The sequence below is a fragment of the Diprion similis genome, chromosome 1 (genome assembly GCF_021155765.1).
Source record: "Diprion similis isolate iyDipSimi1 chromosome 1, iyDipSimi1.1, whole genome shotgun sequence".
In the NCBI taxonomy this organism is placed as follows: domain Eukaryota; kingdom Metazoa; phylum Arthropoda; class Insecta; order Hymenoptera; family Diprionidae; genus Diprion; species Diprion similis.
In genome coordinates, this window is record NC_060105.1 from 18,045,105 (window position 1) to 18,117,193 (window position 72,089).

At 39.3% G+C, this 72,089-nt stretch overlaps 2 protein-coding genes and 1 long non-coding RNA gene across 3 annotated transcripts; 1 reads left to right on the plus strand and 2 right to left on the minus strand.

Annotated features, from left to right (window-relative positions):
• Positions 1-739: 739 nt before the first annotated feature.
• LOC124416069 (39S ribosomal protein S30, mitochondrial) lies at positions 740-11,402 on the minus strand. The gene is made up of 4 exons (XM_046896914.1): positions 10,780-11,402; positions 3,165-3,763; positions 1,135-1,528; positions 740-1,010 (listed from the first exon to the last, which is right to left on the minus strand). Exons 1-4 carry the CDS (start codon positions 11,232-11,234, stop codon positions 803-805), a joined length of 1,656 nt encoding a protein of 551 aa, XP_046752870.1. The 5' UTR covers positions 11,235-11,402; the 3' UTR covers positions 740-802.
• A 1,207-nt stretch (positions 11,403-12,609) lies between these two features.
• LOC124416547 (ornithine decarboxylase 1-like) lies at positions 12,610-42,388 on the plus strand. Its single transcript, XM_046897724.1, has 9 exons — positions 12,610-12,960; positions 31,094-31,273; positions 31,370-31,627; positions 33,235-33,311; positions 33,422-33,595; positions 36,863-37,202; positions 39,091-39,305; positions 40,006-40,214; positions 41,714-42,388. The coding sequence occupies exons 3-9, from the start codon at positions 31,441-31,443 to the stop codon at positions 41,928-41,930; spliced, it is 1,419 nt and encodes a 472-aa protein (XP_046753680.1). The 5' UTR covers positions 12,610-12,960; positions 31,094-31,273; positions 31,370-31,440; the 3' UTR covers positions 41,931-42,388.
• Positions 16,982-42,595, minus strand: LOC124416554. The gene is made up of 4 exons (XR_006930778.1): positions 42,470-42,595; positions 35,657-35,660; positions 27,087-27,091; positions 16,982-16,992 (listed from the first exon to the last, which is right to left on the minus strand). It is a non-coding gene; the product is annotated as an uncharacterized LOC124416554 (long non-coding RNA).
• Positions 42,596-72,089: the final 29,494 nt, after the last annotated feature.

Below are 72,089 nucleotides of genomic sequence, written 5' to 3' on the forward strand. Positions count from 1 at the left end.
TTCAGAGAAAAAGTCTGTTGTCTGACGACTGTCCAAAACAGTAAAATCGCTAAGTTAATTTTCAGAGATTTGCAGAAAAAGTTGCAGAGAAATGACGGAGTTATTTCCCCCGGGGCTTTGTTAATTTACAAAATTGCATGGTTGCGTCTAATAAATGTTATTTCAATGTCTAGAAGACATAACCTTTTACCATGTAATAACGAAGCTATAATATAGTATGAATGAAATATTGATACACACATTACCTGTGGAACGAAACACTCCCATTAGGATTCCATTCGCGCTTTAACAATTTTATGCATCACTTTTTCACCGTTTTTACATTATTGTAAGTAACAGCAAGAGCACTCGAACTTCTGAGTCCAGTAGAGGCTCTGATATTATGTACGATACCACCCCTGCGGTGTCGATGGATACGAGACGCTGAGACTCTAGAAGTGATTGGCTAGAACCTATACCTATATTGATAAAGTTGGAGTCCACTATATTAACTCCGTCTCTCTCTGCTCGTGCGTATCCATTGCTGGTCATGTTCCATCTTGAGTATAGTTGAGTGGTACGTATGTACGTATAAGCCACTGATCTGTAGAGATCAGTGGTAGAAGATATACTTTGTTGAGACACACTCTTACAAGTGTGGCAGGTTGGCAGTGATTATTATTATCATTATTAATATTAACATAATTCTTAGATTTTTTTAATCTTGACTGGGACACAGAGTAAGAAACAAAATTATTCAGCTTACTAACGTATATTACATCAAGTGACAAAATAACCGACAAAGATCGTTCTCAGCACACCCTCAAGGATAGTAGGTTTTTCTGAATTTAATTTTACTCTTGGGTCCACCGGGCCTCACAGCTTTTGGTATATATTCAAGTGCATGTTCGTCGTATCTTCGGAGTGAAGTTCTTTTACCAAATTCCCACTGTTTTCGTTTTGTATCCATAAATCTTGTGTTGAAGTAGATTTTGTAAATTCGTTCCCACCAATCAATTTCCTCTTTTTCCCTATTAGAAACAAGGAGATATATGACATTTAGAAACTAAAAACAAACGGTAGTGTCGATACACGCTCAATTATCGTATCGCATAGCATGAAATGAATATCGGAATTACAGAATAAAGGACGCACCTGTGTCTCGGCCTATTGCTGACCATATGTTTGTAGTGTTTTTCAAGCCATTCTCTCTTCTCTGGATCTTTTATATCTGCGACCCTTTTCTCATCATGACCCAAATACGGCGTCATATTGACGCCATTCCGTTTCTGCGGCGTATTTCCATAAAACTTGATCAATTCTTTCAATACGTCATCATTGAACCCAACAAGCTTTCCATCTGTTATCGTCTCAAACAACTTCAAGGGTCCTGTTTTCCAACATAAATTCCTCCTAGGGTTTTCATCTGCATACTCCGCAAACAACACTGTTGTATTTAATTGATATACATAAAACGACCACAATTGCCCATTTGTGATTACAGTTTGTGTTACCAGAGGATATGTCAAGTCATTGAATGTGGAAAAACCTGAAAGAAATCAATACGTACAAAGGTAAGATACAGCTTATGACTTTTTCGGTTTTTTTATATTCAAAGTCGAAAAATGATGGTAGAAGCCTAATATTCATTGCGCATTTTGAAGATTCGGTAAAAATGAAATTTATTCGAGATTGTGTATCTGTTTTCAAAATATTCAACGACCACATCGACTTCTGGCTACCTCATATTTTGAACACAATATCTCTTTAACTCGGCTGAGAAACAATTTTATAAAATATAAAATTGAGGTTCAAGGCCACAGTAGAAAGTCTAAGAGTGATACGTCTAATAGACTTTTTTATATATTGAGTCTGCGAAATTTCAAGGAATACCCATGTTTACCGCCTGGAGCGCTAGTGAAACAACTGGTCCATGCCTCTGTGAAAATGAGATTGCATTACACTAATGCTACCAAAGAATGCGGTGCTTGTATATCATAATTCGCGACGACGGAGTTTGTGCTACATTTTACATCGCACCGTTACCATGAAGTGTGTGAACCGCTGATTTTCTGACGATTATTCATTAATGGTAGTTCGACAGTGAATATTGACAAATTGTAAATATGGTCATCAGGGTAAAGAATGAAATAAGAACAAGCTATACAGTCTGGGGCAAAAGTTAGGGAATGACAAAAACTCGTTTACAAAATCTCCAGCAATTTTATTCAATCAGTGTCAATAATGGTCGATAAATAAAAACAGGGATGAATGAAAGGATTCTGAGTGAATTCAAACAAAATGATGAGCTACACTACTGTGTAAAAAATTTGTGAAAATATTTTTCAATGAGAACGTTCAAAAAGATTTCACTCTAGTGATTTTTGTTCGATTCTCAAAATTTTAGGCTAATGTTGTTGACCGTATAAATTTCCAAAGACCGTTTGAAAAATAATTTACAAATGTTATCTTTCGAATGGATAAAAATTGATTTTTGTAAGCACGGTACAAGTAATGTTCATAAGAATTACGTCTACACGTTATAATTATACTATAAATGTAAGATTTTTGGAAAGCCTTTCAAACAATTTTCGAGGATTTGCTCAACGAGCAAAATCGGCTCAAAAACCTTGTTGGGTCTTAAACAAAAATTTTTAATCATTTTGAATATTCTGGTTATGAAATCTTTTCTTAAATTGTTCATTTCTCAGCCTGCATTATTCAAATTTTCTCAGAATCATTTGTGTTATATAACAGAGATGTTATTTCATTCGCCATCGCCAACACTGGTAAAAAAAACATTGTTGGAAATTTTGTAAACACGGTTTCTTCTCTTGTACTATTAATCTTGAGGAATTCGATTGTACCTACACAGAAAGGCTATCGCCTGGGCAATTTTAACAGATGAAAAATTCAATAAATATACACTTGATAGAGTGCACGCTCTCAATAGGGCCGCTTCCCCGCTTCCATACTCGGTTGCTGTCCCCTATTCCCTAGCTCGCGCTATTCTTTCAGGCACAACTCTCAATAAGGCCGCGCAGCAAATGCTGTGTTTTGCATGCTCGATGGTGACTGGCGGGGGCCTCCGATTCGTGAAAAATCGCCTTTTGTCCCGTAGCGGCCTTACCGAGAGTGTGTGTGTGCTGTGCATTCGTTTGAATTGCTAGCAATGATAAGTTTACCTTGATAGCAGGCTTGTGAGAGAAGCCAACTGTAGGATGCGAATACCGCTTGAACATCCAAGGCTTCATTCTCATCTTTGAAGGAAGAGTTTCGAACGTCAATGTGACCACGTCTGTGATATGACATGATACCGAATTCGTTTTTATCGCCGGGCCAAAACCCAGGAATGTTCGTCCCGTGTAACGTCTTTAAATTGTAACCAATAACTCGAGGGTCATATCGGAATTCCGGGATTATAAAGTCCGGATTTTCAGACTCGCTCAAACTGACGATTTCATTCAGTGGAAATTCATGCCTGAGGTGTAAGGTAGGAGTTCCGTGGTATTGGATACGTTGGTCAATCAGGTCCTCAGCGTACTCCTTGAGAAAAGCTCTCTTTTTTCTTTTTACAACGTATTCCTGAGGCCACATTCCTCCGACCCACCAATAAGCTTCGATACGAGGTTCGTAATCAACTTGCGCCTCCAATAAATGTGGCGATTCCGATGACAAGGTAGCTAGTATAATCCTGTTAATTTGACCGACGAGTCTATCACCCATGGAATCAATATCCGCTTTACGATCCTCCGAATCGATCAATTCGAGCTCTTTATATTTTCTGAAACAAAATACATAATCTGCAAAGCTTTCTTGGTGAACAATTACAATACATAAAATTTAGAGCGCCAAAGGCATGGGTCATTTTATCCTAATTTTAGCATCGACATTCTCTCATGAATCTCAACGAAATAGGTATTGATGATGGATTGAAATACAAAAACAAAATACGCAAGAAAAAAACGATTCAATACATTCTAACAACGGAAGGCCACGACGTTCGGATCACGGATTTTCTTCAAACTTTGTATACTTTTAGTAGTCGATTAGGACAGCGTAATGCGCAAGCAGTAAGGCAAGTACAACTCAGGCGTTTTGCGAGAAAACTACAAGAGAAGTTTACGCGTCGAATATGCATCGGTGTGTTAGCGTTTAAGCTCGTTAATCGCTGGATCGAGTCCCAGTTTTTCTTTCTTTTTTTTTAAATATAATAACAACGGAACACGCACACAATACTTGTACGGGGCTCCATTTTGTTTTCAATATTAAATAGCTTTGAAGCTTGTGGCGATAACGGCGTGAAGTGGAGGTAATATACAACGTATTTTTAGCATATATATTTTTTCAACACTGGTCGTATTCTTTTATACATATATTACAATTCAAAGGTAATGGAATGAAGAAATACGTGTATTTCCATGAACTTTTATTCGATTTACGAGATTATCGGGCTCTTGACTAATGTTCATTATTACAACAAATATTATATTTATAATTATCGACATGTTAACGACCAGGCGCACAACAGTTCCGAATACCTTACTCGATTCCAGGTACAAGGGATTTTCCGAAACTACTATATCTGATGATTTGTGCTTTTGTAATTTATTATGTGATATTTGCAATATACTTTATTGAATTTAAAAAATAAATCATGTAATAAATCACACGTCAATTTTAGCTATCACGTTTTATAATTTAACACACTATCATTTTCAGTAGAGCAGTGATGGCGTCGGTTTCAACAAAATTAGAGATTCTCGCGTTGACGTGAGCTAATCAGAACCGGGAGAGGGGGGGGGGGGGGGGGGGGGCTGGCAGATAGATCCGATGCGCAAAATGTCACCACCGCACTGTGGCGTTGGTAGTCGTGTGCCAGGCATACATCCTTGAAAGTTCGCAGTCAGTCACCGCCACCTCGGCACCACCCAAGATTTTCGTCTGTTTCTCGCAGGCTGACCATTCTCTTTGTAATTAAAAAAAAAAATAAAAAATAATCGTCATTCTCAATGCAATTAATTTACGGCCTTTCACAGTTTAAAATTAAAAAAGGGATGGCCAGCCTGCGAAAAACAGGCGAGAATCTTGGGTGGTGCGGAGTTGGCGTTGACTGACCGCGAACTTACAAGTTAATGTCTCGGCATGTATGTTGCACCGAATGTATTGTACATACATACATGTACTACATGGATATATCGGAGCATCGGGAGCCGGCTGTCACATAAGAGCCAACGCTATGGAACGGCGATTTCAAGAACTGAAAAGCGGGGATCAAATGCGTGTTCGGTTTTAGTATATAGAAATGGGTACTACATACCACTGTCACGCCCCTGATCAAAACTTCCGTTTGCAACATTTTAGTATTATAATAGTTATAAGTTTGAAGACTCTTTGCAACGTTAATGCAATTAAATCTAATTTTGGAACGTCGTTGTTGAAACTTTAGATTTATCTGGAGAAATCCAATACATCAACGAGACCAATATCAAGGTAGCAAAATTGACATTACAATGAAAAGTAACTATGATAACATATTTAATCCAGAGATCACGATCCGTAACGTAACATTACATTGAACGGGAATCTTATTTTCCTAAATTTAAAGTGTATGATAAAATTATAGTTCATGAGATTGGATTAATGATAAAAAAAGTCGTCAGATATTCTTCTCAAACATCAATCGGATACTTAGTATGTATCATGTATGTATGTACATACTCAAGTGTGGGTATTTTAGGATGTAAATCGATATTTTGATTGAAGTACGCAATAAAAAAAAATTTCGAACACTATTTATCATGAATTCAAAAAAATGTAAGAAAACGAATAATCAAATAAGGATGATTTTTTACATAATGTAGACTCAACTATTTCCGGAATCTTTCATTTTACCCAAACAAACTTGTCAGGAGCTGCCACATTAGAAAATTATAAATTATTTTTTTTGGAAACACCCCAATGATAACATTAGATAGAATACTCGTATAACCGGTTATATTGCAGTTGGATTCAAGAAGTTGATACTGCCCGGAAGCTTTACGCCTGACAACCCAAGTGAATACAATGAAGCTGAAGAGTTAGTAACGTTAACGTAACGAAACATGGGGGGAGGGGGATTATTATTTTGCAAGTTTATATTGACTTTGAGGTAGTTAAGTTTTCAAAATATGAATACATTTCGCCTTATTAGGATTTACTGAATTTCAGACATTCCTGCGACTGTGAAATAACGATTTTCCAAAACGTCAATCATTACAATGAGATTACTATCTTCATCCTCATTGAATCCAAGAATTATACTAGCGGTAATGCCATAAAGAAAAACTTTAAAAATAGAACGTATCGGTGTCGTCAACTTTTTATTTCGATTATGTAAACTTATCTCATACATTTGTCAGACAACAATGATTTTACTGCGTAAACCTGGAACCTTGGATTTGAAACAACGCGGTGACGGTGGATTAGACGTCATTTGTTTTTGATTTTTTACAGCAAGTTCGGTATTCGTCATATACTCACTATAGATTTGACAAATTACCGTATTCTGTTTGAAACCACAACACACACTCACGAGGTAATAACTATATGCTCCTGTTTCACGGCTACCAGTCTCGCAGCCATTCGCGGCTGCATAGTCACAGTGAAAATAAATTTCAAGCTTCCTCTCACAAGTTGGGTACGGGGGGTTGCCTACGCTCCTACAGAAGTGCTTTGAAAAAACGCTTGGGCATATATCACATAATTTTTTATACCGAACCTGAATTTTTTCAAGTTGCATGGAAAGTAAATACTTTTACGAGATCGTAGGCACAAAGTTGAATCATATTATCCTGTTCAGAAAACATTTAGCTTGTTTAAACATAAATTTTAACTACTACAAAATAACGGTCTTTGACAATCTCGGTATTCGCAGCTTAAAAATTACCAAACCTGCAGTCATGAACGAAGATGAAATTCAACCGGTCATTCTTATTTTCTAGCCTTTATAAAGAAATTCGAAACTTCTTAAACTTTAACCTAATGAATCACTAACATGAGTTTCACAATTGCACTACGATTTATTCTTTTTATAGTTATACGACGTTTGAGTGAGTAATTTTAAAGTAACAGGAACGTTTTTAAAAAAAATCTCCGACAGTGTTGTGTGCATCAATGATGGTGGACGCGAATACTTCGATAATATCCTTAATATGCAGACAGGGTGGGGACAATTTTGCTAAATTAACTTCTCTGACTAATTCCGCCAAAAATTTCAGTATTCCGTGACCTTATAACATCGAAATTACGAAATGTCAAGTGGTTTTAACCCTAATCGGTCACTGTGGGTGAATTTCATCACGGACATTTTTCAAACTCTTCGCAGAGCCCCTTAGTAGTGCAAATGGCCTCTGTGGCATCATGTACCATCAGTTCATACTACTACCTATACTTCTGTGCAGTTGGCGTGGCTTGGTAGCCATCAGTGTGCGTCTAGCATTCGACTTAAGTGGACAGTGCAAAATCGTGGGGTGAAATTCACCTCTTGTGATTTAAGTGTCTTTCGGAGCAATAAAAATTGTTTTTTTTTACTGTTGACAACTAAAATAAAGTTTCTGTAACGTGAGTATCAAATTCCAAGAGAAATGATTGTTTTTCGTGAAGTTTTTGTATGTATTTGACGCTTGTTTGTAGATGGCACGTAATCTAAGCTTACCTTTGTGAAGTTGACCCCCTAAGTTTTGAATTTTTCATTTTTTTTTTTTGCAATCGTGTGCACATGTTTGCAGGGTCAAAATTTACCTATAGTTCTTGCATAAACGTATTCTGCACTGACGACAGCCGACCGTTCGACATGTTAAGCCATCACGTCGCACGGTCCCACTCTGTTGGAGTATTGGAAAAAAAAAAAAATTGGATCCCGTTCAAACATCATTTTAAAATATCAACTGTTTCTTCAGAATTCAAGTGGGAACACGATGATATTTTTTTCAAATTTTTAAGTTGGTGAGTTGATGTTAAAAATAGCAAATGAAATTTATGAACAAATTAATAATTATTTAATAATGTCAAACGCAGATTTGAAATATATTACTGCATAGAACGACTCAAAATCTTCGAAATTGACTTCTTGCATTTTTTTTTGTACGGCCAAGGGATTCGAAAATTTTCACAAAAATTGTTAATTACCTATTATTGGGACAATTAGGTGGTAACTTGTCGGATTGCAATTCCCATGGTAAGTTTTGTTCTCTACGCTCCTCTAATGGCTGTTGAATTTTTTCAGATTTTTACAATGAGAATTGTGCCGCAAGGAGCTTTTTGAAAAACACCACTTTCTGACGTTATTTTAAATAATAACTGGCCACATGTGGAACGTAATCGATTGTAACCGAGTGAAAACCTCTTGTTTTATGGAGATTTACTATGAGTTCAAATTTCAAGCAAATCGAAAAAGTTTAGAATTTCACTGACGTGTCCCCTTAAACACTTTCTTCCAAAAATATAGCAATTTGGGTGCTTGTGCAAAAGATAATTTTAACTGTGCAAACAAGTGCAAACGATTTCATAAAAAAAAATTGACAAATTCAAAACTTGGGGGCCAACTTCACATAGGTCCTTAACTCGCGGCGCATGCGAGATTTACTGCTTCGGGAAGATGAGCCCGAAGATTTCGGCGGACCAGTGTCAGATGATTTCATATGCGTTCAATGTACGGGCAATGAATAATACAGTATCCTAATCTTTTTCTACTTTTTCGTATTTCTGTATTGAATTACTACAATAAAAAGTATTTTGAACGATATTTTTGTGTTTCAATCATTGTTATTCATATTCATATTCATTTTAATGCTTCATACAAAATACAGGCCTTTTTGGCCTTTCAATCTTCAGAATAAATATACTTTTTAGAAAGGACAGTGTTGGAATGATTTTTTTACTAAAATATAATGTTTCAAGAATAGACTCTCAAAGGTCTTTTGCTCAAAATCAATTCCGTAAAAAATATAACACAATTTTCACCCTAAAGAACGAGATTTTTTCGTTTTCTTATCTTTGCCGACGTTTTACAATATTTAAACAATCAATTTTTTGTTGGGAACTGCGAGAACTTTTTCTGCGATCCTTAATCAATGACTGGATATTTTTTTAATATTTATAGAACCGTTGCACTATTCTCGTATCGTGAACTTAACCCTGGGGTTAAAACCAACGGTGCATTGAATTATATATAAGGAGGAGAAACATGAAAAATGAATGATATTATTTTCGAAATCAAGTTTGGCTGAATTTATGAAGCACAACTGCACGGAAAAAAGAAACCAGGAATAATCGATATACTGTTGAGTATTTTTTACATCTTCAAATAGTAACGCGACACTTCGCAAACGAAACTGTAAAACTTAAGAGTTTGGCCTTAGATTTGACTGCGCGGTAAGTTTTACATTTTGAATATCAACTATTGTAGTTTCACAATAGTATTAAGCGGCTGCCCTGGTCGATTATAACGTTGTCGTCGTACATATCTTCAGATATCAAAGTCCACGTATTTTAAACGCAAAAAAGGGCTCAACAGCCCCATTCTATAAACAATTCTGAACAAAAAGACTCCAACACAGTTTTATTTCATGCATCAATAAAGAAATGGCACGAAAACCACGAAATCGCAATAGTAAATACGTTGTTTTCGTGCCATTTTTTTATTTCTGCATCAAATAAAAATGTAATCAAGTTTTTTTTGTTCAGAATTGTGTATAGAATGGGGCTATTAAGCCCTTTCTTCCCATTAAAATACGTGGACCTTGATATCTGAAGATATCTACGACAACGTTAAAATCGACCAGGACAGCCCCTTAAAATTGCCGTGTCGCACTGTAATTCGTTGTCAAATCATCATCGAAGTATCACTCGATACGAATAGAAATTTACAGTTTCATCTAACAAGTTTTGATTTTTTTTTTTTAAATATTCGGTTCCCTAACTAATGATGTTAATACTATAACCTGAAAATTTTACATTTTCAACCAGTGATATTTACCTTTTTAATATCAAATTTACATGCTTTTCATTCTTTTCAATTTAATATTCTTGTGCGACATCATGGTCGTTGGTAATTGATTTTGTGAACTTTATCGACTTCGATGTAAAGTTTTACACGGAAACTTAATTTTATTTGGACAAAATTAGAGTGACCGAACAAGTTTTCTAGGCATTAATTTTTATGTGCATCGAAGTGTTAGGAAAACCAATCTCTGGTACAGTAAAGATACCAACGGCGTAGTTCATACCTCTTGCGTTGTGATTTTGGATCGTAATAGAATAGGGTTATTTATTAAAACTCTGGAAAATAATTGTTCGAGCACTCAAATTTCTGTAAAAAAATTTGGGACAATTCATCATTTATAGTGTAATGATTTTGGGTGTTTAGAATTTCTCGCAAAGGTCAACCCTGTAGTGCAATAGACTGTTTAATTACCAGAATGATTATTTTCTTTTCCGCACTTTTGGTACTGATTTTACAGCTCGATCGCTCATCTTTGTGAAAAACAAATAGTTATTACACAATTTCAGAATTATATGAAGTTCCATAAACTGTGACAAACAACTGTTTCAAAATCATACTAACTTTCCAAGTCATCTTAAGAAATGGTAATTCTTTACAATTTTTCGAAACGGTATTATTACAAATTTCAACTTGTTATCATTCTCAAGTTTTCACTCCACACGATTGCCATGTATTCCCTGAAAATTTTAGTCATAAAAATTCGCAAGAAGCGAATGCTTATCAATATTAGGAATGTGATCAGAGGCAATACATACTTGTGACTAATGTGTTCAAATAATATAATATCCTCGATTCGTTTTTTAACCTGCTGCACCGCTGCGTCTAACTTATCGGATGACATGATGCGGTCATAATATTTTGGCAAACCAGGTTCTCTAACAATGTGTGTTCTAGTAGTGAATTGGGCCATTAATTCCGCATTGTAGGGTACGGACGATTCGCACACATTTAGGCATTGCCAGCCGTAGTAACGAGGCATGTTGAGCTTCATCAGTTTTTCCTCAACTGTGTTTAGATTTTGAATTTCCTGGTGATAAGCTTCATGCTTTGATCTTAGTTTCCCTTTGAATGATACATCGCAAATTTTTGGATACTGTGGAATTTCCGAACATTCCTCACTTTGGATAACGGCGGAATAATCTCTTTTTCCGTGGTAGAAAATTCTAACCAATCTAACGCACGATTGTGGGTTAAGTCTTATCAACGACATTTCGCTCACTTTGTTCCGAAAAACTGAATACACGCAAAGTTTCAAAGTAACAAATAGACCATTTCAACGTCAAGTTCCTATTATTTATATGCGGATCTTGAACGTAAGGGCAAGGAGACTAGAGTACGGGACGATTCCTAGCCTCCTTTTCAAGTTTTCAGCCTTTACTTGCGGTATTGGCAAAGTATATAGAGGAACCTAGAGAAACGTTTCTGTCGCAGTGCCCATGGACTGATTCTGATGGTTTGGAGTGATTTTGCTTTAGTAATCGCCTCAGCTACCAGATGGCGCGGTTTTACCGTGCAGTTGTTACTGTGACGTCCTAACAGTCAATTCCGGACAAATTAAGAGTTAGACTCAAAATTGAATCGCAAAGATGAACTGGGACGTATGTATGTATGCCTGTAAGTAACATACATACATACAATCAGTAGTTTGGGTCGTCGATATCGATTAAACAGTAATTTATAATCGACATACATCAAAAACTCACGTAATATAAGTATTAAATAAGAGAAGGAACTTGATTAAGAATGATGTTTTGATGTGTAACTCACCTTAATTGTTACTTGAAACAAAGTATAGGTCTATACCAAATACAATTAAAATTGTGATAACCCCTAAACACCCAACACCTATATTCCTACCATACATATTCCTTGTTACTGTAACATCCGACCGGAACGTCCGTATATGTTTTATTGCTTATGACTATTCCCTAATATCGATACCGACTTACCAAAAATCCTCTAGCACTCGCATCCAACGAAGAATCTCTGCCCGATTCACTATCCAATTTTATATTATTAAAATTGTTCATTCTTATTCAGTGTGTTGAATCAAAATATATTCCATTTTAAACCAATTCCAAATCTAAATTCGGTGTTCATTTAAAACAAGTTTCCTCATCACACCTATTCAACGGTTCCAGGAAAAGCCATCTTATAAAAGGTAAAGTAAACCTCATTCCAATAATTTACAACAATTGCGAATTCGATCAAGTTGTCCATTTCACTTCAGTGATTAATCGATATTGGCGACCCACAACTACTGATGTGAAGTCCAGCTAAACATCCGCGATAATCTCTGGTGGCAGCTTTGGGGAATTTTCGTGGAGTGCCGCTCCGACGTCACGCTGAACTTTCGCGATAATTTCTAGTAACAAACTTAGGGAATTTTCGGGGAGTGCCGCATTGACGGCACAGCGTTATGAAACAGAAAAGGAAAAAATTGTAGCCGGGTGGTTGTATGTTAGACCATACCCAACAGCCAATGAAAGTGAAGAAGAAGATCGACAATTGAATCATTCTTCTAGGTGTAATTTCTATATTCCTTGCCACAGTCTGCGATTGTTCCATCATTGCTTGCCTTCGAGGTAGTCAGCCGCAGTCGGCCATTCGCAATTGTAATTTGCTGAAAGGCAGGCTCGCGTTCCGCGTGATAATTCTGACTTTTTTCAATCGCAACTCGTACACCCGATATTACAAGGTTCACAATATGTCAGTGTATGCAACCTAGCAGTTTCTCATATCGCAAACGAATGTTTTGTCTTGTATTACTCAGTCAAAAGTCCCTCGCCAGTGAACTCGACAACTGGTCTCGACGCGGAAAAATATCGTTTTCCTCCAAATCTTATTGACTGATTTTTGGGAACTAGTCACCGAAAACTTCCATCATTCCGTCATCAATCAAGAGCCAACCCGTAGGGTGGCAATCTTCTGTTAAGGTAACCATCCCGTTCCTTGCTAAATACATTTTCTACCCTCTATTCTATTCTATAATGTGTTTCTCCAATGTCAAACAGTCGTTCAACTCTACTTCTACAAATCACGTGAAATCTGAACTCGTCAACGTAACTAATGAATCATCAACTTGACGTCAGTCACTCCACTTAGCTTGTTGTAAATTCGTTATTCAAACCATATTATTGACAGTAACAAACAATCCATAAGTGCATTACATAACGACAATATGCTTGTGGTGGATGCAATTACCTTTTACATTAGCTTGCCTATTGACCACATACCTAGAAATGATTGAGCCATGTGATAAGTTATACCTACCTTTAGAGTTCATACGACATGTTCCATGTTCATTTTCTATTTCCTTGAGCAATTCATTGCAGTGAAATAGTGGTGAGAATATTTCAACAGTTTGTTGAAATTGTCCTGTTCAATTGGATTTCTCGCCTTGTCTCATATGCTTATTTTTATCTAAGAATCTTGTAATTTTACCATAAGATGTAATTTTAGGCTAGTGATATCTTACATCAATGTGGCCTTCATTAAGTCTAATAAGAAGCTGCTCGCATAATCTTTTACATGTCTCTTTTTCTAATCGCATTCTTATCATCCATTCACGTGGTGTATACCTACCGTTAAGTCAATTTATCATATCAAACTGCAGCTGAGCATCCAAGATAATGGTAATTTTTTCTAATACAACCTATTACTCCACGTTTAACTCGGTTGTGGTTTTTTTCTACAGCTTATTTTAAATGAAATAAAAACTTCATCAGTAGGTACCAAAATTGTAAGAAAAAAATTATTATCATTTAGCAGTTTGGAGATTTATGTTGCTTGTCGTTAAATTTTTTTTGGTTGCGGCTACGCAGCCGTCGACGACTGCGTGTCCGGTAGTTGCAAAAGGCAGCACAGTTGGCAGCCGCGAACCGACAGCATAGTTATTACCTCGTGCGTGTTGTTTCGGATAGCAACAGAGTATGATAATTTATTAAATCTAAAGCGAGAAACTGAGGATTGCTAAACTTGTTGGATGAAATTAAGAAAAAAATAAGAAAAGTTCGATCATTTGTGGCCTCGAATTTTTGCCAGTTCGCTGGATTAAAATCTTGGTTGCTGCACCATCTGTTGGCTTGTGGATGATATATAACGTAAACGGCTGACGACTGCGCAGCTGTCTCCGGCTGCCTAGACATTACCTTTTTTTCTGTATTTACAACAAAACTTTGGAATCAAAGTGAAGTTACAAAAATTGATTCCTTTACTTACACAATAGTTGTTGAGATTCGTTGTAAAAAGATTCACGATGGAATCTTTGGAATTTGATTTTGATATGTATCGCTGCTATCCCTCACGATACTAAATTTCATCCTTACTTTTAATATCGCTTGTGTGTTAAACATTGTGCTGATACACTGTTCCTGAAATCAAAGGTTTTTCCTCTTTTACTTGAAAAACTATGTAAATTTAAAGTGGTGTAATTTTGCACAACAAATGTATGTCAACAACTGTTTAAGGAGTCACTTATTGAGGTTTCAAACAGGTTTGAAACCCAACTAATGTACACGAGTTATTGTAGAAGGGTTTTCTAACGATACAAATCAAATCATCAAAATACATCTTGGAGCTGATACTGCTAGGTTGAAAATCCTCTTTTCGAAATTTCTTTTGCATTCGTTTGTTGCATAGATGCGTAACTTTCAAATCAACATATTTTTTCAGCTATACATGAGACATTGATTTTCGTGAGCAGTATATTTTATAACTGATTTCACCAAGGTTGAAGTTGGTAACTTGAACGTGATGCAAGATGGACAAGAAATTACAATAGTCCATTTTTAAATTTACTTCGTAGGATCTTCTATTGTAAATTGGAATAATTTACACTTATCAAGTATTGATTCTATATTTCTAGTAGCTTTGCTACAAATACTTTTACGCTTCGAAATTTAACCTTAGAGAATTGAAATTAAAAACCAATCAAAGCATTCAGGCTTCTCCTTATAGAATTATTTCAATGCTTTCTCAAGCAGCGGACCTACGACCCTTGCGAACGATACAAGCATACCTCGCACGCCAACTGTGAACTCTATGAACCATGTACTTGATGGCTTCTTGATAACTATCGTTCCATGACGTTGACTCAAAGCGTGTACAGCCAGCCAGATAATGCATATCGTTGTATTTGTGGAACTTGTATAAATAGTAGCTCTAATTGTCGACGCACTACTAGTATCAGCACTTAATCTTTGAAGCGTGGTGCTTCTCTCTATTATGTTTTATTCCTCAAAGAGATAGAATATTTCATTGTCCTTGTTAAAACTTCCAACTAGCTTGGCTGAACCTACATGGGAATACACCACATGTGGAGATTTTCGTTGTATGCGTGATACGAAAGACACGAGAATTGAGTCCCATAATCAGGTGTGTCTTTCTTCTTTATCTTTCCTACAATCACTGCTTTCCTGTTACGTTGATTCATCAGTCGATGGGCGGTTCAATTTTTTTTTCTTCAGCTCTTGCCATAAAAAAATAACCAAGTTGTTTGTCTCCCAAAGAGAAGTCGTCAAAGTACGGCTCTGTAAAAAATTCTAAAACGTGGGACCGTGCAATTTTGTATAGCTACTACCCAAGTAAAATCATAAATTCTATTTGTAATTTAATTAAAAATATCTTGGCAACTATGCCTTTGCTGCAAGTTGAAATTAGTAACATTGTTGTAAAAAAAAATTGGAAAATAGTTCGCTAAAAAACCCGACCCCTTTCGATATGGCTGAAAGTTTTTTTTCATCCTTTTCTGCCCTATCAAAAACGTTTCTCAGAATTTTTCCAATTTTTTTCATCCAACCCTCAAAAAAGTTATGAGTTTTTGAAAAAATCACTTTTTTTTCTTAGAAATAGCTATAACCTTCTCAAAATTTAACTTAGCGAGACGTTTTTCTTCCAAAAATTTTCCTTTTCAAATGTACTTTTTGAAAAAAAATACAAAAAAATTGATCAAACTCATCTTCATCTTTTGTCGAAAGATTTTTAGAAAAAATCAAAAATTTCTCGATGTTTACCAATTTTTATTTTTTAAATTTAAAAATTTTTTTTCATATCAAACTCCAACATTTTCCGTAGATCCTCAAATTTTTCAGAGTGGTAATTTTTTGATAACCATCTTTTTTCAGCAAAAAATTTTTTTTTTCAACTTGTATTATTTCTCATAACACAATTCTGAAATTTTTTTAGGGTTTTCAGAAAAGTTGCGCAAAAAAAACACAAACTACAATTGAGTGTGGTAAGCATCGGAAAAATTTGCAGAATTGTGTTATAAGAAATGAGGCTAGTCGAAAAGAAATTCTTTAATTGGAATAAAAATTGGAAATCAAAAACCACTCTGAAAAAATTTGAGGATCAGCAGAAAATGTTGAAGTTTGATATAACCAAAAGAAAAAGAAAATGGTTATCATCGAGAAATTTTCGATCTTTTCCAAAAATTTAAAAAAATAAGATGAAGATAAGTTGAAACAATTTTTTTGTATTTTTTTTTTGTCACAAAAATTACATTTGAAAACGAAAATCAAAAAAAAAAACAACAATGAGTAAGTTATAGCTATTTAAAAAAGAACCGTTTGTTCAAAGTTTCACACCTTTTGTTTTGGTTGGGTAAAAAAAATTGTAAAAATTCTGAGAAATGTGATTGATAGGGCAGAAAAAAAAAAAACTTTCAACCAGATCAAAAGGGGACGGGTTCAAAAGTGGTCGGCTTGGCGTGGAATGACCCATTACATACCGAGAAAATCTCTAGAAACTATACAAGAACTGCGCATGCGCGAGTTTCAGTTGGCCGTCCGTGCAGTCTGGCCACCGCGAGGCCCAGCGGTCAAACTCTGTTTCTGTCGGCGATGTAGTTTACATACATTTTTGAGGTTAGAATCTCAAGTAATTGAGGTAGTCACTTGGAAAAGCTTGGGAAGCATTTGTTATTGAAAATTGATTCTTCAAAGATTGGTCGGAATTTAATGCTGATGCTCTTTTAAAATTCGGCCTATTCGATTGAACCAAGAAATCTGTTCAAATGTTGGGTGCTTGGAAGAAACGAAGCAGGTAGGTGGGGACAATTTATTCAATCATTTTCATTACTTCATACGTTAAGAATAACAATGAAATTTTCTCTTTCAACAGAAAAAACAGCCAAAATAGTTGCATCTCTGCTGTTCGCTGATATCTCCTCCTCCCATTCATTTCATAATAAAATCTAATCCGAAGAGTAAAACTCAGAAACGTTCTTTCACAGTTTCAAAATGTATCACAGTGTCACAACTAACTTTAAGGATGATCACGTTTTAGAGTATTGTTCAGAACATTCATATGAAGATATTGACTTGTCGAATTCAAGATTGTACCCCTTGTTCCTTCGAAACACACTTTGAAAATATTTACGCAAACCTAAATCCAATACAATATCTTGTTCATAGTGCTCCGAACATCATCCAGTAACATGACTATCAGGAAGGAATCCCTCTGTCGCAAAAACCGTTATAAAATTCTTTGTTTTCAACTTGTGCCACTAGATAACTTTTGCGTTGCTGTTAATTAATACTGACTTTAAAGACATTTTCAACTGAAGTTGTCCAACATTTTTGGATTGAGATTGGTTCAGTTTACCTATCAAAATTCATGCCTGGAATCTCATTTAAGACTTGAAACACTATTCATATCAATTGAATACCACGAGAGTAAGAAACGAAATATCAAAACTGTAGAAAATAAAATTTGAAAAATAATGCGGGCCAATAATACTGCTTGTATTACAAAGGCGCACGGAATGATTGCTCTGTAAAATTAGTTAGCAGCAATTGCTGAATAACAAACTTATTACTATTGGCTTGATCAATTCAAAATGATCGAATATTCAGACGCCATGATCTGTAGCGTGTCGTGCTCTTCAATTTTGCCTCGACTGATGTTCAGAAGGTGGCGATGACCTGAAGAAATTCCCTCGGGTACCTGTTGTCTGATGGAACAACAGAACAACCAGGTTCGATGGTTGGACGGTGGCACCAATCGAGAAACTAGGGTTCTTGCCACCAAAACGTTTTGGCCATCAGGTAAGGTATGATTTTCCCCCTAATAACCAAACTTGAAACTTCGAGTCTGTCAAAAGAAACGAATTTTATCATTGAATGCATGTGAAAATATTGTAATATGCAAAGATCATAGAATCAGATATTTACTTACACACTTTGATGCATGACAACTTTAGTCTCGCTTCGATGATGGCTTGTTTCCTACCTGAAAATATTAAAAGGTATTATATCAGACAGGAGCTTCTAATTGTTTTGGATATCACTAATTTTCAAGAATTGTGACAGAAAAACGAATTGGTACTTTTTGTACTCCTCGGCTCTGTGTTTTAAGATACACCATTTCTTTTGTTCCTTGTTACTGATTTTATTTTAATATTTCATATTCATCGGCACTGATTACTGGCGTCTGGAGCACTGCACTGTAACAAATCTACTCCGGAGCAACCTTTGACTGGGTTTCAACAATCCATTTATTTTTAATTTCATGTAAATAAAGAATCTGTTTAAAATAAAAAATATTTTTACTTACCTGCCTCAATTTGTCTAGACTCCCACTCGTTAATGACGTTCCACATTTAATTTAAGATTTCTTCTTTCAATAAATAACTAATCCAATTTCTGTAGCTTTTGATATCTGTTTCTCCATCGACGCCTTTATTTTGTCGATTAAATATCTTCCAATATCAAGCACGGTATTGCTGAACGACACTTTTCTTAGAAAATTCACGCTAAATAGGAATAAATACCAACATAACCTGAATACGCTACTTGACGCGCGAGAGATTCACAGCCTTGTCACATTTCGTGTACGTTGGTCGCCTTGGTTATCTATTTCGCTGACCAACGAGATTGAATTATTTGGCGCATGCGCAGTTCTTGTATAGTTTCTAGAGATGCTCTCGGTATACACTGGCTCTTACGGGCATAGTCCAGTATCCCAGGTTTGTAGCAGTCTTACAATTGGGTACAAATAAGCCTGATCGTCAGGTTGAAGTGCATAAGGTCAGACACGATAACATTAGTGGAACAATCCACAATTAGGAAATATCATTATTTACTGAGCTTGAAGATATTAATGTTATTGTAAGATTGTACAAATGACGTGTTCTGAGTATAGGTACACGTCACTGATTTAATTGTAAGCCTATCGTAACAAGACAAACGTTCAAATATGTGCGAGAATGCCGAGAATAATTTGACTTTGATTCCGACGGATATGTCTACGGTCATTGACTAGTGTGGTGTAACCTGTATGAATCTGGCATATCAAATATTAGCATCTCAAAAATAAACTGCAGTTCTTGTAGCATCCCGAATAGTTCTACAGCTCTAGATAGGTTTCAACAGTAGTTCCGTTGAATATTCCCCAAAAAAAGCATTTTTGAAAAATGAGATGCTAACTTCGCGTAGCATCTCACAGAATCGCAACGGAACTCGATCGCTAGACCTGCAAATTATAGATATCAGAAGAGTTCTGCAGTTTCGAACGAGATTTACAAAAGTTCGCGGGGTTTTTGATAAAAAAAAAGTCTAATCCCATGAGATGCTAAGTTCTCGTAGCATGTCGTAGCGTATCAACAAATTGAGATAATTTGACCATTATAAGCCGTAAATATCGAATGTTCTACAGCCGGAAAGCATTACATCAATAGTTCTCTAGACCGAGAGGTAGAACAACACTCAACATCTCAGGTTTCGGAGCCGGAAATTCGAGATGGGTGTATAAAATAATTGTTCAAATACTTTTCCCGCTAGAACTATTTTCGAATCGGCCAGAGCTTTGCAACTTGGGCCTCGCTCCAAAACTTCAGCATTTCACTGTTGAAAGTCAGCATCTCACATTTAGGAGCCAGAAACATGAAATTATATAATATAATAAAATATAAATTATAAATTATAAATTATAAATCATAATTATATAATATAACTTATATAACATTATAAATGTTTGTAGAGATAACGAGAAGATGTGGATCATTGACGTAGGATCTGCGAATAAGAGATGAATGACTTAAGTGAGGGAACGGAATGTTAAATGAGATAGATGAGGAATTTTAACAATAACCAAGATACCTAGTTTATTTGGGATAGATAATAGCGAAACGATGTATCTCGCACGAGATTGATACGGCAACTTGGGGTTTACAGAGACGAGAGAATACACACAGATAATACACATACAGAATTTTGAGACAGTAGACAATACATGAAATACAGCTGATGTACTGCGAAGCGCGACATGGGCAAGCGACGAGATTTGAGGTAGAGGCAGGTGAACATTGCACGCGAGTATGCGTACATGTGTGAGGATGATTTTAAATAGCGAGTGAAATGAAAACGAAATGAGCGCGAGACAATACTTTTATTTAAACAGATTTTCTACTTTGCCCAAACAATAAATTATAAACTATAATTGTATAATATAACTTATATAACATTATAAATTATAATTATATAATATAACTTATATAACATTATAAACATAAAAATGATTATTTTGTACATCCATCGCGAATTTCTGGCTCCAAAACGTGAGATGCTGACTTTTGAGAGTGAGATGCTGGTGTTTTGAAGTATGTTCTAAAGTGCTATGACATTTCTGTCGATACATCCGGTCAATTCGGAGATAGTTGCAGCAAGAAAAATATATTATTAATTGTTTTATACACCCATCTTGAAGTTCCGAATCCAAAACTTGAGATGCCGACTTTTCAGAGTGGGACGCTGGTATGTCGGAGTGAGTTCTGCAGTGTTATGACATTTCAGTCGAAAGTTCCGGTCAATTCGGTAATAGTTCCATCAAGAAAAATATTTAAATAATTATGTTATATAACAGATTCACACAGGTTGTCATATATACGACCACCTAATTCGCATAGGAAATAGAGCAAGCACTCTGCTGCTGCCCTCCTAGTTATGTCACATTTAATTTCATTTAATGTCTCATTGACTATTTACTTATTCATTGAATATACCTAGTTATGTTTTAAGTACAATCAGTTTATCATCGCAGATTCTTGAGTCACACAATTGACTAGACTCACTATTTCAAGTTTATTGTTTGAGCAAACAATATCATCGTGGGTAAATACTCTGAAAACGTGGCAGTTGAGAAGCTGGAATTTTAACACCCAATCCAGATCCGTTTGGATCCAGAGGATTTTACCACCCATCTCACCTAGGTATATTCAATGAAGAAATGAATAGTCAGTGAGACATTAAATGAAATTAAATGTGACACAACTACGGGGGATTTGACCGGGTGGCCTGGCGTCTTCTCGCAAAGTGCTTGCTCTATTTCCTATGCGGATTAGGTGGTCGTATACACCACACTGGTCAATGACCATAGACATATCCGTCGGGGTCAGAGTAAAATTATTCCCGCACATATTTGAACGCTTGTCATGTTACAGTATTTATGAGAATCTATTAATTTTTTTCGTAAAACATCATTTCAATTCGAAATTTTTTGTGATGTGATGATCGTTCTGATGTTGTGAAGTGTGATCTGGCCAGCTAGAATCGATATTATCATACGAATGAATAATTAAAAAATTTGCAAAATATAACCCCAAAGATCATCTCGTCGGGAGAGTAAGAATTTGAGTTCATTTGTCAAAACAGGTCTCTGCCGAGAGATTCAGAACCTTGTGCCAAAATACATATTTTTTACTTTGCTTGTTTGATGTTGTTCCTGCCTCGTATCCCGCAAGATTGTTATAATTGGTACGACGTACTCTGCTAGTTCGCCTTTTTCCATATCGCGATCTTCGGTAAATCGCGCATTTAGTTCTATGTGTCTCGTTTCATGTACCTGAATCTTTGACTGATCGAGCTCATGAAATTTTCATACTCCGCAGTACCATTCATTCTCAATATATTTATCATGGAATCTCAATATCAGCCAAGAATTGAGAATTGAGGTTACTGACATGTGACTCTTGTTACGCTAATAAGATTTGGAATTATAATTCATTATTCTTATTTACTCTGTTACGCTCTTCCCATTTTCTTGGCGTGAAATTAAATGACATAAAACAGTATTATATATTTCAAATGTTCTCTCACTTGTTGTCAGAGTTATTACTCGAAGAATATATGAAATATTGATGTTGTTAAAATAAATATTCGCTAATCCTATAGCTTGCACTGTACAACATAAAATTTCCATTTCATATGATGATGAACGAACAAACAAGAAGTGTAGGAATAACTTTGTCGGACGTGAAACTTTCTGCTTTTTCGTTATAGTGATAGTGATTAGACACAGGTCGACGTACATGTGTATCTGAAAGCTGATTAGAAAATTATACCTGATGGTACAATCTTGTCCTGATATTAGATACAGTCCTCTAAATAGAACACTTATAACCAAGCTAAATTTAACGATCCCGTCAAACGACACGTCAAACAGTAAAATATGTTTGCTACATAATATACATATCGACGCTAAATTTCAGCGTTTATAAATATCTGATTAGATTATCATTATTGGTCGTATTCTGAACCAATGCCCATACCGTTTGATACTAAGTCAAAATAACCGCACTGAAACTGTTTGTTGAATTTACTACACACTAACCCGTAAATGAAAAATTTTCATCACCACTTGCTAAATGTGTCTGAATTCAGAATGAAAATTAAGTTTAACGTCGAAAAATACTTTTTAGATTACATGAAAAACAATGGTGATACTGCGCACACCTTTGGTGGTTTTATTCTGTTAGGCGTGTCAGCATAGTGTTTGTGTGAGTCGTTTCTACGAGAATCATTAATTAACGTACTGCTACAATTTTCGTATTTGAAGTCCTGTCACCGAACCGTCCAATCACGGCTTAGTAATTGGTCGCTGTAAAATAAAAATGCATCCTGAAACATTATATGTTCTGTACAATACACACTTAGTGTTGTCATGCTATGAATACTCGCTAAATAGATGGTTAGACTTTTATTAGTAAAATAAATTTTCAAATTCTGCCTTGTAAGCAACTCTTCTATCGTATTAGATGAACATGTCTACTACATTTTCACACGCACGTTTTTCAGATCGTGCCTGCTGTTTGATTGCCACGATTAACTCAACAACTTAGCTCTCGTAACCTTGATTGTGAAAACATTGTTTTTTTTAAAACCAAAGCTACTCCTTCCATATTTTTTGCATCGCAATATTCATGCATTTTAGCATATAAATTAGTGTACGTCCTATTTAACGCTTGATCATCATTTCTCACAATGACAAACCTTTCAGAACTGGCTCGTAGTTACTTTCCGTCCGTCCATGCCGGTACTTTTCATGGATTGTGAACGATAGGGATACAAACCGTGGTGTGAGTGTGAGTATGCACATGGTGTGCCTAGGAGTGCAGGTACTTTGTCTTTCGCGCTGGACTGGACTTGAGCAAGATGTGTACCAACGGCGCCATAATACCCTAGATCGGTGGTGATTAATTGTTGTGTACTCAAAAAAATCAATGGACTTTAAACAATCACGCCACAACTATACACGATGGAATTACCGAGCAGGCTAGTGTTCGCCGGAAAATGTATTCCCTAACAATATAGGGATTTCCTTAGACAGCTGGTACACATCTCACTTAAAGCCTTTGACCTCGAAGAAAGGGGCGAATCGTAGGAGTCCTAGGTACACCGTGTACATACATACTCGCACCACGATACAAATCCAAAACTCGTGTTGTGTTCCGCACGACACTCTAGTGGAGTGAGGGCGTTTAATTGAAGATCAATTGTTAGGTCAAGTTTTTAGAATCTAACTATATACATATTTACACGTTCAATATAAGATGTTTCTATACAAGATTGCGAGTTATGTATTCGTACTCGGTTATACATCGAACTCGTTATAGTATTGATGTTGATATTATCTACTGGTTTATTTGTTGAAGTGGTCAGAGTCCGTAATAGCTGTTTATTAGATATGTTGATAATTAGTTGACTTGATAGTTCGTTAAGTTCAGATATTTGTTTAGTATTTGAAATTGTTAGGTAGTTGTTATTGGCTTGAGGTCTTGATAGGAACTGTTCTGTTGGCAGTTTGGTGTCTCGATGAGAACTGACTGTTTTGAAAAAATAGAAGAAGGAATGTGAAGGAGTTTTAAGAAAATGTGGAGGGTGTAGGAGTTTACCGATTCGTCAGTTTTTCCTATTGGTTGATTATCGTGTAGTAGGAGGAAAGTGGGAGCATGCAGGTTATGACTTGTGCTTAAACAATACCTACGCGATCCTTCCGGACTTTTGCGTACCTACTGTCCGGACAGGCCAGCGTCCACATCTGGCAGCCAACTGAGTATTGTTAATTGGTAAAAACCCAGGGGTAATAAAGTAGGGAAAACCCGCGCTGGAAGTTCCGTACGACGACGCTTCGACGATTCAGTTATTGCTCGATATTGAGTTTATTGTTTAGGGTCGCAGTTCCTCCAGCGCGGTTTTGTGTTGCCAGATGGTGGGACTCCTGTCCTTTCCGGACAGCTCGATACAGCTTGGGATCCACTGTCCAAGGAAATCCCAGCCGTATAAGAATATATCTATTTAGAATTGAAGAACAGACTTATTATGTTAATCAAATTGTGTTGATACGCAACAACTCGCGTGGCTTGGTGGGATTGCGTTCAACCATACGTGAGAATAGCGCGCGTAGAATTTGAATTCGATAATAGCTTCCCTAAAATTCGAAGGCTGGAAGCCTTTTGTCGTGCGGAATCAGTTTGCTCGCGTGCAGAAATTATTCTGCAAGTATTTATGGAACATTAATGCAATTTGGATATTGGGTGCTTTATTTAAAAAAAAGTTCATCTTGTGAATAGGTGAAATTGCGGGAAAATCGGACCAGACAAGGAAGATGATTCAACTCAATCGATCGATAAAATTTATTCATCATAATATCAGGTTTGACCTGCAATCACGTCATCATGAATCATGTCATTCATAAGATGTTACTGTCGAATCGTTGGAACAATGAAATGATGACTAATTACAATAAATGATTAATAATTATCTTCTAACAAAATGATGCTACATTAGTGATTTGTGTTACACGCAGTTGTGATTAAACAACGAAGAATGAATGGGCAAACTCTTCGGATTGAAATGATGGATTACTAACAAATTCTTTAATGAAAAATAATTCCTAGAGGATTCCTAAAAGGAAAACTATGCGAACGATGATGCGCCGGTAGATAGGTAACTAAAGTTACATATATAATTTTAATATGATAAACTGGCCAAGTGCAGTGCAACTGTATACTCGGGGCCAGTCATTCTAAAACGAATGATTTTTCAGCCGAGTTAAGGAGCTTAACTTGAAAAGTCTACGGTCACACGCATCCGGCGTAAGTTGCCATCTTGAACAACGCTTTTTATATCATATCTCGAAAACGGTTGACCTTAGGATAAAACATATTGAGACAAGACTTTTGTAGATAATTAGATTCTTCATCTTTTCTATTTTAAATTTTGTTTAATTGAACCTACAATTTTTCAATTGCAGCTTGTTTAGTGTCGCAAATCCTCTTTTTTTCTGTGAAACTACCTTAAAAATCGATATACTGATAAAATTCCTGTTATCTTTTTTATTTATTATGAAATTTCCTAAAAATTTTCCATGTACCAGTTTTCCATAGAACTAATACCTACTTCAAAAGTTATTAACAGTTGAATATGACACTATCTGAATGAATGCATGGAAATAGGTAAAGGAACAAAACAATTAATAATTGTTGAATAATTGTAAGTTGCTTAGCTCCATAAAGAAAAAAGCAGTTCCGTTATCGGAGCTATTTTTATAATCGACTAATAATTTTCGAGTAATTTTTTTATTTTACAAAACATTAATATCATTGTTTATAAAGCCTACTATTTGCTGAACCCGATGTCGTTATTGATCCTGAGAATGAATGCTAAATGCAAGTGTTAAAATTAATACAAACACCAATGGAGGAGATGGATAGTGACCCCGAGCATTCGGAAGAATGTTCTAGCGTAGAGGATTGTCCGTACATCCGTCCGTATATCTGTAGAGCATAGTAGGCTGGAATAAATTTTTCTATATAATTTAATCTTATAATACCAACAAATCAACTTTTTGTAACCTTACTTCCTGACTAGGAATTTTTTATCGACTCTATAAACAATGATATCAATGTTTTGTAAAATAAAAAGTTACTTGAAATTTGTCAATAGTCAATGATAAAAACAGCTCCGATAAGGGGATTGTTTTCTTCTTCATCCAGATAAGCAACTTGATCAACAATTTTTTTTTCATTCACTTATTTGCATTCATTCATTTATTCATTCATTCGGATGGCGCGCCATTCAACTTTCGATAACTATTGGAGTATTAGTTCTGTGGAAAAAGTTATACATGGAAAAGGGTCTAGCCGGATAAGAATGGTGAATCTGCCCCCATCGAATTTCGTGGCACCGATTTTTTCCCAAGTTCCTCACCTACAAAAAAAAATTTTGTGCAAAATTACAGCTTTCTACATCGATTTCGAGGGGTTTTTCTGAGGAAAAAACCTATTTTTTCGATTCTTGCGGTTATTAAATACTAAGAGGCGACCGAAAAATCTGAAAAAATTCTGAAAAATCAGAAACATGTTAACATTTATGGAAAGAATATTCGCAACTTTTTTTATGCTAAAGCCTATTATTAATCATCGAATCTTCTTTTAAAAAATATATTTTGTAGTGTATATATTTTGCTACTATTATGACAAAAATTGACGTCGTGATTCTACTATTAATTCCCTGCAAATAAAAAAAAAAAAAGTCTCCAAATTCGGCCTGCAACACATTGAAAAAAAATAAAACGACAAAATTTTCACATTTTTCGATAAGAATCCATAGATAAATCATTCTTTGGGTTAAATTATCGGGTGATTATGGCTGGAGTAGTTGTGAGACATAACAAACAGATGTAATCAGTAGGATTTTATTGCTAATTTGAGTTTATTAATAAATGTTATTAGTATAATAAGTGTAATTGGAGTTTCCATAAATGTCATTGATCAAGCATTAACTCCTACTATTTATATTGCTACATATTTAATCTTCATCGCTATCACTGTTGATTACGGCATTGACTTCAGCTCACCCGTTACGTTGAGAAGGTTCGCGCGCCTCGTTTTCGCTGTTTGGGGAATAGAAGTTTCGTGCGCTCAGTTGCGCGCTGTATCCCGAAAAGTCGATGCGCGTGCCGTGCGTGCACCACACATTTGATTACGACTTGTGTCAATTTAGTTGTTTAGGATGAGACAAATGATTCTCTCTGTCACGATGGAGAAATAAAGAAATAAGTAGGAAAATGGGCCTGGTGTCCGAAGTATCTAGATAGATTTCGAGGTTCAATGCCGTTCAACACATTCACACTAACGGCGCCACTTGAGCTGTGCAGCTTACCAACAGCTATGCTGATTTTTTCATCCATGTTATTGTAAAAAATCGGACAAACTCCATTTCAACCTTGTTAATCGACGTCGAAAATTCCAACATATCCAAAATCAGCGTAAAAATCATATTGTTAACATCTGTTTGTTATGCCTCACAACTACTCCAGCCATGATCACCCGACAATTTAACCCAAAGAATGATTTATCTATGGATTCTTATCGAAAAATGTGAAAATTTTGTCGTTTTATTTTTTTTCAATGTGTTGCAGGCCGAATTTGGAGACTTTTTTTTTTTTTATTTGCAGGGAATTAATAGTAGAATCACGACGTCAATTTCTGTCATAATAGTAGCAAAATATATACACTACAAAATATATTTTTTAAAAGAAGATTCGATGATTAATAATAGGCTTTAGCATAAAAAAAGTTGCAAATATTTTTTCCATAAATGTTAACATGTTTCTGATTTTTCAGAATTTTTTCAGATTTTTTGGTCGCCTCTTAGTATTTAATAACCGAAAAAAACGAAAAAACAGGTTTTTTCATCAGACAAACCCCTCGGAATCGATGTAAAAAGCTGTAATTTCGCACAAATTTTTTTTTTTTAGGTGAGGAACTTGGGAAAAAATCGGTGCCACAAAATTCGGTGGGGGCGGATTCACCATTCTTATCCGGCTAGACCCTTTGTGGGAAATTGATTGATAAATAAGGAAAATACCAGGAATTCTATCAGCACATCGATTTTAACGGAGGTTTCAGAGAAAAATAGAAGATTTGCAACACTAAATGAGCTGTAATTCAAAAACGGGAATTTCGATCAAGAAAAGCTTAAAATAGTAAAGATGAAGAATATAATTATCTTCAAAAAAGTTCTGATGTGTTTTATCCTAAAGCAGCCGTTTTCGAGATATAATAGAAGACGCGTCTTTAAAGATGGCAATTTATGCCGGATGGGTGTGACGGCGGACTTTTTGAGTCAAGCTCCTTACCTGTCGATAAAACGCATGCAAGATTGAAAAAGTTTATGCAGAACTTTGCACGACGAGCCTATAAATTCAACTTATTCGACTGGGCTATCGGCCATTTAACTATAATAATACAACTGGAACGCGCTTTGCGCTTCGCAATGGTTAGAATAGGAATGGAACTGGCGTTCGTCGTCGGGCGAGTGTGGGGTATCAAACGTGACCACTCTCTCACTCGCTGTTTGCGTGAGGGTGCTGTGGGCTGATAATGAGCTAATTTGTCGGACAGTCGTAAAGTGGGGTACCTCCTCTGTATGTCGCGATTTTAATCCCCTACAGCCCCGGACCCCGTGATATAGGTGAGTAGGGAGTACTCTTCTGGCATTTTTGTAGCTAATTAATTCCTTTGTGAAAGGAGAGGAGAAACCCTACATGTAAGGTAAAGTGGGTGATGTTTTCGTATATGGACAAAAAAGTGAAAAACATTAAGTTGAAACGACTACTGGACGGGCGCAGGCGGAATATTATTAAATGTTAAAAAATTATAGTGATATTCGTATGCGTACGGTTTCGATATCTTTTTCGCTTTCAAAGTTTGCTGCAGCTTGACTATACAGAGCGTCACAAAAGTAACGGGACGGTTGAATATTTCCTCAGGTAAGATATTGTTCAAAAAAGCGAAGGTCATTCTTGCAGTAACCTTCAACGAGGAATTTAATGGTGACCTTGATTTTGATCCTAACTATGACCTTCAAGGTTATTGCAAGATCAACTTAAAAGAAAATATATATATATATATATAAAGGATAGGAACACCCTTTTCCGACATCGGCAGTCGATAGAACGCGAATTTCACGTTCAAATATGTACTTAGGTCACAGGGACATTATGACCCTGAAAGTCACTCTAAGGTCAATGAAACTTTAACTAGGTGTAGATGCTTATGGGAATAGAAGCTTTTCAATTTCAAAATAATGATGACCGGGACTGTTACGCAAGTCATAAAATGAAAACTATCAGTTGGAAAGAGAAAATATTTTGGAAGAAATACTTGAGAAGGTATGTTTGAAAAAAAAAAAAAAGAATTAGATGGAATAACTTTTAGTTTACGACGGAAACGCTTCCCAATTAATAACAAAATGAGTTGGCTCACGTTAATTAAGACAACCCCACGGAAGAATGATTTCTAGTTATTAATAAAATTGAAAATTTAATATGGTAATCAACTTCGAATCAATCTCTCTTTGGTTTCCGAAGCTAAAAATCAAATGTCCTTGGGGGTCATCATCAAGGTCATATTAAAGAACAATTTGAAAAGCTTGTATTCCCAGAGGTATCCACACCTTGTCTTAGAGTGACCTTCAAGGTCAAAATGTACCTATGATTTACGTACGTAGTTGAAACGTAAAATTACGCGTTCGGTCGTATTTCGCCGAGAAATTTATGTGCGTGAACTTAGCACTGCCGTTTTGGAATTTTCGAAAAAAAAACGGTTGTGCCATGTTGTGGGTACATTGTGCCGCACACAACGCATCGATAACTTTCAAAAAACGATGAAAATTCGAGAAAATCGATTTTCTACTCTAGCACCGCCATTTTGTTATTTCCCGAAGACACAGGTTGTGCTGGGTTGTGCTATTTACTACTATTATATATTTAATAAATTATTTTACTATATAATTACCAATTATTTACATATTTATCGTTAGATATCTCTTCAGTCTTCCTATTGGAGTTTCTTCTTTAAGTATCTTGACCGTTGGTCGATTCGGGTGAGCTGCTAGTCTGTGTTGATATTTTTTGCAGTAGGCGGCTATTTCGTCCTGCACCGTAAGGATTTTCAAATCATTTCTTATAATTTCATTTGGTATGAAAAAAGAGCGACGAAGCATTTACCATCGTTTTGAGGGTTTTCGACCGGAATCTCTCGAGTATTTCAGTATTAGTTTTATTTGCCCTACCCCCCTCCAGCTGAATACCGTATGTCCAGACTGGTCTGACGATCGCCTTGTACAACAGGATCCTATTATTTAGCGAGAGCTTAAATTTTCTGCGCAGGAGCCAGTACAGTTTCCTCGGATTAAGATTTAATTGTTTACCGCGCCAAACATGGGACCGAAATTCAACAGGGTAAATTTTCACCCTTGGTAGGTATGGTGGTCCAGTCTGCCGGTCAACACACTTTTCTTTGTGCGCTTGTGCGGTCAGCGGTTCTGAAGTTGATAAAAACGATCACTTGGGTGAACATACGCTACTTAACAAGTTTTTAATGACATTGAGTTTGTAAAATATGAACTCGTAAGATTTGCTCTATCGCAGTCCACTGCACTTCAAATAAACGAAAACTACCGAGTATCGATGTTCGGTGTAAATGGATTATTGCACTACTGTCAAAAACTCCAACCGTGCGATAGCGATTGAAAATACTAGGCATCATCTTTCGTTATCTAAGAACTTCAAAAACTATTTCATTTACATGACTTTCTAATCTTGATCTTTGGCAAATATGAAAACAACTCTTCGACACATTGCAAGATTACCTCCAAGAATTATAACTGTATACATTAATAGTTGGCGTATCTTAAATATGCATTAGAACGTTTGGTGTGCGAATTAACATCCGCTCGATACAGCGATGATTACCAGACATAAATTGACTTTCAAATGTTTCAGGGTTGTATCTGCGATAGGCTGGTTGGCCAGTCTCCTGGTGGACCACTGATCAGCAGCGGGAACTGGAAATTGGCATTGAACGCAGAGCCCCCGTGGCTTTGCTAGCACCTCTTTGCCGACTACAATCACGTTTTAACCTGCTTCCTGACGAAACTTCCGTCTCTCATTGACAGCTGCCTCGTATGTCTTTTTATTCAGAACAAAATCATTGAGCTTAAATCCAGCAGGACGAATTTTTGGTGATTAAATATCAATATCGTTTGCTCCGAATTACAGATTGCTGCCTAGCACCTACAGAGCTCCGTATTATTCAGCAAGCTTCCCTCATTATCAATAAATTCAGAGTCATGAAGGTCTCCAATTTGGACGAACGCATTCACGTTCTGGATAGTTCTGCTAACGTTATGACTGTCATCAGAGACATCAGCAATAGCGGTGTGCAAGAAGAAGCCTTTTATGTACTCGACATCGGAGACATTGTTCGCAAGCATCAAATTTGGAAAGAAAAGTTGCCTCGGGTCGATCCATACTATGGTACACACTTTTACTAACGTTCGACACTGAATTCGCTTATGTCTAGGCTTCTGTCTTTTCAAATTATTCTCATATATGATAGATCAGCATCTCCAATATCTTGCAAGGTTCTAGTTCGGTGGGTTGTTGTGATGAAATATTCAACAGCAGCTTTAGAATTGCAGTTGCTTATCTGTACGATTCTCACTTGTACGACAAATTTCATGGGTAATGGCATTTACAGCTTATAGACCATATAAAGAAGTTTCATTTTCACATCGCTAGTTTATGATTTCCCCACTTGTACGACATTCATTCCGGAGTCTTACGCTTTGCCGGAGTTTTTCTCTTCGCCTGAACATCAATCGCAGCTGATATGTCAGTCGGATCTTCCGTTTTAATATCTAATTTACCTATTACTAGATTTTTTATTACTAGATTACACGCATAGTAATATTTTCTCTACGCAAAACTACATTCATAAAAACTTTTGAGGAATTTTTCGTTAGAAATATCAGTGCTTATCATCATATATTTTCACAATGATTTTTTTTGCGTTGCAATTCATCTATATTCACAAAATTTCTTGAAATTACTATAATTTTCAAGAGGTTTTGAAGAAAAACTAAACAACTGTCAGAAATTCACGTCCTGAGTAAATACGTCAAAAGACTCGTGCAGGTTGAGTAAGGTAAATTTAAACTCGCTCTTTATCAATGCGTATTGTTAGCAATTCAATGGGTCTATAAAAATGGTGAAAATAGAATTTTTGTATCCCTGGTACCCCTGTCTCCTTAGTTTTATGGAAAAATTTGAAAAATATTTTTTTTCATTACTTCCTGGACAAGTATAAAAAAAAAAAGTTTATAAAGCACAACCGAAACTTTCGAATACCAATTCTTTCTTGATTATGATGGAGCGCTCTCGATTTAAAAAAAATTTTGTCGCAGTGTTCTATCTCGATGGCATTAGGAGGTGACTAAATTTTGCATGGGACATAGATTTTGATAAGATCTATCGACCCGATTTTGGTAGAAGTTGAAGGAAGTGCTGGAAAAGGTTAAAATTTGGAGCCATACCGGAGAATCGAAAAATACTTATTTCTTACAACGTATGGCTATTTTCGAGCTTGTTCAGTTTCACAATCTTGAGTCCAATTTCGTTATTGGTCAATCAAAAGACATTGACATAAACCCTTTGTAGCGATGTATCTATAATTCCATAAATTTATAGCACTACCTTACTCAATAATTAGTTTAATTTTTTTCTCCGTCAAACAAGCTAAAACACAGTCAAATAACAAGGATCTATTTTTTCACAATTTCTTTAACAATCGCAAACGCCCTATTCCACACATTCGTTACATAACGTACATTTTGAAGAAGTAAAAAATTTGGTTTTGACTGTTTTTTCAGACCTAGTACTGAACTTTCATCGATACACATTAATGAAGAGTTAGTGCAAATTTACCTATCTCACTTTGCACGAGCCTTTCCAAAAGTATTTGAAACAAATTTCAGATAGTGTAAAATTGCTTAAAATACATTTATAATGTGACTTTCAGATATGGCGGTACCGATCGTGCGATCCAATATTCAATTGATGTTTAAAATTTCTTTCGATTTCAGCTGTAAAATGCAACGACAACCTTACAGTTCTTGAAGTGCTCGCCGCACTTGGTGTTGGATTTGATTGTGCGTCAAAGGTAAAATTCGTTTCTGTCAGATTCGATTATTATTGTTTTCGATGTAATATGCTTTACCGTAAAGGTAATTTTTAATTCTCACAATTCTTGCTTTTTGTTTAATTCCACAGTCTGAGATCAATAAGGTATTGGGCGTTGGCGTGGACTCTTCTCGAATCATTTTTGCCAATCCAGCCAAACCTGCTTCTCATATTCGCCATGCTGCGGCAATGGGTGTTGATATTATGACTGCCGATAACGAGACAGAACTTCACAAGATTAAAAAGCTCCATCCAATTTCCAAGGTCAGTCAGACTTTTTGGAAATATTTGAGTTTAGATGTGATGCAAAATTTGGAGCATTTCACATTTTCTATTCAATTACTTGTTTCACTGCCGACTAGAGGTATCAGTGAAGATGTTCAGTCTAATAATTGTATCTCGAGGAGGCTGGTGAGTTACAAATTAATACCTTTTCAATAATTTTATTACGAGATAATCACAGTGAGTAATTATCTAATTATCATATTCGATGCTAGAACGATTCTTATCAAATCACTTCGAAATAGAAAAAAATTAACAGATTCGTTCAATTTCACTCTGCATGGCAATGACTCATTTGGTTAAAAAAACAAGTCCTTACAATCTCAGATGCTTTGCTTTAACTCGTTAATATTGTTGATTATTTAATTTTCAACTTTCGGCTCCTTTTTCATTTTGAGGAAAAAAAGGGAAAGTATGCGCGATCAATTTTGTCCAATAATATCTCGACAACGAATGATCGGAGTTGGCTGATTTTGATCCCGATTGTCTTTTTTAATTTAGAACCGATTACATTTTACATATCATTGGTCGAGTAGTTTTCAATTTACAAGTATTTGAACAACCCAATGTAGAAAATAAAATATTTTTCATTTCTTAATACTTCATAGGCTCAAAACACATCCGAGCGGGAAGTTTTTGGGCTAGTCTGTGAAGGTTAGTCAAATTAACTATTTGCTTAAATAGCACTGACATGTATTTTCATCGACAGACGGTAGTATGAAATGTATTATTGGAAAAATCTGTTTCGTTGAATTCGTAAAAAAAAGTATACCCTACAAAATGGCCATTCTAAAGTAAAACTGTACAAATCACCTTGCTAATGCTCATCGTTTAAGGTTGTCTCGTCGCTCTTCTAGAAAAACGATCCTAGGTTACCGATATATTAATTCGACAATTACCCAGTGTTTGACTATCTCACAATCAAGTTGACAAAAAGTATTGATTTTCATTTCATCAACCTCCTTAGGGATGAATGGGCTGTACGACGACAAGATGAAATCGTATAACAAATGTTTACCAATGTTGGTTGCGTCAATGATAGTGAACAAGAATAAAATAACATTCCTACTATGAAATGTTTCTGAGAAAATTCTAATGCAAGCTAAGATATTAGCAATTCAGGAGAAAGTTTTAAAATTAAAACATTGACAATAATTGAACTTTGTTATTTTTTTATCCGATCTAATACGTTTGTTCTTATTTTGTTCAAGACGAGGATTTCCAGAGATTGCAAGAAATTTTTTTTTGCCATTAGTTGTCTCCAAATTAGGTAAAAATACATTTTTGTAAGTGTGGTACGACATATGTTAGTCAAGAATTACATTCGCGCGCTGTGACTACGAGTATGCTATTATATAGATTTCTAAAATGCTTCTCATACAAATTGTGGAGAATTTCGTCAGGCAGTCTACTTATTTTTAACCTCCTAATTATCAAATCTTTTCTCAAGTTGTTGATATCTTATCTTGTGTTATTCGAATTTGCTTGGATTTATTTACAAGGCGACATTGACACACCAGTGAAATTTTTGTAATTTTTCATATCTTTAGTACTGAGGCGTCGGGACTCTAATCATAATAATTCCCCAAGCCATTGGGCCAGACGGCCAGACGTTTTCAAGAAAATCATTGGAAAAACAATTTTTTCCGAAATTGATGTGTCCTTTGTTTCCGTTACAATTTACAAACATTAAACGCAAAAACTTTAGCTGTGCAACGTATCGCAATTTATATTTTCACTCGACAGTCGGTGGTTCACCGGAGCCCGGTCGATCTTCGTCGTAGAAGCAAGGGAAACGATATGTTATACGGCCCTTGCACGCTTCACGAATGACGTATTTTTGCAGGGGCAATATTTTTTTTACATGTCTATCGAAAAACACACTTCCTTGACATTTGAAAAGATTTCCCTGTCATCGCACGGTTCGGATGCAAACCGAACTACTGTCGCGGCGGTGCAATTTGGACAATTGTGTGGCCCAAATACATGGGTCGGCACTCTGCCTTTCTGGAAACTTGCGCAGAGTGACCTCTTCTCATAAACATATCTCAGATCCAACTTTGAGCGTCAACTTTGATATTTGGAGTTTTTCCAACATTTTTGGGCCTTTGGGCATTCCGACCACTGTGTGAAGTGGCGAATTGTCACGGAAATAAAGAAGGACACATAAATTTCCCACCCGAAATTTGTCTCATTTTCGGATCAAAATTTAATATATCACAAATATTGTTAGTTAAGGATTACTAGGATTACTATTTTCAATAATAAGCCCGACTTTTCAAGTGGCAGGTAAGCGAAAGCAAGGAAGATTCGCGTTTGTCACTGAAAAATGTGAAATTTCTGTTGATTGGCATGAAATTGAACAATTTCACACATAAATGATGTGGGCATACGTATTGAAGAAAAACAAATTGAATGAAAAAAGGAAATTTGAAAAAAAAAAAAACAAACCTCGTTGTTGCATGCTTACTGTTTCGTATTCATACCACGCTCGCAATATTTAAAAATGTATTATTTTGACAAATTCTGGCCATCTGGTTGAATGGCTTTGGGGAATCATTTTTCGAATCATGACGATTGAGTATTACAAGTATGAAAAACGTTCAAGGAATGTCACTGGTGTATCATAGTTTAGATCACGTACAGTAGAACTCCATATATTCGAACCACTCAAATTTGACTTTCCCTACTTTAGAGGGGATATTGGTTCACCTATTCTTTACCTCTTTTCAATGCGCCTAATTTACTGCGCAACACGTAGAGCATGCGCAGACAGTGAGAGAGTATGTATTGGATGAATATTTTGATGGAGAGGGTAACCCGTAAATTCTAATTCTTAGAATTCTTGGCCCTGTATATATATATATATAAGACTTCTACTGTAGTAAGAATTGCTGCTAATGAATTTATAGTGATTAAAATAACTCACAGTTGTAAAAAAATAAAATAAAATTTTATTAACACAACTTTCACGAAGAGGATATTACAAACAGTCGAAAAATTATTGACTTCACATAAAACAATTGATTTTAAGTCACTCATTTATCTCCAGAGGGACTTTGTTTCATCTGTAAGGATGTTAATTTATTCGTTTCGATCGTTACTGACATAATTAACGTTACTAGAGATTTTTTAAGCGTTTTCCTCTCTTCCTAAGTTTTGATCCAGTTCCGTTGATCCTTGAGTTAACGCACCGCCAGTTATCATCAAATTTAAGTACAAGCTAATTTTTGTCCTTGATGTGAATAGGTGGTGATTCGTATCCGTTGCGACGCTGAAGTTGCTCAATGCATTCTGGGTAAGAAATTTGGCTGCGATCCAACTCACGAAGCTCCAAAGCTTCTTCATATCGCCCGCATACTGGGATTGAATGTGGTGGGCATCAGCTTTCACGTGGGATCCGGTTGTGAAGATCCTCCCGTTTTCCAGAGAGCCATACGACACGCCAGGGCTCTCTTCGACTTGGCTTTCGATCTTGGCTTTAAGCCATACTTACTTGATCTCGGAGGTGGTTATCCAGGATCCACAGGAACTTCCATCGATAAAATTGCTGAAGTCATAAACGAGGCATTGGTGGAATGCTTCCCAAGTAAGAAATCTTTACTATCGATGGTTTCCTTATATTTGAAGTTGTAAAAAAAATCCTCCACGTGCGGCGTGTGAACTTAGTATCCGATACGTCATTGGTCTAATTTTTCAAAATATTTTTTTAAGATAAGCGGATTAAACATTGAACTCTGTTCAATCTTTTCAAGAATGTATGCGACGTACAGTCGACAAAAACTTCAGACAGCAGAGATTTGAAAAGTATCGCTAAAGTTAGTCTAGTTATATCTAGCTAAACAAACCACTATCATCGCAGGGAAAAACTTTGAAACACTGAATCTTGAGGTTAAACGCCTCATTATTCAACAACATCGGAGAAATTGCATTATCCTACCATTTTCCACTGGAAAATCCATATTGCTTGGCCAATTCTGATGAAAAATAGCTTGTATTATTTGTAAATAATTTCTCTGCAGATTGTCTGAGTTTTATTTTGAATGAAATTTGAAGTTATGTCCTTCTGCCGAATCATAGGTTCATCATCTGTAAATCATAAATATTGTACATTTTGGATTCTTATTGGCAACGGACTCAAGGAGACGATCGGTCACAGAAAATATCTAATTACAGCGACATCTCGTTCATGCGTTTCTCACTCGTAGGTTTTTTTCATTTTGTTGTGTAGTAGTTTCTGGTTATAGACCATGTAAAAAATACCATATATTTGTACATTACTCGTCCCTAGCAGTTGATGTTTCGATCATGACTAATGCGTTATGTGCCTACTACTAGATTCTGCATTCAATAAAAATACGTGACCTAAAATTTATCGTAAATGCAAGAGTCTGAATCTCATAGTTTAGGACAGAGTTCACTAATAGCGAAACGTATCATATTTATCTTATTGAATCCAATGAAATTTGTATTTCAATTACGATTCGTATTGAACTCAATCTGATTGTCAGTCTTGAGGTAAATCTTACTTTCTATATTATTAATCCTTAGACCGCCGAAATGACTAAATATAGTGTCTACGTGGGATAGGAATTGTGTTTGTATAGATTATACATGAGATATAGGCGCAAAATCTTAGGAATTTTTAAGGTCTACAAATAAAAAATGTGGAAACTCACTGTATTATGCACAGGTAACACATGACCAATGAATATAGATTTTAGACGGTCGATAATGCAAGTTACAGCTCATATCCTTATATTTATTCAATGATATAAGTCAATTTCGCTACAAATGCAAAATCGAAACAATAATTATGAAGCATTTTCGAATCATAAATTGAGAATAGTGAAATAGTGAACTGAGAAAGAATTGACTGTAATGATATTATCAGTTATACGTGGTCAGTCCGGTAAGTAGTCGGACTGAATTTTTTTCACCAGGACCAAACGACAGAGGGGGACTTTCTTGCGTGGGTCGTGTCGCGGGGAGTCTTAACTAGGCGGCGCACCAGTCCTCAATCTTGCCTTCGGGCCTTTCCGGAGTCAATTTTAAAGTGAACCCCAGTCAAGGTTTCTCGTTACTCTTCATGACGAATCGTTGACTCAAGCAGCCCTCTCTGTCCTGAAGTACCCAGCTAAATTATATAAATAATATAAAATGTGAATAATAATTGCTCGTGGCCATATATGTAGGCGTATGATTGGCTCATATTTTTTTCTCATGAAAATTGTGGTATATCTTACGTATATTGTCGTGTCTCTAACATTGACAATTACAAGGTGTTTACAGTTGAATTTTAGTATTTCAATATTATTTCTCTGGATTATAGACTTGTTTTTTAATCAGATACAACTTGATTCGCTTCACTTTCGCCATGCATTTCACACACTCTTTCAATCCTTACCTCTATCGTCGATCCAAGCCGATGATGTATCAAATTTCATAATTCAATTTCGACTGTTTTACCGATGCAGCCGAAGATGTCCACGTTATTGCTGAACCTGGTCGCTTCTACGTCGCTTCTGCTTTTACACTGGCAACAAGCATCCACAGCAAGCGTTACGTGCGCCAAGATCCAACATCACCAAATACCGTCACACATGTAATGTATTACATCAACGACGGAGTCTACGGTTCTTTCAACTGCCTTTTGTACGATCATCAACGTGTCACTCCTCTTCCACTCAAGGTTCTTACTGTTAAATTATTCAAATAATTCTTTGTTTCATTTCAACAGCCGAAATATCCACATTGATGTTGGAAACAGTTTAGATAAAATATTGTAATCTCGAAACGGAGTCGATTCCAAGAAAAAGACGATTGGCAGTAAAAAAAAAAACTTGAAAGAATTATAAGTTTATAACTGTTCCGCAATTTAAAAATGAAAAGTGATATTTTCGATGTATCTGGAAAAAGTGACAGAACTGTTCTAAAGTTTCAAAATTCTGGGAAAATTTTCATTTAACGCTCGGTGAACCATTTCTAGATAAAGAACTGGAATAATGTTGTGTGATTTGACGATTGTTCCCCCAAATTCTTTGAAAAAAAACAAAATTCCTGTTATTGTTGGAACCCTACGCGACTGCTCTTACTTTGATAATGAGGTCACATTGCCAAAAAAGTTCACCATGGTAATGCGAATTCTTTTTCTCTTTTTTTTTTCTGATATTCCTCTATTTTAAGCATGTAAAACTATACTGTGAGTTTTTGAGGAAGCCAACTTGCGGCTCTCGCGCCAAGCGCCAACCTACCGGAATTGGCAAAAAGCGTCGAGTCATTTTGAGCAACATACCAGATTCTGTTTCATCAAACACTCACGGTATATCGTCAATATTGACAACAAAGAATAAAAGGGGACAAGCATCTAAACAAATTTTATTTGATAACAGAAAGCCTGCGGTAAGATGATTCAGTCGAGCATTTGGGGACCAACATGCGATAGCCTTGACCAAGTTGTTGAAAACATGTTACTGCAAGATATGGATCTGGGAGAATGGATCATTTTTGAAAATATGGGTGCATATACTTTGCCTGTCGCATCTCCATTTAATGGATTTCCCGTGCCTAAGGTCCACGTTGTTGCAGATGAAAGCATTTGGTAAGTTTGTCACTTGAAGCAGCAGAATATCAAACAAAGTACTTAGCAGTGCCGCTCAAATCGGACAAACAATTTTTATTTTCTGCGTTCCGGTTTGGCCCGATAATCTTGAGTAATGTGGAGTTTACGCCGAATTTTATGCCATCAAACATCAGCTGTATGCCAATAATTTTAACTGCAATCTAAAAACATGAAACTTGATGCTTGACTGGAGGGTTAACTTATAATTTATCCCATATTTTAAATAAAATGAAGTTCATTGATCATTACGAATAGTGTGATAAACCTAATGTTCAAATTAATAACTTTGGATTTGTATTATACGTGGATAAACAAACAAATTTATCCTACCAAACTGCTGACACAATTATTGCGTAGTAGCCTGAAGATGGTCGATTGAGCCCGAGTGAAACGTCAAAAATAAAAATTGTCTATTGGAGTCGTCCAACACCGACCGGGTACTTTATTCAATTCTACCTGGTCATGAACTTAAAATTGACCAGAGAATATTGCTAAACTGATTTACACCTAAACTGTGCTTGTTGTTGACAATACGGTGCAGTTTGCTGATAAGGGATAACTCAGTTTTAATTCCGTAAAGAGTTGAGCATAAAAAGTAGAAAACTGAGCAATCAAAAAATGTCAAATATCAAGACAATGTTTCCCTTGTGACGGGCCATTCTAAAATGCCACGGTACACTGTATAGCAACAACGATAAAGTGATAAAGTGTACAGCAAATTTTAGACGAAAATTTTATAAAAATTAAAAGTAAATCATACACTGATAATCAATTGTTCATCCAAATTTCAATAATTTCCATTTTGTAACTAAAGCTGAAACTAAAATTTAGAAAGTACCTATTACAGCACATTGCTAGCAGATTTGTAATTTTTCAACCAGATTTTATCCAAGTCAACCAAGTCATTTGTTTGAAATTCAGAAGCCCGGAGTAAATGATTTTCTGAACTGAATGCATTTGGTAGTTTCATCAAAAATTTTCTCTATTTTCTTATTATACTCTTAATAACAGTGGAATATGACGTGCTGAAACAAATGTAAAGTGCCCTACAGATATTCTAAAATTAGCAAAAAGAATTCCAAGTCGCCAAGACTTGAACACTTCGTGCCAACTGATTTCTCTTTGATTGACACTCCGCAAGCGTTCAATTTAGGGAAATATTGAGAAGGCATCCGCTCCTAAATCCAAGTGAACACTGTAAAAAAAACTTGCTGTCAAGTCATTTAGTTAATTTAATTCACTTGGACCCATGAAGTTGCATGAAGTCTTGCGAAGTCAGTTGCCGTTCTAAAATCATTTGAAGTCTTCAAGTTCCGAAGGCAGGAGAACTATATTCATTTTTTGGAATATTCATCCCCAAGGGAATGCTCATCTTTACAACATCGACACCGACCACTTAAAGAGCTTGCACGCATTATTGCACAGTATCGCTCGATCAACGGTTTCTCAATTGACGATATTACCTTTTTTTTGTTTAGGCTCCTGCTCAAGGATGCATTTCCTCTCACCGAAGATCACTTTGTTATTGGCAACACACCGGCTAATCTACGGCTTGGTCTTGATATCGGTGGCACAAATATGGATAACTGGAACAATTCGGCGATCGACTTGGCTCCGGCAGAAATATTGGCTGCATCTCCCGCTGCTACAGCTTCCTTCTTATACGATTACGTCGACGTCGATGCAATTGATTAAAAAAGAATAAGAAAAATAATTCTAATCTAAAGACTCGTTCAATACCGTTCGAAGCTACATAACAAACAACGGCGTGATCAAATGGTTATTGAGTATCTATCGCATCGTCATATTCATGACGCTAATGTAATGGTTTCTCATGTAATTACCTGTAAAACACAAGTTATTCCGTAACTAAAAACTTTCACAATCAATTTTGTACCAATTATAGAACAAGTGGTTGACTAGCTGAAGTGAACGATACTTATTTATTTATTTATTTTTTTTTATTCAAGTACAGTTGATACAGCTAATTTAATTGAGCATCGGCGGTATGGATAAATTGCGAGCTAAATTACTTGTGTCGTTTTACTACTTTGAAATTCCGCAATTTACAGCTTTCAAACGAGTCTTTAAATAATGATTCCAGGTAGAGTGTTTGATCTTTCAAGTGCAATAGGCAGGCAAACCTGATTAGCCAGAACATTACTAACGTATTGACAATATAATTTTATAAAAAAAACTCACCGTGGATCGAAATTAAATTTCCAAATGCACACTCACGTGTGTCGATGAGCTACTTTTGAAATTCCTTGGGTATTTGTTTGCTTTGGAAATTGAAATTAATTACTTATATGAAAATTTCGTAGATATTTCGGATATTCTGATTCCACTTGAACTAAGCAGATGAAAAATCTACCTTCTAGCTTACGATTAAATAGTAACGTACAATTATTAGCAAGCATTTGATTAGAAATCTCTGATGGATTTTAGTTTTTAATGTGGACTGGAAAGCGCTCGCATTGAGACATCTCCATGTATTACGTACATATGCCACTTTAAACACACACACACACGCGCGCGCGCGCGGACATCGGACGTGATTTCTCGGTCTATGTATAATATATATCTGCAAAACAGTGAATTTGCCTGCTCTGGGTTTATATCAGATTTATATTTATTGTAAAAATTTCTCATTCTTGAAAACACACCTCTTATGTTTCTTAAAGATAACACAAAAATTCAAATATTATTATTGACAAGTAAAGATTAATATTATAGCGTACTAACATGAATATATTCATTTATAATCAGTTCAAGCCGATTGTTTGAGGCTAAGATATTTGACAGGGTGTCTATCTCCTGGAAAAACCTGGAAGACCTGGAAATCTTAGGAATTCTTTTTCCTCCTGGATTATCCTGGCATTCTTAGGGAATTTTAGGTTCACACAAAAAATTTTTCTGAAAGTGATCGGATAAAAAAATTCATTTTTGCAAATTTAAAACCAGTATTAATTTGAAAAATCAAAAAAAATTAATCAAGCATATTTTGACAAATAATAAATGCTGACAAATTCTTATGTAGATACAGGGAAATTTTCACACAGGTTTTATTCAAATAAACGCGCCAGAGGCACTTGAAAACCTGGAAAAATCATAAAATCACCTGGAATATCCTGGAATCGTCAGGGAATTTTAGATGCTAACTTGAGTAGACACCCTGTTTGAAAAAGTTCATTAGCTAATTAAAATACCGAGAGTAGCAACTAGAGAGAAGATTCTTTCGCAAAGTTCACAATTTACCTTAGTACAGGACAAACAAATATTTCACTATAAATTTAAATCTGATCATTTCGGACAACCTTTCATTCAACAGTGATATCTTCATTTCAGACAACAAATCTTACATGTCTGATAAATCCAGCATTATCGTTATTTCCATGTACTGAAATATAATATCGATGTTCTCAATGTGAAAGTAATCAACTACATTTATATGTATTAAATGATGTTCATTCTTTATTGCACTTATAATTTTTAACATTGCTTGGGAATCTGCTTTCATTTTTTTTCTTATCTTTTTAAATTTCTTCTATATTTGATGTGTACTCTTAGTGTATTTGTATCGTGTAACAATACTGTGGCTCAATGTAAAGACGCCAAGGTATAATATATGACGCATAGTCACTTTCGCACACATAATATATGTAGCTATACACAGTTTTTTTTACCGATTTTTTTTCCATATTTTTTTTTGTCATAGGGCTTTGCATAGTTCTACGACTCAATTTACTGTTATGCATCGGTGGAGCGAAATGTTAATTACGTAGGTTATTGGGAAGCACATACTGAAGATATTGGATTCAAAAATTGATAAGTCATTCGGAGCACAATCGCTGCTTATACAGTGGCTTATTTAAGAAAAGATAATCTGTAGGAAAGCTAGTTATCTGAGGCATTGAGGCAGCTGTCACAGAAAGCAAAAGATAATGAAGTTTTAATTAATTACTATTCTAGTTGTATGATATCTAGTACACGATCAATGTTATTATTATTATTATTATTATTATTATTATAATTATTATAATTATTGTTGTTATTGTTGTTATTATTTAGTCAAGCAGTACATGCATTCAAACAGTTTAAATCAATAAAATAACTTTGAATGGAATGAGGGATTACCTAACAATCAATTATTTCACGATTCGTCAGCTGTAAAAATGTTGCAAAAAAATTCAATCATAATATTTTAATATCCATGACACGTTTTAATCATCTACTGAATATTGTAGGTTTGAAATATTTTAAAAACAGGATTGTGGCAAACCCAGACCTGGGCAATCTATTATGATTATTATTATTATTATTCATGTCCCTAGTAGAGTCGCTTTATTTAATTATTGACCAATGGTCACAGAACCTGTTATTTTCACATTAATCACTTGTGCGCAGTAATATTTGTTCATTTACCTGCTTTGTCGCTATTGTCGTTTGTCCAGCGCGTACGTGCGCAATTGGGACATAAAAATATGCATATGTAAAATGGATAAATAACAAGAAAACGTAAGTTATCAAATATCAAAGATAAACCTGTCACATAGGGTGACTAAAAAGGTCGTTAACCACGTAGGGTGGCGGCAAGTTTGATCTGTTACATAAGATAGTTAAAAGGGGTCAGAGGCTATGAAGGATGACCGTACTGTTGGCCCGCGGTATTATAGGGCAGCTGCGTGAGCGAGTCAACTTATCAAGACATCGGCTGAGCGCATGCGCCGATGACAGCCGAACGCTTGTGGAGCACGGTCTTACATACAGGTCTTGCAACGAAGGTAGTGGGGGTGGTTCATTTCACGGGCGGTTATTTATTTCACTTTGTGGCCGCCAGGACGGCGTTGTGATCGTAGGATGGATAATCAACGCGTGCGCAATACAGCGCCAACCTAATAATAATATTATTGTTGTTATTACAAGCAATGAATTGTTATGAATGAAAGTAGTTAATACAGTATGATGCACGCGCTGATTTTAGGTTATATGCTTCATTTCAAATATAATTTTGGTGGCACATTTTCATCCCTACCCCACGTCATCCCTAGATAGCAGCGCCGCGACATGGCTATTTCAAACACTTAAAACACGGACAACAAGAGAACCACGCCGCTCTGTAGAAAATTGGCTTCGTTGCAAGACCTGTATGTAAGACCGTGTTGTGGAGAGAGGAGAAAGGTGAAGATTCCTGGGGCTCGCGGCGGGAGTAATCTGCGCTCAGAGTTCAGTCACAACACGAGTGTATTACACAGCAGAGCTCAGAACAAAATCCTAAAGCGAAAACTGTATACGCCTGAGTCTTATATCCTTGTCTCGCTTTCTCCCTCGATTCCGTCCACGCGCGAGTCGGTCAATAATGCGAGGAGGAGAAGCGAGGTAGAGACACCGGGCACTGTTATCGTGTACTTGGTCACGCAGTGCGTCCTTGGCCTGCGCCCGAGGATAAATCAAAGTATCGAGAATGTTGAATTGTAGTGCACGGAATCTACAAGTAGAATGCCGCGATCATCTGCGGGACAATCGCAGCCACGGAAGCGTAGGAGAGGCCGTCCCAGGAAGAGACCGACCGCGAGCTCTCATGCGGACCACCCTGGGAGCCCGATATATCGGCAGTAGTAGAACAACGCACTGAGATGCCGCAACTGTAAGTCCGGGAACAACGCGGTCACCACAGTTGTGATGTAAACCTGCCCCTGGCGACTCGGCCATCGCGAGAACCACCAACGGGCGGTAATATAGCAGAGGTGTAACTCGACAGGAACAACAACATCCAGGAAAAGACGACTACAACTAGAAGCAGTGGAGGAACGAGCGGCTGTGAAAAGAGCTATGCTGGCAGAAAGGGAAAAGATCGAATTAGAATTAGTCGAAGAACTCCTAGCAACGGAAGTGGATAACGAACCCGAGTCCACGCACGGATCAAAGTCTTCGGGACACTTGGTGGAGCGATAGCAACGAAGGGCCTGGACGCGATACTGGGCGGACGACATCATACGCCAGCAAGCTCTGTACCACCAGGAGGACGTATTGAATAAACAGCTTCTGGCCGGCCCCTAATCGAACTCCGAGCTAACACGCGCAATTATAAAACCTTTGAACGTGGTCAGGAAGGTGAGCGACGGTGAAGATACGTCTCAACAATTGGTGAACAGGCTAACTCGGTCAAGGGCTTACCAAACTTTAGCGGCGACAGCATGGAGTTGCTTCGCTTTAAACAAGGCCTTTGAACTATCGTCTGAAATGGGAGGTTTCTCCGAGCGAGAAAATGTGACTCGGTTCCTCGAGGCGCTCAAAGGAGCTAGAGGTCAGGGAAGCAGTGGATGCGCTAATGATTAACACAAGTGATACGCAAACATAATGAAGTTCCTCAAGTTACGATTCGACAATCCGGACAAAATCATTAAACAAGTGAGCCGAGACATCCGAGGGCTACCTGAAATGAACACGGGCACAACAAATCTGACGACTTTCGCGACGAAGATCTGAAACGCCGTAGCCGCTATAAAAACGGTTGGTCATGTCGGATACTTGCATTTCCCAGTCTTAGTACCTGAAATTGTGAGCAAAATGCCGTCGGCGTCGGTGTATAATTACAATCGCTATGCCGATTCTACCCGCAACGGGGAACTGCAGCTGCGAAATGTGGCTGCCTTAATCTCTAAAGAAGCCAAAATCACGACGGTACGTTGCCCGGGCAACGCGAGTCAGCCAATTGCCAACACTTTGAGAAACAAGACGAACGGCAGGTCCGTCGGTAAGACCGCGATCGGTGTACACCGTAACGGGGTGTGCCCGAGAATATGCAAACCAAAATAAGAGCATAGCATGGCCGTCCTCCACCTCGGAGCGAAAGAAATTGTGTATACTGCCAGCGCTATGGGCACACGATATCAGATTGTCTAGTTTTCGCCCAGCAGCCTGTCGTACGACGTTGAAATTGGGTGAAGCAGCAGCGTTTATGCTTTAAATGTTTCGGCCGTAGTGATCACAAGAGCACACAATGTCAGGCGAGAACCTGCTCGATTCGCAATTGTAACGGAAGACACTATAATCTGCTACACGACACAGCCAAAGACCATCGAAATCGTCGTGGTAACCCTATCGAATCCGCCACCGGGAAGGTCAATAACAAACAGCCGGCCATCAACGAAGCCGACAATCTGTAACTAGCACCGGGACACGTACTGTTAAAAATCGTTGCGTTGAAACTCATCGGACCGAAGGCCCACGTCGAAACCTACGCGTTACTAGAAGAAGCCTCGACAATTACACTTATAGATTCTGACGTCGCTAATAAGATTGGTGCAAAGGGCCCACGCGAGACGCTAACCTTGAAAGGTATAGGAAAGTCCGGAACTATTATAGTCTCCAGCGAAAAGGTCTTTCTGCGTATAAAGGGGGGAGATGGGAAACATACCGTCCAAGGAGTGAATTCGGTGCGGTATCTTCACAAACGATAGAGGGAAGTCTTGCGACTAATATGCCGCTCACTTGCCCAATCCAAACATAAACCGTATTCGAATGCAATACCGACTATTTTGCTAGGTCAAGACAACTGGGACTTGATCGTTTCGCTGTTCGCGAGGCACCGCGCCAGTGGTTTCGCGCACCCTGTTGGGCTGGCTGCTACATGGGCCCGTGAACCACAGTGTGGTTAGTGCGCGGTGCAGTGAAATCGTCTCGGTGTATGCTCTATCACTGGGGAGAGTGTTATAAAATCTTGAGGTGCAACGACAATCCAGAAGACGAGACTCTCCATGGCCTAGTCAAGTCGTACTTTTACGTGGACGCGCTAGGGGTCGTAGCTGTGGGCAGAGATAATACCGATACATAACGAGCAAATGAAATACTAGGAAAGACAAGTCGCCGAATCGCAATCTCGTGGGAAACTGGACTTCTCTGGAAGAGCAATAGAGAGGAACTTCACAGCAGCAAAGAGATGGCCATATCACGCTTAATAAATCTCGAGAAAAGGATGCTGCGTGACCCACATTAAGGCCCTATAGCGCATCGGACCAAGATGGAGAGACTTGTACAAAACGGCTACGCCGAGAAGATTGCTGACCAAGAACTGGGAAAACTCTTGTGTTACCTGCCCCGTTTCGGCGTGCTTAACCCAAATAAACCAGACAGAGTGAGACTCGTGTTAGACGCCGCACGAAAGCAGCGGGGACCTGTTTCAACTATCGATTTCTGGTCGGTCTCGACCTGTTGAGGTGCTTATAAAAACGCGTTGTACACCTCGAAAACTTGGAGATGCAAAACTCCTATACCGCTCAAGCGATCAGAGTAAAACCTGGGCAGTTAATCCCTTATTTTGGCAAAAAGTGGAGCGTCTTTCTTTACTTTTTCCAAATCTTGAAAAATTACAAATACGCTCTACTTTTTGCGCAAATAAGGCATTAACTGCCCAAGTTTCACTCTGATCGCTTGAACGGTATAGGAGTTTTGCATCTCCGCGTTTTCGAGATGTACAACGCGTCTTTATAAGTACCTTAATGACGGAGATTCTACTAGGTCACTTGTAAACATCAACCGAAGGAGTATTCCGGACCTGGGATTTGCCTCAGTTGCGCTTTTATCGGGTAACTCCTGGAAAATTTTGGACGACTCTATGGTAGTGAACATTTCCCATTCATGTCCGAGTGGGAGTGAGTGGTCAGTTTTCATAGATTTCAACGCAGGGACAAAATATTTCTCCACAATGTTGATTGGTCACTCTTTGGTCCAAACCCCTCTTCTAAAGTTGGTAACACCTCACCCACTTACAAAGACGTCAATCAAGCTTACGCCTCGTTTATAATTCACTTGCATGATTCTCTTATCTTTGCTGGGGGCAAGAGTTCAGAGAAATTCCCCGCTAAGAGCTCTCCCCCTGTAGCTCCGTGGTGGTGCCAAGAGTGTACCAATTTGGTAACTAAAGGGCGTAGTGCTTCTAAACTTTTTAGGAATTACCTGACAGAGGAGAACCTCTTATATTATTTAAGGGTAGATAAGGAGGTTGAAAATTTTATTAGAAAAACAAACGAGACGGTTTTAAAGAATTTTGCTCCACCATTGGTCCGCAGACAGGCTTGGATAATATTGAGCGCTCAACAAGTCTTTTAAAAATAGACTTAACAGTTCCCGCTCGGTCACTTCTCATTCCCCTGAAGACCCACATCTAGTCCTGGCTTTCAATAAGATTTCGGTACCATATGTTGTCCACGATTTCTATACCCCGGACAAAAGAATTTCCGATCGGGTATTAAACGAGGAGTAAACGAGGGAAGAGGTGGAATAGTCCATTCGGTTTTCCAAAAGTGGATCTGCGCCAGGGATGGACTTAATTACTTATGAAATTCTGAAGCGTCTTCCTCCTAAAGGTCTCAATTCCCTTTGTCAGTTTTGTATTTTAATTCTTAGCTCGCGCGATTTCCCTCTCACCTGGGCACACTACTCGGTTTGTTTTATTTCTAAACCAGGCTCAACTGGTATCAGACTAATCTCCATATCATCTGCATTCCTCAAAACATGCAACAGATAATCAATTACCGGGTGATGTGGTGGGTTGAAAATCGAGTCTTATTTATACCTAAATGTTTTTTTCGGATTTAGGAAGGGTAAGCTGGTTGCTGATAACGTAGCTATAATATACACCGACATAAGACTTGCCTTCATCAAGAATGAATACCTCGCAGCAGTCTTCTTAGATATCGAAGAGGCTTTCGACAATGTTATCCCATCTTAACGGCATGTAGCAGTCCTACCTTTACCGACCGAGCAAACTCATTTTTTTATTTCTATAATTAATAAAAAAACAAACGGATATGGTTGAAATTTGGACGGCGCATAGCTCTTTCGTAGCGGAATCGAGTAAGGTTACTCATATCCCGAAAATCGTCAAAAAAATTGGTGGTTTTTTGACACGTGTGACTATTCCCACATCTCCTGCATTTCAGGGACCAAAAAGCGCATAGCTGAGGTACCTTCCGTCATTCTGCGAAAAATAAGGAGTAAAATGAGCCATCGTGAGACTGTTTTCATGCAATATTGTGGCCAGGCTATGAGAACTAGTAATTACAATAATTTCGCAAATAAAAGATGCTCTCGCGATCAGCTGGGCACGCGGTCGGTACCGCCGAGCGTTCCTTGGTTGGCGTAGTCACCGCAGCACGAAGTGCTCAGATAGTGAATTGGTTTTGATTAATGATGGCTCTCCTACCCGTATACACGTTGACGTTAATAAGAGGAGCGTACCGGACCAGACTTTTGTTTCCGACTCGCTTTCAGCCGGTACCTCCTGGCAGGTTTTAGATGATCCTATGGGCAGCGATCATTTCCCTATCCAGATTTGGATAGGGAATGTATCTTAATGCAGATTTCAGGGTAGAAAGAAATTAGGTCTTAATAATGTGGACTGGTCCGCCTTTAATAAATCCTTATCTGCAAAACTCAAACTCACCCCTAAGCTCGACCATAATATTGACCTTGCTTACGACCAATTCGTTAACTCTATTTATGAATCTTTCCGGGCCTCCGGGGGTCTGGATCCACAGGGTTCTTCTAATCAAAAGGGGTCTCCTCCCGCTGCTCCGTGGTGGACGCCGGAGTGCTCCGCCAGGGTGGCTTCTAGGAGGAAAGCCGCTAAACGCTTTAGAGGTAACCCCTCTGAAGAAAATTTCGACTTATACTTTAAGTTAGACAAAGAGGTCAAAAACTACCTTAGGGAGGTCAAAAGAAATAGCTTCAGGGATTTTTGCTCCTCGATCGGCCCCCAGACCAGTTTGACCAAGGTCTGGGGCTCGATTAAGGCCTTCAAGTATAGATTTAACTTGGCAAAATCCATTTCCGTATTTTCCCCGGAGGATCCGAATATAACAGCTGCTTTTCGGAAGGTCTCGGTGCCACTAGCTGCTGAATACCTTATAACTCCCGGCTTGGGTAACTCGGATCCTATCTTAGACTCTGACGTCACGTCAGGGGAACTAATCTGGTCCCTGACATCAGTGAAAACTAAATCGTCCCCAGGTCTAGACCTCATTACAAACGGTATCCTTAAATCCCTTCCTCCTGAAGGAACAAGCTGGCTCATCCATATTTTTAATCAAGTACTCGCGACTGGTAAATTTCCACAACAGTGGTCACATTATATTGTCTGCTTTGTTTCCAAACCAGGAGCTAAGGGTTATAGACCCATCTCTCTTTCGTCCACAATCCTGAAGACCTTGGAGAGGATAGTCAACTTTAGGCTTCAGTGGTGGTTGGAAAACAGATTCACTTTTCCAAAATGCTTTTTTGGTTTTAGGAAGGGTAGGTCGGTATACGATAATATAGCCGTACTTACTACCGACATCAATAACAGTTTTATAAAAAAGAGCATCTGGTCGCAGTTTTTATAGATATTGATGGAGCTTTTGACAATATCATTCCGAAGATCCTTATTCGGGACTTAACACTTAGCGGAGTTAGGGGTTTCAGATAGAATAGTTAGATTTATAGGCCATGTTATTGGTTATAGGGTTTTACACGGGAGAATACAAGGATCGGACCTTGGTATCAGGTCCACTCATCTTGGCCTTCCCCAGGGATCCGCTCTTAGTCCCGTCCTTTTCAATAACTATATGAGAGACATCCTTCACTATTTGGGTGCACAAACTAGGTTGGCCACCTACGCAGACGACGTGGTCATTTATTCATCCCATGTTGATTTGCAATCTGCTTTATCTGAGGTTACACGTTCGCTGGAGGCAATCAACCGGTGGTTTCTCTCCAGGGGGCTAACCGTGAGCCCGGGAAAGTCTCGGCTCTGCGTTTTTTCTAGGAGAAATATCGGCGACCTCCCTATTTACATCTCGCTCAACGGGACCCGCATTATTAATCAGCCTTCGGTCAGATACCTGGGTGTCCATATTGACAGGAAACTCATCTGGAAGTCTCATATTGAATTTAACAGGACCAAAGCTTGTGACGAGGGTTGAACCTCGCACCTAGTTGGGGAGAGCGGAGGGAGACGAGAGACGAGGGAGAAAGAGTGTACGCGTTGAGTCGTGTAGAACAATTATCGGGCGTATATTTGCTTGTCCCCGAGGGGCCTTAAAAACTAAATTACAGAGGGTGGTCCCACGTGGCGGCCGGTCACGCCCCGGCCGATTAGCGTGTACTTAAATCTAATTCCTTAAAACTACGGATGATGTATGAATGATGGTGTGGTTGAGAGGGTGTGTGTGAGTGTGTGGGTATGTGGGGTGTGTGTGTGTGGAAGGGGGAGATCTGAGGAGGATGTCGTGGTGCGATGCGGTGAGGGGAGGAGTGGGTGATTAGCGTGGGATTGCACAGAGGAGCAGATGCGGATCAGCTGACCTTTCTCTGATGTGGCGGTGGCGTCGTCGATTCGTCCGTCTCGGCCGGCGGTTGTCACAAGAGTGACTTCTCCGGCCGGCCCGGCGCGTCTTCGGGTGCGCCCGGGCCGGTCCGGCATTGTTCGGCCCCGCTCCGCGGGTTTGGGGCTTATTGTGACGTGCACGCGGGGTGCAACGTCACAAGCTATCCAAGCCTTGTCGGTACTTAAAGCTATCTCCAGTTTTTCCTGGGGTAGTCACCCAGCTACTATGCTCGTGATTTTTAAAGGATTTATCAGGGCTATCCTAGAATGGGGGGCCTTTTTCTTCGGGTCAGCTTCCAAAAATCATCTTTCCAGGCTAGACTCGGTTCAGGCCCAAGCATTAAAAATTTGCTTAGGTTGTCTCAGGACAACGCCCAACAATGTTATTTTACATATAAGCGGTATTCCTCCTCTTGCAGCTAGGAGACAGGAATTAGCTACGAACTTTGTCTACAGAACGTGCTCTCAATTAGGGAACATGGTCATCCCGAAGCTCCAATACATGGAAATGCTACTACAAAGACAAAGAAGGACCCCTTCCTTGTCGGGATCTTTTATATACAAGGCTTGGGTTTCAGTGAGAGGTAACGCTAAGTGGATCAAGTCATCTAAAGTCTCGGTCTGCTTTGATGCACCTTACCAAGGTATTTTCAGTCCAATTAACACCGACACCTCAATTGGTTTGAGTCTAAAACAAGCTCCCTCCCCAAATACTGACCTGAAGGCAATCTGGGACTCTAAGTTCCAGGACTTTGTTCCAATTTATACGGATGGGTCAAAGTCAATTTCTCCTCCGAAGGTATCGGCTGCCCTTTTTCTCCCTGGCGAGAATCGATCTATTACCTTCAGCCTGAACTACAATTCTTCCATTTTTTCGGCGGAGGCCTTGGGTATTCTTAAAGCTCTGGAATTAATTTGTGATCGCAAGCTAACGAAGACAGTTATATTTTCGGACTCACTTAGTGTGATCTCGGGTCTATCGGCCCCCATAACCAACAATCGCAGTAATCCCATCCTTAACAATATAAAGTCTAAGTTACTTGAAATTCGTGAATTCGGGGGGTTTTGTAACCTGGTCTGGATCCCTGCACATGTAGGCATTAGTGGAAATGAACAAGCAGATAGGGCAGCTCGCTCCGGCGGGGACCATCCCACTGAATTTGACAACAAAGTTTTTTGGTCTGAATTTAAGCCTCTTTCGAGAATCCAGACTATTTCCACTTCTCAGACACATATCCTTGATACCGGTCGTTTCAAAGGGGTTACTTATTGTTCGAACGTCGGTCATTTTTCCTATCAGCCTTGGTTCCAAGGTCTTGCCCTGGCCAGAAACAAGATCAAGATGATTGACAGAATAAAATCGAATCACACTAAATCAAACGACCATCTGGCCAGAATGGGTCTGGTGGCCCCCCAGAGGTGTAGATGCGATCACCCTGTCGAATCTGCTAACCACTTGTTTTGGGAATCCCCGTATTTTAGCGTTCCAAGAGTTAAACTTAAGCCTTTTTTCCAAAAAAATAATATCATCCCAGGTACCGACATCCAAATTCTCTTTCTCAAAAACCCACTTAGTGTAATATTAGTCCTGGTAGATTTCATCTCCAAAAACAACATAAATCTATGATCTCCACATAGTTACTAACCAATTTATCTTTGATCTGTTTCAGTGTTTTGTGTTGTCACAACTAAATTTTTTTTTTCCTTTTTGTTAACGTGTTTTTTTTAATATTGAGACAACACCCTCATTCCTCCATCCAAACTCAAGCCTCTCCACAACAGACTGCAAGTGAGGAGAAACGCAATTTCATTTTATTCGCTACGTGGAAAGCACATCATTGCTTGGAAACCTCCGGCAAAGAGTATAGGATAGAGTGGAAGGTCCCATAAGAGCCAATGTATAAAAGCGTACCTCGATTTTCAGCACGCTCTGGTAGCTCTGAGGAAAAGTAAAGTACCCCCACTACGATTTTGGCGCTCCCTTTAAACCGGGGAATACAGTGAAGAATTCTTAAAACTTCTGATAATAAATTTTTTGCAATGAATTCTTCAGTCAACGCTGTTATTACAGAACGATCTCATATTTTTCTCCATATCTGGCAGCCTATAAATATGTTTGCATGGATACAGAACATAACGTAAGCATCGTACATACACATTTCTTCTATGAATGTGATGTGAATTTAGTATAAGACAAAATTAATGAAATAAATGGCAACAAATCAAACACATTGTATCGAAATTATATATTTAAATAGGTAATCTTCAATATATAACATCAAAAAAGTACTTATATTTAAAAAACATAAACAGTAATGTCAAATCATAATAAAAATATATATCCGTACATAATACTGTATCATAAAGAATGGTTACATAAAATATTATATCAACTCAAAAACCTCTTGTATTTCTTATTAGTTTCTACCAAAATAACCATACACGAAAATCATTACATTTATTTTCACAGTATATGAAGATACGTGAGGAGCCACAGCATTCCCGCGAAAGTCAGGTTATATATTCATATCTACTTACAGTTGCTGTTTATTTGGTAACGAGAAAAACGTCACTTGTTTCCCGTTATTTATGCTTTTTTTTTACATATTTGTTATTGTCACATAATTTGATGTCACAAGAAATTGGCATCTTTGGAAAAAGTTCGTTTGTTACTCAATTATTACCATGTATTCTTACCACTGATTCTTACTCAAAGAATATGGCGACCCCGTCATCACACCAACAAACAATACTACATCGCATGTTCACTGACGCTACACATACACGTTGTACTTTTCCTCAGAGCTGCTAGGGGCGCTGTAATAGGGGCGATACGGGTACCTTCCACTCTATCCTGTACTCTTTGACCTCCGGATATACCGGGGTTAATTAAAGAGTACATTGGCCACGGTCTTACATACAGGTCTTGCAACGAAGCCAATTTTCTACAGAGCGGCGTGGTTCTCTTGTTGTCCGTGTTTTAAGTGTTTGAAATAGCCATGTCGCGGCGCTGCTATCTAGGAATATATAACCTAAAATCAGCGCGTGCATCATACTGTATTAACTACTTTCATTCATAACAATTCATTGCTTGTAATAACAACAATAATATTATTATTAGGTTGGCGCTGTATTGCGCACGCGTTGATTATCCATCCTACGATCACAACGCCGTCCTGGCGGCCACAAAGTGAAATAAATAACCGCCCGTGAAATGAACCACCCCCACTACCTTCGTTGCAAGACCCTTATGTAAGACTGTGACATTGGCACATCCTCATAGGGGGTATAGCCATAAGGAAGAAGAAGAAGAAACTCTGTTTCTGTCGGCGATGTAGTTCACATGCATTTTTGAGGTTAGAATCTCAAGTAATTGAGATAGTCGCTCGGAAAGGCTTCGGAAGCATTTGTTATTGAAAATTGATTGTTCAAAGAACGGTCGGAATTTAATGCTGATGCTCTTTGAAAATTCGTCCTATTCGATTGAAACAAGAAATCTGTTCAAATGTTGGGTGCTTGGAAGAAACGAAGCAGGTAGGTGGGGACAATTTATTCAATCATTTTCATTACTTTATACATTAAGAATAACAATGAATTTTTTTTCTTTCAACAGAAAATACAGCCAAAATAATAGCATCTCTGCTGTTCGCTGATGTCTTCTCTTCCCATTCAATTCATGACACATGCAGAGATCATCGGCCACTTTTGTTGGTTGCCAAAGAAAGTTGTAGATCTTACGGTTTCTTTCAATTTCAAATCTAATCTAAAAAAAATCTAAACCGAAGAGTAAAACTCAGAAACATTCTGTGACACAAGTTAAAAATTAACATTTTCAAAATGTGCCTCAGTGTCACAATTAGCTTTAAGGATAATCATGTTTTAGAGTAATGTTCAGAACATTCATATTAAAATATTGACTTATCGGGTTCAACATTGTACCCCTTGTTCCTTTGAAACAAATGAATATCCAATTTTCACCGAAGTTCATGAAAATATTTACTTAAACCTAAATCCAATACAATATCTTGTTCATAGTGCTCCGAACATCATCCAGTAACACGAATATCCAGAAGGAATCCCTCTGTCGCAGAAGCGGCACCTGAACGGTAACAATAATGAGGTCAGCCTCCCGAAACCACAACGCACTCATGAGTACATACGTCTCACCAACCTACGGTGTAGCAGTTTTTTTTTCCTGTTTGATTTGTGATACAAAATTGATTTTTGCGCCGTACATGAACATCGAAGGACAAACCAGGCGTCAAGGAGCGTAGCCTCGGTATCGTTCTGTGAAAGACACGGTCCAAGAACCGTACACGCACACCGAAAGGTCGAGCCAGGTGTCGGGCATGTGGTCTCGACGTTCTCCGGTCAAGAAGATGGTCGATGCCCCGTATGCACAACAAGGGGTAAGCCAAGCGTCGGGTACTCTAGTCTGGAAGCTTTCCGAGCAGAGCGCTGCTGCGCTAGAATCTCGCTTGAGACAGTTAGTTCTGAGCGCCCGCGCTGTGCCCGCGTGGCGCTGTAAGCGCGCGGCGTGCGGCTGATTGGGTGGGGGAAAAGCGAGCACGAGTAGTGAGCAACCAAGTTCGGAGCGAGGAGCCCGGCAAACGGGTGCGTCGTCGTCACGAGAGAATCGGTTCGCTTTCCGCCGCATATGTCACAGTAGGAAAACCGCGAAAGGTGACCGTGGCACCGAAAAGGTCAGAATAAGCTCGGTTATCCCACGACAGTGACACTCCGAAGGCGAATCGATCCAAAATCGCCCTGCAAAGTTTCAAAACATCCGGAAGACAAATCCAGCCACCGCGGTAAAGAAATGTCCTTCAAAGCTTCTAGTCGGAACGCAGGGCTCGGAGGGTATAAACTACAGTCGGAATAAAGCCAACTTGAATGTGTATAGTGTGTGGTGAGTTCTGCTTTCCGAAACGCTAACACACACGTGGGTGCAAAAAACGGCTGAGAAGGCCGTGGCTCGCGTATGTTTAGTACAAGTTCGGATATCCGTGATAGTGACCTATAGGAGGTTGGATAAAGTTCAGGGACTCCACCAACCCAGCTGTGGTTGAGGCACAACACGAACGTAAGTACGAAAACCAATGATATGTTAGCGGCAGGCAAAAGTTTGCATCAGGAGAGCCTTTCCGGAACAATGGCATCACGAGGTTAAGATCATGATAGCTTTCCCGAAATAGTCGCAGCCCAGAGTTGAAAATCATTCAGGTCAGTCCGCGCCAAATCACAATCACGTCGGTCATATAGTCCAGGAACTTGAGCATTTCACTTCGGAAAAAGTCCAACCAAGCTGAAAATTGGTATACGCTTACATTTCAGCTCTCCAAATAAGGTGTGAAAAGTCCCCTGAATTCGGTTGTACGCATAACTTGTGACAGCCCAAAAACGGTAGAAAAAATTACCTTTTTTCGGTTTTTTGCGAATATCTCCGTTCCTGTCGGTCTTACGGTTATAAGGTATACTTATAAAAAATGAAGAGCGAAAAATTTCCTACAAAAAAAAAGTCCAATAGAGTTTATTGATAGAATTAGTAGTTTTCACGTAATCTGGTATTTAAACTGCAATATAAATTTTGTATGGGTATTTAATTGCATGTAATAATCGAAATCGAGGTTTCTGTGCCGTATCTTCTCATTTTGATATTTTTATAGACATTCGGGTATAAATAATAGTGTGTTCAATAACAGTATATAAAAATAGTGCTATAAATAATAGTACTTTTGTCTTATTCCAACATTATATAGATGTTGAGGTTTACCGTATAAAAATGGTATATTCAATTGTGCAATAATAACGTTCCTGTTTATGATCTTCTTATTCTAACACTGAAAAGATGTGAAAGAGTACCTCAAAAAATAAAGCTTGTCAGGTTAAGTATAATCTAATATTTTTCTTAGTGAATATTTAGGAATAGATGACTAAAAAAAATGAAGGTTGTTTATGTAACTAATTTCTGACAGCTTGTTCTCTTTCAGTTTCTTCCTCTTTTCTCTCGAATTGTTCTTGATTTTCCCACGAGACTGGTGGGATATTCCGAGATTGCTCAGAATTATCATCAATAAAATCGGTTTCTGGGTCTTCCATATCGTCCGCTCAACTGTTACAGATTCGTCATCTGCGAGTGTTTTGTCACATATACCGCACAACTGTTCCATATTGAGTCATTACACTGAAAAAAAAAATTTGTTGAATTTATAAATATTTGGTTGAATACGCACGACTAAATATTTTTGGTCATCAACAAAAATTTTGTCATTCCAACAGTATGTTTATCATTCCAACAAAATATACCGTTGAGATGCAAAAATTTAGTCAATATCGAAAAATATTTAGTCGTGCGTATTCAACAAAATGTTTAGAAATTCAACAAATTTTTTTTTTCAGTGTAATGACTCATTATGGAACAGTTGTGCGGTATATGTGACAAAACACTCGCAGATGACGAATCTGTAACAGTTGAGCGGACGATATGGAAGCCCCAGAAACCGATTTTATTGATGATAATTCTGAGCAATCTCGGAATATCCCACCAGTCTCGTGGGAAAATCAAAAACAATTCGAGAGAAAAGAGGAAGGAACTGAAAGAGAATGAGCTGTCAGAAATTAGTTACATGAACAACCTTCATTTTTTTTTAGTCATCTATTCCGAAATATTCACTGAGAAAAAAAAAAAAAATATTAGATTATACCTAACCTGACAAGCTTTATTTTTTGAGGTACTCTTTTACATCTTTTCAGTGTTAGAATAAGAAGATCATAAACAGGAACGTTATTATTGCACAATTGAATATACCATTTTTATACGGTAAACCTCAACATCTATATAATGTTGGAATAAGACAAAAGTACTATTATTTATAGTACTATTTTTATATACTGTTATTGACCATACTATTATTTATACCCGAATGTCTATGAAAATATCAAAACGAGAAGATACGGCACAGAAACCTCGATTTCGATTATTACATGCAATGAAATACCCATAAAAAATTTATATTGCAGTTTAAATACCAGATTACGTGAAAACTACTAATTCTATCAATAAACTCTATTGTACTTTTTTTTGTAGGAAATATTCCGCTCTTCATTATTTATAAGTATACTTTATAACCGTAAGACCGACAGAAACGGAGATATTCGCAAAAAACCGAAAAAAGGTAGTTTTTTTTTTTCACCGTTTTTGGGCTGTCACAAGTTATGCGTACAACCGAATTCAGGGGACTTTTCACGCCTTATTTAGGGAGCTAGAAGGTAAGTGTGTACCAATTTTCGGCTTGGTTGGACTTTTTTCGAAGATTAGCCCATTTTTTTGTCTGAAGTTTCTGGACTAATAATAACTGGAGAGTTATCGCCTTCGGTGGACGAAAACAATCGCTGGTCAGGTTTGGGTCAGGTTTGGGTCCGGTTTGGGTCAGGTTTGGGTCAGGTTTGGGTCAGGTTTGGGTCAGGTTTGGGTCAGGTTTGGGTCAGGTTTGGGTCAGGTTTGGGTCAGGTTTGGGTCAGGTTTGGGTCAGGTTTGGGTCAGGTTAGGTTAGGTTAGGTTAGGTTAGGTTAGGTTAGGTTAGGTTAGGTTAGGTTAGGTTAGGTTAGGTTAGGTTAGGTTAGGTTAGGTTAGGTTAGGTTAGGTTATAGCCATGACCACCGGTCGACTTCCGGTTTTTGAGTGAACTTTTTCGGATTTTTTCCGCTCTTTCCAATGCCGCTAATTATTCCAAAATCTACCGGGCCGTTTTTGAGATTTTGAGGGGGGGGGGGGGCAAAAATGGGGGGGGGCGAGGGGGGGTGGGTGGGTCGGGTGCAGGATCCCCCCGCCCGTTATGTCCCCCACGGCCCCCTCCCCCCTCCCACATTTGACCCCCCCCGGGGGGGGTGGGGGGGGAACGGTTGCTGGACCTATTTGGTCCTGGCATGAACTTTTCAGCCCTTGATTTATCGAAAAAAATGAGCCCCTAACCAACCCTCTCCGTAGCTTGGTTCAAAAGATAGGCGTTTTTCGAAAAATATCACCCACCTAACCTGACCCGACCCAACTCAAAAAGTGATGGTCGGACGCATAAAAGTTCTGCGCACCCGTTTCCGATGTCAGACTGACACCCCCCCTCAAAACCCCCCCCGCGGGGGGCGTGGGGGGGGAACCGTCGCTGGACCTAATTGGTCCAGACATGAACTTGGTAGAGCTTGATTTATCGAACAAAACGAGCCCTCAACGAACCCTCTCCGTAGAACGGTTCAGGAGATATGAATTTTTGAAAATTATTTTGCACCTAACCTAACCTATGTCGGAAACAACGGAAATTTTCTAAGTTTTTTTTCGAAATTTTCGTCACACAGAAACTTGTTTTTTAGGCGTTTTAAACGATTCTGAGCCGATCTGTACCTATTTCGCGGGAACTTTTTTTTTTTTTTTTGAACGCACAACCCCAAAAACTTTGAAATTTTTCGAATTTTGAAAAAAAAAAATGTTACCCAGAGACTTGTTTTCTACGCGTTTCGAACGATTCTGAGCCGATCTGTACCTATTTCGCGGAAACTTTTTTTTTTTTTTTTGAACGCACAACCCCAAAAACTTTGAAATTTATCGAATTTCGAAAAAAAAATTAGTCACCCAGAGACTTGTTTTCTGGGCGTTTTGGACGATTCTGAGCCGATCGGTACCTATTTGTCGGGAACTTTTTTTTTTTTTTTTCCTAATTCCACCGCCCAACTCAAAAACTTCAAAATCGCCCCGGAAAATTCCGAAAAAATTCCAGGGGACCAGTGCGGTCATCGCGGTGAAAAAACCTCCTCAGAAGCATGTCGCTAAATCTCACGGTTCGGATTTTACAGCCGGCGTTTCCGCTTTCCCGGCGACCGACTTCCGATTCGACACCACCATCGCGTTTAGATGGCCATAATCAAGCGGGGACCCGCGGTAATTCAAATTTCAAGTCGATCGGATCGATTTCAGAAAAGTTAGGACAAGTTCGGCCCTCCGAGACATTGGATTCCGGACGGTTGGAATATGTCCGGCTTCCGGATTCTGCGGCGGCCGAGAGGTTAGGAAGGGTTCGGCTCCCCGAAACCACAACACACACGGGGGTACGAACAACGCGAAAGGTGGTCGCGGCACCCGGAAGGTTGGAATAAGTTCGGCTTCCGGATTCTACGGCGGCCGAGAGGTTAGGAAGGGTTCGGCTCCCCGAAACCACAACACACACGGGGGTACGAACAACGCGAAAGGTGGTCGCGGCACCCGGAAGGTTGGAATAAGTTCGGCTTCCGGATTCTACGGCGGCCGAGAGGTTAGGAAGGGTTCGGCTCCCCGAAACCACAATGCACATCTATAGTTCCAAAACCGTACACTTTTCAGGGGTACTTGATATCAAGTTTTTTGACCGCGACAGCTTGCCCAATTTTTCAGAATTTTCTCAGATTTTTTCACTGATATTTTGAAATTTTTGGAACAGGTACAAAAATAAAAAAAACGTCTTCGAAAGTTACCCTGGGTCGTCTCAGAATCGCCCGAAACGCCTAGAAAACACTTCTCCCCGTGACGAAAATTTCGAAAAAAACTTTGAAAATTTCCGACGCTCCAGAGTAGGTTAGGTTAGGTTAGGTTAGGTTAGGTTAGGTTAGGTTAGGTTAGGTTAGGTTAGGTTAGGTTAGGTTAGGTTAGGTTAGGTTAGGTTAGGTTAGGTTAGGTTAGGTTATAGCCGTTGCCATCGGTGGACTTTCGGTTTTTGAGTGAACTTTTTCGGATTTTTTCCGCTCTTTCCGATGCCGCTATTTATTCCAAAATCTATCGGGCCGTTTTTGAGATTTTGAGGGGGGGGGGGGCAAAAATGGGGGGGGGCGAGGGTGGGTGGGTGGGTCGGGTGCAGGATCCCCCCGCCCGTTATGTCCCCCACGGCCCCCTCCCTCCTCCCCCATTTGACCCCCCCCGGGGGGGGTGGGGGGGGAACGGTTGCTGGACCTATTTGGTCCTGGCATGAACTTTTTAGCCCTTGATTTATCGAAAAAAATGAGCCCCTAACCAACCCTCTCCGTAGATTGGTTCAAAAGATAGGCGTTTTTCGAAAAATATCACCCACCTAACCTGACCCGACTCAACTCAAAAAGTGATGGTCGGACGCATAAAAATTCTGCGCACCCGTTTCCGATGTCAGACTGACACCCCCCCTCAAAACCCCCCCCGCGGGGGGCGTGGGGGGGGGACCGTCGCTGGACCTAATTGGTCCAGACATGAACTTGGTAGAGCTTGATTTATCGAACAAAACGAGCCCTCAACGAACCCTCTCCGTAGAACGGTTTAGGAGATATGAATTTTTGAAAATTATTTTGCACCTAACCTAACCTATGTCGGAAACAACGGAAATTTTCTAAGTTTTTTTCCGAAATTTTCGTCACACAGAAACTTGTTTTTTAGGCGTTTCAAACGATTCTGAGCCGATCTGTACCTATTTCGCGGGAACTTTTTTTTTTTTTTTTGAACGCACAACCCCAAAAACTTTAAAATTTTTCGAATTTTCAAAAAAAAAAATTTTACCCAGAGACTTGTTTTCTACGCGTTTCGAACGATTCTGAGCCGATCTGTACCTATTTGGCGGGTACTTTTTTTTTTTTTTTTTGAACGCACGACCCAAAAAACTTTGAAATTTATCGGATTTCGAAAAAAAAATTAGTCACCCAGAGACTTGTTTTCTAGGCGTTTTGGACGATTCTGAGCCGATCGGTACCTATTTGTCGGGAACTTTTTTTTTTTTTTTTCCTAATTCCACCGCCCAACTCAAAAACTTCAAAATCGCCCCGAAAAATTCCGAAAAAATTCCAGTGAACCAGTGCGGTCATCGCGGTGAAAAAACCTCCTCAGAAGCATGTCGCTAAATCTCACGGTTCGGATTTTACAGCCGGCGTTTCCGCTTTCCCGGCGACCGACTTCCGATTCGACACCACCATCGCGTTTAGATGGCCATAATCAAGCGGGGACCCGCGGTAATTCAAATTTCAAGTCGATCGGATCGATTTCAGAAAAGTTAGGACAAGTTCGGCCCTCCGAGACCTTGGATTCCGGACGGTTGGAATATGTTCGGCTTCCGGATTCTGCGGCGGCCGGAAGGTGAGAAAGGGTTCGGCTTCCCGAAACCACAACACACACGAGGGTACGAACAACGCGAAAGGTGGTCGCGGCACCCGGAAGGTTGGAATAAGTTCGGCTTCCGGATTCTACGGCGGCCGAGAGGTTAGGAAGGGTTCGGCTCCCCGAAACCACAACACACACGGGGGTACGAACAACGCGAGAGGTGGTCGCGGCACCCGGAAGGTTGGAATAAGTTCGGCTTCCGGATTCTACGGCGGCCGAGAGGTTAGGAAGGGTTCGGCTCCCCGAAACCACAATGCACATCTATAGTTCCAAAACCGTACACTTTTCAGGGGTACTTGTGATCAAGTTTTTTGACCGCGACAGCTTGCCTAATTTTTCAGAATTTTCTCAGATTTTTTCACTGATATTTTGAAATTTTTGAAACATGTACAAAAATAAAAAAATGTCTTCGAAAGTTACCCTGGGTCGTCTCAGAATCGCCCGAAACGCCTAGAAAACACTTCTCCCCGTGACGAAAATTTCGAAAAAAACTTTGAAAATTTCCGACGCTCCAGAGTAGGTTAGGTTAGGTTAGGTTAGGTTAGGTTAGGTTAGGTTAGGTTAGGTTAGGTTAGGTTAGGTTAGGTTAGGTTAGGTTAGGTTAGGTTAGGTTAGGTTAGGTTAGGTTAGGTTAGGTTATAGCCGTTGCCATCGGTGGACTTTCGGTTTTTGAGTGAACTTTTTCGGATTTTTTCCGCTCTTTCCGATGCCGCTATTTATTCCAAAATCTATCGGGCCGTTTTTGAGATTTTGAGGGGGGGGGGGGCAAAAATGGGGGGGGGCGAGGGTGGGTGGGTGGGTCGGGTGCAGGATCCCCCCGCCCGTTATGTCCCCCACGGCCCCCTCCCTCCTCCCCCATTTGACCCCCCCCGGGGGGGGTGGGGGGGGAACGGTTGCTGGACCTATTTGGTCCTGGCATGAACTTTTTAGCCCTTGATTTATCGAAAAAAATGAGCCCCTAACCAACCCTCTCCGTAGATTGGTTCAAAAGATAGGCGTTTTTCGAAAAATATCACCCACCTAACCTGACCCGACTCAACTCAAAAAGTGATGGTCGGACGCATAAAAATTCTGCGCACCCGTTTCCGATGTCAGACTGACACCCCCCCTCAAAACCCCCCCCGCGGGGGGCGTGGGGGGGGGACCGTCGCTGGACCTAATTGGTCCAGACATGAACTTGGTAGAGCTTGATTTATCGAACAAAACGAGCCCTCAACGAACCCTCTCCGTAGAACGGTTTAGGAGATATGAATTTTTGAAAATTATTTTGCACCTAACCTAACCTATGTCGGAAACAACGGAAATTTTCTAAGTTTTTTTCCGAAATTTTCGTCACACAGAAACTTGTTTTTTAGGCGTTTCAAACGATTCTGAGCCGATCTGTACCTATTTCGCGGGAACTTTTTTTTTTTTTTTTGAACGCACAACCCCAAAAACTTTAAAATTTTTCGAATTTTCAAAAAAAAAAATTTTACCCAGAGACTTGTTTTCTACGCGTTTCGAACGATTCTGAGCCGATCTGTACCTATTTGGCGGGTACTTTTTTTTTTTTTTTTTGAACGCACGACCCAAAAAACTTTGAAATTTATCGGATTTCGAAAAAAAAATTAGTCACCCAGAGACTTGTTTTCTAGGCGTTTTGGACGATTCTGAGCCGATCGGTACCTATTTGTCGGGAACTTTTTTTTTTTTTTTTCCTAATTCCACCGCCCAACTCAAAAACTTCAAAATCGCCCCGAAAAATTCCGAAAAAATTCCAGTGAACCAGTGCGGTCATCGCGGTGAAAAAACCTCCTCAGAAGCATGTCGCTAAATCTCACGGTTCGGATTTTACAGCCGGCGTTTCCGCTTTCCCGGCGACCGACTTCCGATTCGACACCACCATCGCGTTTAGATGGCCATAATCAAGCGGGGACCCGCGGTAATTCAAATTTCAAGTCGATCGGATCGATTTCAGAAAAGTTAGGACAAGTTCGGCCCTCCGAGACCTTGGATTCCGGACGGTTGGAATATGTTCGGCTTCCGGATTCTGCGGCGGCCGGAAGGTGAGAAAGGGTTCGGCTTCCCGAAACCACAACACACACGAGGGTACGAACAACGCGAAAGGTGGTCGCGGCACCCGGAAGGTTGGAATAAGTTCGGCTTCCGGATTCTACGGCGGCCGAGAGGTTAGGAAGGGTTCGGCTCCCCGAAACCACAACACACACGGGGGTACGAACAACGCGAGAGGTGGTCGCGGCACCCGGAAGGTTGGAATAAGTTCGGCTTCCGGATTCTACGGCGGCCGAGAGGTTAGGAAGGGTTCGGCTCCCCGAAACCACAATGCACATCTATAGTTCCAAAACCGTACACTTTTCAGGGGTACTTGTGATCAAGTTTTTTGACCGCGACAGCTTGCCTAATTTTTCAGAATTTTCTCAGATTTTTTCACTGATATTTTGAAATTTTTGAAACATGTACAAAAATAAAAAAATGTCTTCGAAAGTTACCCTGGGTCGTCTCAGAATCGCCCGAAACGCCTAGAAAACACTTCTCCCCGTGACGAAAATTTCGAAAAAAACTTTGAAAATTTCCGACGCTCCAGAGTAGGTTAGGTTAGGTTAGGTTAGGTTAGGTTAGGTTAGGTTAGGTTAGGTTAGGTTAGGTTAGGTTAGGTTAGGTTAGGTTAGGTTAGGTTAGGTTAGGTTATAGCCGTTGCCATCGGTGGACTTTCGGTTTTTGAGTGAACTTTTTCGGATTTTTTCCGCTCTTTCCGATGCCGCTATTTATTCCAAAATCTATCGGGCCGTTTTTGAGATTTTGAGGGGGGGGGGGGGCAAAAATTGGGGGGGGCGAGGGGGGGTGGGTGGGTCGGGTGCAGGATCCCCCCGCCCGTTATGTACCCCACGGCCCCCTCCCCCCTCCCCCATTTGACCCCCCCCGGGGGGGGTGGGGGGGGAACGGTTGCTGGACCTATTTGGTCCTGGCATGAACTTTTCAGCCCTTGATTTATCGAAAAAAATGAGCCCCTAACCAACCCTCTCCGTAGCTTGGTTCAAAAGATAGGCGTTTTTCGAAAAATATCACCCACCTAACCTGACCCGACCCAACTCAAAAAGTGATGGTCGGACGCATAAAAGTTCTGCGCACCCGTTTCCGATGTCAGACTGACACCCCCCCTCAAAACCCCCCCCGCGGGGGGCGTGGGGGGGGAACCGTCGCTGGACCTAATTGGTCCAGACATGAACTTGGTAGAGCTTGATTTATCGAACAAAACGAGCCCTCAACGAACCCTCTCCGTAGAACGGTTCAGGAGATATGAATTTTTGAAAATTATTTCGCACCTAACCTAACCTATGTCGGAAACAACGGAAATTTTCTAAGTTTTTTTTCGAAATTTTCGTCACACAGAAACTTGTTTTTTAGGCGTTTCAAACGATTCTGAGCCGATCTGTACCTATTTCGCGGGAACTTTTTTTTTTTTTTTTGAACGCACAACCCCAAAAACTTTGAAATTTTTCGAATTTTGAAAAAAAAAAATGTTACTTAGAGACTTGTTTTCTACGCGTTTCGAACGATTCTGAGCCGATCTGTACCTATTTGGCGGGTACTTTTTTTTTTTTTTTTTGAACGCACGACCCAAAAAACTTTGAAATTTATCGAATTTCGAAAAAAAAATTTTACCCAGAGACTTGTTTTCTGGGCGTTTTGGACGATTCTGAGCCGATCGGTACCTATTTGTCGAGAACTTTTTTTTTTTTTTTACGAATTCCACCGCCCAACTCAAAAACTTCAAAATCGCCCCGGAAAATTCCGAAAAAATTCCAGTGAACCAGTGCGGTCATCGCGGTGAAAAAACCTCCTCAGAAGCATGTCGCTAAATCTCACGGTTCGGATTTTACAGCCGGCGTTTCCGCTTTCCCGGCGACCGACTTCCGATTCGACACCACCATCGCGTTTAGATGGCCATAATCAAGCGGGGACCCGCGGTAATTCAAATTTCAAGTCGATCGGATCAATTTCAGAAAAGTTAGGACAAGTTCGGCCCTCCGAGACCTTGGATTCCGGACGGTTGGAATATGTTCGGCTTCCGGATTCTGCGGCGGCCGGAAGGTGAGAAAGGGTTCGGCTTCCCGAAACCACAACACACACGAGGGTACGAACAACGCGAAAGGTGGTCGCGGCACCCGGAAGGTTGGAATAAGTTCGGCTTCCGGATTCTACGGCGGCCGAGAGGTTAGGAAGGGTTCGGCTCCCCGAAACCACAACACACACGGGGGTACGAACAACGCGAAAGGTGGTCGCGGCACCCGGAAGGTTGGAATAAGTTCGGCTTCCGGATTCTACGGCGGCCGAGAGGTTAGGAAGGGTTCGGCTCCCCGAAACCACAATGCACATCTATAGTTCCAAAACCGTACACTTTTCAGGGGTACTTGTGATCAAGTTTTTTGACCGCGACAGCTTGCCCAATTTTTCAGAATTTTCTGAGATTTTTTCACTGATATTTTGAAATTTTTGGAACAGGTACAAAAATAAAAAAAACGTCTCCGAAAGTTACCCTAGGTCGTCTCAGAATCGCCCGAAACGCCCAGAAAACACTTCTCCCCGTGACGAAAATTTCAAAAAAAACTTTGAAAATTTCCGACGCTCCAGAGTAGGTTAGGTTAGGTTGGGTTAGGTTAGGTTAGGTTAGGTTAGGTTAGGTTAGGTTAGGTTAGGTTAGGTTAGGTTAGGTTAGGTTAGGTTAGGTTAGGTTAGGTTAGGTTAGGTTAGGTTATAGCCGTTGCCATCGGTGGACTTTCGGTTTTTGAGTGAACTTTTTCGGATTTTTTCCGCTCTTTCCGATGCCGCTATTTATTCCAAAATCTATCGGGCCGTTTTTGAGATTTTGAGGGGGGGGGGGGGCAAAAATTGGGGGGGGCGAGGGGGGGTGGGTGGGTCGGGTGCAGGATCCCCCCGCCCGTTATGTACCCCACGGCCCCCTCCCCCCTCCCCCATTTGACCCCCCCCGGGGGGGGTGGGGGGGGAACGGTTGCTGGACCTATTTGGTCCTGGCATGAACTTTTCAGCCCTTGATTTATCGAAAAAAATGAGCCCCTAACCAACCCTCTCCGTAGCTTGGTTCAAAAGATAGGCGTTTTTCGAAAAATATCACCCACCTAACCTGACCCGACCCAACTCAAAAAGTGATGGTCGGACGCATAAAAGTTCTGCGCACCCGTTTCCGATGTCAGACTGACACCCCCCCTCAAAACCCCCCCCGCGGGGGGCGTGGGGGGGGAACCGTCGCTGGACCTAATTGGTCCAGACATGAACTTGGTAGAGCTTGATTTATCGAACAAAACGAGCCCTCAACGAACCCTCTCCGTAGAACGGTTCAGGAGATATGAATTTTTGAAAATTATTTCGCACCTAACCTAACCTATGTCGGAAACAACGGAAATTTTCTAAGTTTTTTTTCGAAATTTTCGTCACACAGAAACTTGTTTTTTAGGCGTTTCAAACGATTCTGAGCCGATCTGTACCTATTTCGCGGGAACTTTTTTTTTTTTTTTTGAACGCACAACCCCAAAAACTTTGAAATTTTTCGAATTTTGAAAAAAAAAAATGTTACTTAGAGACTTGTTTTCTACGCGTTTCGAACGATTCTGAGCCGATCTGTACCTATTTGGCGGGTACTTTTTTTTTTTTTTTTTGAACGCACGACCCAAAAAACTTTGAAATTTATCGAATTTCGAAAAAAAAATTTTACCCAGAGACTTGTTTTCTGGGCGTTTTGGACGATTCTGAGCCGATCGGTACCTATTTGTCGAGAACTTTTTTTTTTTTTTTACGAATTCCACCGCCCAACTCAAAAACTTCAAAATCGCCCCGGAAAATTCCGAAAAAATTCCAGTGAACCAGTGCGGTCATCGCGGTGAAAAAACCTCCTCAGAAGCATGTCGCTAAATCTCACGGTTCGGATTTTACAGCCGGCGTTTCCGCTTTCCCGGCGACCGACTTCCGATTCGACACCACCATCGCGTTTAGATGGCCATAATCAAGCGGGGACCCGCGGTAATTCAAATTTCAAGTCGATCGGATCAATTTCAGAAAAGTTAGGACAAGTTCGGCCCTCCGAGACCTTGGATTCCGGACGGTTGGAATATGTTCGGCTTCCGGATTCTGCGGCGGCCGGAAGGTGAGAAAGGGTTCGGCTTCCCGAAACCACAACACACACGAGGGTACGAACAACGCGAAAGGTGGTCGCGGCACCCGGAAGGTTGGAATAAGTTCGGCTTCCGGATTCTACGGCGGCCGAGAGGTTAGGAAGGGTTCGGCTCCCCGAAACCACAACACACACGGGGGTACGAACAACGCGAAAGGTGGTCGCGGCACCCGGAAGGTTGGAATAAGTTCGGCTTCCGGATTCTACGGCGGCCGAGAGGTTAGGAAGGGTTCGGCTCCCCGAAACCACAATGCACATCTATAGTTCCAAAACCGTACACTTTTCAGGGGTACTTGTGATCAAGTTTTTTGACCGCGACAGCTTGCCCAATTTTTCAGAATTTTCTGAGATTTTTTCACTGATATTTTGAAATTTTTGGAACAGGTACAAAAATAAAAAAAACGTCTCCGAAAGTTACCCTAGGTCGTCTCAGAATCGCCCGAAACGCCCAGAAAACACTTCTCCCCGTGACGAAAATTTCGAAAAAAACTTTGAAAATTTCCGACGCTCCAGAGTAGGTTAGGTTAGGTTGGGTTAGGTTAGGTTAGGTTAGGTTAGGTTAGGTTAGGTTAGGTTAGGTTATAGCCGTTGCCATCGGTGGACTTTCGGTTTTTGAGTGAACTTTTTCGGATTTTTTCCGCTCTTTCCGATGCCGCTATTTATTCCAAAATCTATCGGGCCGTTTTTGAGATTTTGAGGGGGGGGGGGGCAAAAATTGGGGGGGGCGAGGGGGGGTGGGTGGGTCGGGTGCAGGATCCCCCCGCCCGTTATGTACCCCACGGCCCCCTCCCCCCTCCCCCATTTGACCCCCCCCGGGGGGGGTGGGGGGGGAACGGTTGCTGGACCTATTTGGTCCTGGCATGAACTTTTCAGCCCTTGATTTATCGAAAAAAATGAGCCCCTAACCAACCCTCTCCGTAGCTTGGTTCAAAAGATAGGCGTTTTTCGAAAAATATCACCCACCTAACCTGACCCGACCCAACTCAAAAAGTGATGGTCGGACGCATAAAAGTTCTGCGCACCCGTTTCCGATGTCAGACTGACACCCCCCCTCAAAACCCCCCCCGCGGGGGGCGTGGGGGGGGAACCGTCGCTGGACCTAATTGGTCCAGACATGAACTTGGTAGAGCTTGATTTATCGAACAAAACGAGCCCTCAACGAACCCTCTCCGTAGAACGGTTCAGGAGATATGAATTTTTGAAAATTATTTCGCACCTAACCTAACCTATGTCGGAAACAACGGAAATTTTCTAAGTTTTTTTTCGAAATTTTCGTCACACAGAAACTTGTTTTTTAGGCGTTTCAAACGATTCTGAGCCGATCTGTACCTATTTCGCGGGAACTTTTTTTTTTTTTTTTGAACGCACAACCCCAAAAACTTTGAAATTTTTCGAATTTTGAAAAAAAAAAATGTTACTTAGAGACTTGTTTTCTACGCGTTTCGAACGATTCTGAGCCGATCTGTACCTATTTGGCGGGTACTTTTTTTTTTTTTTTTTGAACGCACGACCCAAAAAACTTTGAAATTTATCGAATTTCGAAAAAAAAATTTTACCCAGAGACTTGTTTTCTGGGCGTTTTGGACGATTCTGAGCCGATCGGTACCTATTTGTCGAGAACTTTTTTTTTTTTTTTACGAATTCCACCGCCCAACTCAAAAACTTCAAAATCGCCCCGGAAAATTCCGAAAAAATTCCAGTGAACCAGTGCGGTCATCGCGGTGAAAAAACCTCCTCAGAAGCATGTCGCTAAATCTCACGGTTCGGATTTTACAGCCGGCGTTTCCGCTTTCCCGGCGACCGACTTCCGATTCGACACCACCATCGCGTTTAGATGGCCATAATCAAGCGGGGACCCGCGGTAATTCAAATTTCAAGTCGATCGGATCAATTTCAGAAAAGTTAGGACAAGTTCGGCCCTCCGAGACCTTGGATTCCGGACGGTTGGAATATGTTCGGCTTCCGGATTCTGCGGCGGCCGGAAGGTGAGAAAGGGTTCGGCTTCCCGAAACCACAACACACACGAGGGTACGAACAACGCGAAAGGTGGTCGCGGCACCCGGAAGGTTGGAATAAGTTCGGCTTCCGGATTCTACGGCGGCCGAGAGGTTAGGAAGGGTTCGGCTCCCCGAAACCACAACACACACGGGGGTACGAACAACG

Coding starts and splice junctions, on each gene's coding strand:
- LOC124416069 (XM_046896914.1), bottom strand. CDS start 11,234: ATGTCGTTGATAAGACTTAACCCACAATCGTGCGTTAGATTGGTTAGA. Junction 1,529..3,164: donor CTCACAAGCCTGCTATCAAG/GTAAACTTATCA, acceptor GATTTCTTTCAG/GTTTTTCCACATTCAATGAC. Junction 1,011..1,134: donor AGCAATAGGCCGAGACACAG/GTGCGTCCTTTA, acceptor TGTTTCTAATAG/GGAAAAAGAGGAAATTGATT.
- LOC124416547 (XM_046897724.1), top strand. CDS start 31,441: ATGAAGGTCTCCAATTTGGACGAACGCATTCACGTTCTGGATAGTTCT. Junction 33,596..36,862: donor AGCTCCATCCAATTTCCAAG/GTCAGTCAGACT, acceptor TGATGTGAATAG/GTGGTGATTCGTATCCGTTG. Junction 37,203..39,090: donor ATTGGTGGAATGCTTCCCAA/GTAAGAAATCTT, acceptor TTACCGATGCAG/CCGAAGATGTCCACGTTATT.